At 43.1% G+C, this 72,089-nt stretch overlaps 1 protein-coding gene across 3 annotated transcripts; it reads left to right on the top strand.

The window, feature by feature from the left end:
- Window positions 1-29,261: 29,261 nt before the first annotated feature.
- Window positions 29,262-43,615, top strand: LOC123111207 (long chain acyl-CoA synthetase 6, peroxisomal). Of its 3 annotated transcripts, none has more exons than XM_044531942.1 (23): window positions 29,262-29,656; window positions 30,823-30,883; window positions 30,955-31,032; window positions 31,560-31,631; window positions 31,730-31,811; window positions 31,965-32,070; window positions 32,151-32,227; window positions 32,745-32,789; window positions 32,884-32,970; window positions 35,535-35,624; window positions 35,722-35,801; window positions 35,899-35,992; window positions 36,316-36,404; window positions 36,533-36,621; window positions 37,557-37,686; window positions 37,776-37,894; window positions 38,987-39,110; window positions 39,192-39,278; window positions 40,484-40,587; window positions 40,665-40,750; window positions 42,694-42,780; window positions 42,876-42,962; window positions 43,161-43,615. In XM_044531942.1, exons 1-23 carry the CDS (start codon window positions 29,518-29,520, stop codon window positions 43,254-43,256), a joined length of 2,109 nt encoding a protein of 702 aa, XP_044387877.1. In that variant the 5' UTR covers window positions 29,262-29,517; the 3' UTR covers window positions 43,257-43,615. The 3 variants fall into 3 exon arrangements, with proteins under 3 accessions (XP_044387877.1, XP_044387878.1, XP_044387880.1); XM_044531943.1 differs by having other exon boundaries at window positions 43,138-43,615; XM_044531945.1 differs by having other exon boundaries at window positions 29,377-29,656; window positions 30,828-30,883.
- Window positions 43,616-72,089: the final 28,474 nt, after the last annotated feature.

Genomic DNA, 72,089 nt, shown 5'->3' with positions numbered 1-72,089 from the left:
AACTGAGATTACATTATGCCCTAACCCTAATGATATTGGTCCCACCGAGATGACATGTCGGTCCCACCGAAATTGCCTAACGGTCACATATGTACTAAATCGGTCCGACCGAGTTTTCTGATTCGGTCCCACCGAGTTTGGTATAATGTGTGTAATGGTTAGATTTTGTGTGGAGGCTATATATACCCCTCCACCCTCTCCTCATTCGTGAGGGAAGCCATCAGATCGTGCCTACACTTCCATTACCCATTTTCTGAGAGAAAGCCACCTACTCATGTGTTGAGACCAAGATATTCCAATCCAACCATATGAATCTTGATCTCTAGCCTTCCCCAAGTTGCTTTCCACTCAAATCATCTTTCCACCAAATCCAATCCTATGAGAGTGAGTTGAGTGTTGGGGAGACTATCATTTGAAGCACAAGAGCAAGGAGTTCATCATCAACACACCATCTATTACCTTTTGGAGAGTGGTGTCTCCTAGATTTGTTAGGTGTCACTTGGGAGCCTCCGACAAGATTGTGGAGTGAACCAAGGAGTTTGTAAGGGCAAGGAGATCACCTACTTCGTGAAGATCTACCCTAGTGAGGCAAGTCCTTCGTGGGCGATGGCCATGGTGGGATAGACAAGGTTGCTTCTTCGTGGACCCTTCGTGGATGGAGCCCTCCGTGGACTCGTGCAGCCGTTACCCTTCGTGGGTTGAAGTCTCCATCAACGTGGATGTACGATAGCACCACCTATCAGAGCCACGACAAAAACATCCGTGTCTCCTATTGCGTTTGCACTCTCCAAACCCTTCCCTTTACATTCTTGCAAGTTGCAAGTTTTACTTTCCACTGCTCATATACTCTTTGCATGCTTGCTTGAATTGTGTTAAGATTGCTTGAATTGTGCTAAGTTGTTAAAATCTGCCAAGAACTAAAATTGGGAAAAGGTTAAGTTTTTATTTGGTCAAGTAGTCTAAGCACCCCCCTCTAGACATACTTTCGATTCTACAATTGGTATCAGAGCTTTGGTCTCCATTTGCCTTGATTTCCATAGCTTTTGGTGATCATAGCCTTGGTTTCACAACCTAGGAGAGTATGCCGTCTAGCGAGGGAAATTACCACCGTAGAGGTCCTTACTTTGATGGTACTAATTTTGCTAGTTGGAAGCATAAGATGAAAATGCATATTCTTGGACATAACCCCGCAGTTGGGCTATTGTGTGTATTGGCTTGCAAGGTGAATTCTTCGATGCGAGAGAACCGAACCGTGAAGCTACCTTGAAAGAGTTGAAGATGTTGTAATACAACGCTCAAGCTTGTGATATCCTCTTCAACAGACTATGCCCCAAAGAATTCAACAAAATTAGCCGCCTTGAGAATGCAAAGGAAATTTGGGATACTTTGATTGACATACACGAAGGTACCGACTCCGTCAAGGAATCCAAATTGGATGTGCTTCAAAGACAACTTGACAAGTTCAAAATGAAGGATGGTGAAGGTGTCGCTGAAATGTACTCTAGGCTTGCTCTCATTACAAATGAGATTGCCGGCTTAGGAAGTGAAGAGATGACCGACAAATTCATCATCAAGAAGATCCTAAGAGCCTTGGATGGAAAATATGATACCGTGTGCACATTGATCCAAATGATGCCCAATTACAAAGATCTCAAGCCAACAGAAGTCATTGGAAGAATTGTTGCTCATGAGATGTCACTCAAGGATAAGGAAGAGCTTCACAACAAGTCAAGTGGTGCTTACAAAGCCTCATGTGATGCTCCTACATCATCAAGTGAGAAACAAACCTTCAATGAGGAATTGAGCTTAATGGTGAAAAACTTCAACAAGTTCTACAAGAGTAGAAGGAAAGGAGTTCCAAGTCAAGGTCCTACAATGACAAAAGATCTTTGAGACGTGAACGTAATTGCTACAATTGCGAAAGACCCGGAGACTATTCCAATGAGTGTACGGATCCTTACAAAAGGAGAGAAGATTCACCCAAAAGAAGAAGTAGAAGATAAGAATCACCACCAAGAGAGAGGAGGAGGAGAGATGATAATCTTGAACGAAGAACCTCTCGGAGAAGCAAGGATTCAGAAAGGAAGGACAAATCATCAAAGAGCTAAAAAAAGCGAAGACATCAAGCTCATGTTGGTGAATGGGTATCCGGCTCCGACTCCGACCATCACTCCGAGAGAAGCTATCACTCCGACTCCGAATATACTCAAAATGAAGGTGTTGCTGGTCTAGCACTTGTGTCAACCAACTCCTACGACATGTTTGACTCACCAAATGAAGGAATTGGAAGATGCTTCATGGCTAAAGGCCCAAAGGTATCACACCCTGAGTATGTTGATTTCAATAGTGATGAAGATGACTTGTTAGGTGATGATGATTTACTTGTTGACAACTCTAGTGATGAAACGTCAATTAATCATGCTAATCAAGATAAAACGAATGACAATGATAAGGAGATGATTGAGCGCCTAACTAAAGAACTAAACACTCTTAAGTTAGCTCATGAAACTACCTTGGAAGATCATCGAGAACTTTCAAAGACTCATGAGAAGTTACGCTTTGAAAAGCTCAACCTTGAGAAAGAGCATGAGTTTTTAAAGGAGATCAATGATGATCTTTGCAAGAAAAGTTCTTCTTACATTGTCAAGCGTTTATTCTTATCTACTTACATGCCACAAGTCAAGTCTAGTAAAAAGAGTAAGAAAGATTCTTATTCTAGTAGTAACAATAATCATGCTAAATCCAATGTTGTTGCTTCTAGTAGTTCTCTTGATTCCACTAATGATTCTCTTAGCCAAGTTACACTTGAGCAAGAAAATAGATTATTGAAGGGAATTATAGAGAAGGGTGTCTACAAGAGCCTTGCCTGAAGTAAGCAATTTGAGGAAAGTGTACGCAAGCAAGGAAGGCACCGGAAGAATCAAGGTGTTGGTTTTGAATGAAAGTTCAATGCCAATGGAGTTGAGTGGGAATAAAATAAATACCCCAAGACGAAGTTTGTTTCCCAACAAGAGAACTATGATCCTACTTCTTTCAAAGGGACACAGGCTCAAGATGATCTTCCACCAAAAGACCACAAGCAAATAAGGCAAGGACAAGCTTCAAGAGGAGATCGATGCATTTGAAGAAGCTCCGAAGGCCTTGGTCAAGTGGGTTCCCAAGACTACATCAAGCTCTACTTCATCAAGTTCCACTACTACCCCAAGGATTCCCATCAAGATGATGTGGATCCCAAAGAAGAAGGACTAGAGAGTTCTTGAGGGTGACTCCGCCAATATACTTCACTCATATCATTTTGGCAAGGACAAGTGCAATCAACTTCCACATCTTGCACTAGTTCAAGGAGTCACAAACCCTCTTGTTGGTAAGACAAGGGACAAGGTAACCTAATGATTTCATGGACATCATCTTGTGTGTGCATCACTCTATGTCTATGGATATCCTTGCTTGTTCCTTGTGGGACTAACCCGTGTAGGTATTGAAAGTGCAACTCACTCCAATGGATTGCTCCAAATGATCAACAACGTTGAGCATCCAAATCTTCAACACCTACATGAAGTCATCATCAACAAAACCCAAGGTTAGTTCATCCCTCTTATGGGGGATCTCACATCTAGGGGGAGCTTTACTCTAAAGAATTGAGCTAAAGCAACTCTAATGGTGTGAACACAACAATGCTTTATGTAAAAGTGGTAACCACACTTGTGCTTAAACGATGAGTATGACCTATAATCAAATGTTCTCATTTGAGTCCTAAGTCAATATACTCATATATAGATGACCTAGTCATCGCCAATTGTTTGATAGATGCTAGAATTGGTTGTGCATGCTTTGCCACATATTTCACTTGCCATTTTATTGTATGAGCATGTTGGTCGCATATTTTACTCATTCGAGGACATCCACTTGTTGTTTTGATTGTTTGGATTTTTTTCTTTTTCCAAGTGGATGGACAAGAATGCCTAAGAACCTTCTCTAGCTATTTATATTTTTCTCGTCTCAAACTCTATTCATGCTACATCACAAAGTTTGATCAAGTCAGATTCGAACCATTCTGTGTGAGGAGCACTCAGAGTCCCGATTTGTCATAGACTTAAACTTCCAAAACCTCTTTGTGCATTTCGGTCTGACAAAGAAATCCATTTCGGTCAAACCGAGTTCACTAAGTTGATCTAGGTTTTCATCTCGGTGCAACCGATTTGAACACTTCGGTCACACTGAGTTGCAGCAACAGCTTGTGATCTGCAGTGTCAGTGCCACCGAGTTGTTCCACTCGGTCACACCGACAGGGTTGGGATATAAATACCCACGAGTGAGATTTTGGAAATTACTTCAAATCTTCTCAACCCGCACGTGTCCTGCTCTGCCTCCTCGGGTCTCTAGATCATCTCCTCGCCGCCAATGACCTCCCACCGTTGGACTCTGCCGCCGTCGACGGATTCTGCTCCGCCGTCACCGCCGTAGCGAACACTCGCCGCTCTAGGGTACGTGTTCGACCCCTTGTGCTGTCTTTTCACTCCGATTCCTAGCACAAGGACAATGCCATGCTTCTTGCCACAGATGAGATTAATCTATCCAGCTAAATCTTCCTTAGGTCTAGATTGATTCAACAATTTTATGGTTAGCCCTCCGCAGAACTCATCTCGGACTGACCGAAATGTAGAAATCGGTCTCACCGATTCGGCTTAGGCCATTGCACATGCGCTTTTTGGTCTGACCGAAACGTGCAAATCAGTGTAACCGAGTTCAGGATTCTGTGAAACCCTAGCAATCTCGGTGCCACCGAACTGTGACTCGGCCCAACCGAGTTCACTAGTTTAGGTTCCAAGTGTTGCTTCGGTATCACCGAGTTTGTCAATTCGGTAGCTTCGAGATCACTTCTGTAGAGAACTAAAACTAAGCTTTTTGACTCAATTTGTTTTGCAAAACCTCTATACTTTGTGATGCTCATCTACTCTACCTCATCTACAACCTATTCACAGGGTCTGCTGACAGTTTGCCTGCAAGATGTCTGACCAGAGTGACAGCCAGGACAGGTCTGAACAGCAAGGACAGTTGAGTGAGGGCAAGGACAAGCTTCAAGAGGAGATCGATGCATTTGAAGAAGCTCCCAAGGCCTTGGTCAAGTGGGTTCCCAAGACTACATCAAGCTCTCATTCATCAAGTTCCACTACTACCCCAAGGATTCCCATCAAGATGATGTGGATCCCAAAGAAGAAGGACTAGAGAGTTCTTGAGGGCGACTCCGCCAATATACTTCACTCATATCATTTTGGCAAGGACAAGTGCAATCAACTTCCACATCTTGCACTAGTTCAAGGAGTCACAAACCCTCTTGTTGGTAAGACAAGGGACAAGGTAACCTAATGATTTCATGGACATCATCTTGTGTGTGCATCACTCTATGTCTATGGATATCCTTGCTTGTTCCTTGTGGGACTAACCCGTGTAGGTATTGAAAGTGCAACTCACTCCAATGGATTGTCCCAAATGATCAACAACGTTGAGCATCCACATCTTCAACACCTACATGAAGTCATCATCAACAAAACCCAAGGTTAGTTCATCCCTCTTAGGGGGGATCTCACATCTAGGGGGAGCTTTACTCTAAAGAATTGAGCTAAAGCAACTCTAATGGTGTGAACACAACAATGCTTTATGTACAAGTGGTAACCCCACTTGTGCTTAAATGATGAGTATGACCTATGATCAAATGTTCTCATTTGACTCCTAAGTCAATATACTCATATATGGATGACCTAGTCATCGCCAATTGTTTGATAGATGCTAGAATTTCTTGTGCATGTTTTGCCACATATTTCATTTGCCATTTTGTTGTATGAGCATGTTGGTTGCATATTTTACTCATTCGAGGACATCCACTTGTTGTTTTGATTGTTTAGATTTTTTTCTTTTGCCAAGTGGATGGACAGGAATGCCTAAGAACCTTCTCTAGCTAGCTATGATTTTCTTGTCTCAAACTCTATTCATGCTACATCACAAAGTTTGATCAAGTCAGATTCGAACCACTCTGTGTGAGGAGCACTTGGAGTCCCCGATTCGTCAGACTTAAACTTCCAAAACCTCTTTGTGCATTTCGGTCTCACCGAGAAATCCATTTCGGTCAAACTAAGTTCACTAAGTTGATCAAGGTTTTCATCTCGGTGCAACCAATTTGAACAGTTCGGTCACACTGAGTTGCAGCAACCGCTTGTGATTCTGCAATGTCGGTGCCACCGAGTTGTTCCACTCGGTCACACCGACAAGGTCGGGATATCAATACCCACGGGTGAGATTTTGGAAATTACTTCAAATCATCTCAACCCGCACGTGTCCTGCTCTGCCTCCTCGGGTCTCCGGATCATCTCCTCGCCCCCAACGACCTCCCACCGTTGGACTCTGCCAGCGTCGACAGATTCTGCTCTGCCGTCGCCGCCATAGCGAACACTCGCCACTCTAGGGTACGTGTTCGACCCCTTGTGCTGTCTTTTTCACTCCGATTCCTAGCACAAGGACAATGCCATGCTTCTTGCCACAGATGAGATTAATCTATCCAGCTAAATCTTCCTTAGGTCTAGATTGATTCGAAAATTTTAGGGTTAGCCCTCCGCAGAACTCATCTCGGACCGACCGAAATGTAGAGATCGTTCTCACCGATTTGGCTTAGGCCATTGCACATGCGCTTTTCGGTCTGACAGAAACGTGCAAATCAGTGTGACCGAGTTCAGGATCTGTGAAACCCTAGCAATCTCAGTGCCACCAAACTGTGACTCGGCCCAACCGAGTTCACTAGTTTAGGTTCCAAGTGTTGCTTCGGTATCACCGAGTTTGTCAATTCGGTAGCTTCGAGATCACTTCTGTAGAGAACTAAAACTAAGCTTTTTGACTCAATTTGTTTTGCAAAACCTATGTACTTTGTGATGATCATCTACTCTACCTCATCTACAACCTATTCACAGGGTCTGCTGACAGTTTGCCGCAAGATGTCTAACCAGAGTGACAGCCAGAACAGGTCTGGATAGCAAGGACAACTGAGTGAGGGCACTAGTCCCTCCAGCAGCTATGATGAGGGCAGCAGGAGCACACCCAGTAACTTGCCCAAGGCCACTACTAGAACAAGGAAGAAGAGAACTTCTGATTCAGAGGATGAATATTATGTTGCCACTGAGGATGAGGCTACTTCAAAGAAGAAAGTGTTGAAGAAATAATATGGTACTGCTGCTTCAACCAAGCCAGGGTTGAACAAGAAAGCACCAGCAAGGAGAGTTCCTATGTCTAAGTCCAGAGCCTCCACTCAAGAAACTTTGGGATCTGAACCCAAAGAGACTGTTGCAGAAGGGAAGAAGAGGAAAGAGAGAGTCAAGAAGACCACTACCAGGATCATTGGCAAGCCCTCTATGATGAGAAATTCTGAAGAGGAAGAGGATGCTGCTCCAACACCTAAGGCACAGAAGCTCATGGGAGATGCTATAAAGTCAGGGGCTGCTGCTAAGCACAAAACTGCTCCCAAAGTTGTTGCTCCAGTTCCCAAGACTACACCCAAGAGGAGTACCAGGAACATACCTGCTGAGGAGAAGAACAAGGCCCCAGTGCCTGAGATTGAAGAAGAGGAAGTTGAAGCCCAAGTTCTAAGGAAGCTAAAGCCAAAGATCCTAGACCATAATGATGCACATCCTGTTGCAGAAGACATGAGGATCAGGAAGGATGCAGGACTGAGACAATGGAGAAAGGCTGACCCATATGCTGTCAGGAGGAGAACTGCTCTGGATTACAGGTTCCACACAAAGGAACAACAAGATTTCTATGAGACAATCCTTCTTGACAAGAAGCCCATAGTGTGTGACATGAGATGGGTTGACTGGACCTACATTAGAGAGAATGAAGATCACTTCCCAGGTGTTTATGACAGCTTCAAGGTCTGTTACGTTGACAAGTTTGTTGGCCAGAAGCTCACAAAGTGGAATAATGAGCTGATCATGCAATTCTACTCTATTGCTCATTTCTATCCAGATGGCAGAATTGTATGGATGTCAGAGGGTACAAGGTTCCAGTCTACAGTTGATGAGTGGGCTAGATTGATCAATGCCCCAGAAGCTCATGAAGATGACTTGGATATTGGTACGTCTCCTTTGTATCTATAATTCTTGATTGTTCCATGCCAATATTATTCAACTTTCATATTCTTTTGGCAACTTTTTATACTATTTTTGGGACTAACATATTGATCAAGTGCCCAGTGTCAGTTCCTGTTTGTTGCATATTTTATGTTTCGCAGAAAACCCATATCAAACGAAGTCCAAACGGGATAAAAACGGACGGAGAATTATTTTCGAATATTTGTGATTTTTGGGAGGAAGAATCAACGCGAGACGGTGCCCGAGGGGGCCACGAGACAGGAGGGCGTGCCCCAGGGGGGCAGGTGCTCCCTGGACTCTCGTGGGCACCCCGTAAGGCAATTGACGCTCTTCTTTTGCCGCAAGAAAGCTAATTTTATGAGAAAAATCTGGGCTAAAGATCCAGCCCAATCGGAGTTACGGGTCTCCGGATATAAAAGAAATGATGAAGGGGCAGAATCTGGGAACGCATAAACAGAGAGAGACAGAGAGATAGATCCAATCTTGGAGGGGCTCTCGCCCCTTCCAAGCCATGGGATCCAAGGACCAGAGGGGAAACCCTTCTTCCATCTAGGGAGAAGGTCAAGGAAGAAGAAGAAGAAGAAGAAGAAGAAGAAGGGGGGGGGGCTCTCCCCCCTTGCTTCCAGTGGCGCCGGAACGCCACCGGGGGCCATCATCATCACCACGATCTACACCAACACCTCCATCATCTTCACCAACATCTCCATCACCTCCCCCCATCTATATTCAGCGGTCCACTCTCCCGCAACCCGTTGTACCCTCTACTTAAACATGGTGCTTTATGCTTCATATTATTATCCAATGATGTGTTGCCATCCTATGATGTCTGAGTAGATTTTCGTTGTCCTGCCGGTGATTGATGAATTGCTATGATTGGTTTAATTTGCTTGTGGTTATGTTGCTGTCCTATTGTGCCCTCCGTGTCGCGCAAGCGTGAGGGATTCCCGCTGTAGGGTGTTGCAATACGTTCATGATTCGCTTATAGTGGGTTGCTTGAGTGACAGAAGCATAAACCCGAGTAAGGGGGTTGTGGCGTATGGGATAAAGGGGACTTGATACTTTAATGCTATGGTTGGGTTCTACCTTAATGATCTTTAGTAGTTGCGGATGCTTGCTAGAGTTCCAATCATAAGTGCATATGATCCAAGAAGAGAAAGTATGTTAGCTTATGCCTCTCCCACATAAAACTTGCTATCGGTGTAGTAAAGTAGTCAATTGCTTAGGGACAATTTCACAACTCCTACCACCACTTTTCCACACTTGCTATATTTACTTTATTGCTTCTTTATCTAAACAGCCCCTACTTTTTATTTACGTGTTCTTTATTATCTTGCAAACCTATCATATCACTCCTACAAAGTACTTCTAGTTTCATACTTGTTCTAGGTAAGGTGAACACTAAGCATGCGTAGAGTTGTATCAGTGGCAGATAGGACTTGAGAGAATATTTGTTCTACCTTTAGCTTCTCGTTGGGTTTGACACTCTTACTTATCGAAAGAGGCTACAATTATCCCCTATACTTGTGGGTTATTAAGACCTTTTTCTGGCGCCGTTGCCGGGGAGTCATAGCGTGGGGTGAATATTCTCGTGTGTGCTTGTTTGCTTTATCACTAAGTAATTTTTATTTGCTATTCTTAGTTGTTTTCTATCTTTAGTTATGGGTAGGAAACGCAAAATGCCAAAAAAATAGTTGTACCTACTGAACCAATGGTTGAAGAACCACTCAAAATCTATCACACTCCTGAAGCTTTTTACTTGGATCATCTTCGATCCCTTTGTGCTCGTGCTGAAATCCCCACTAGCTTAGTTGAGGGAAAATCTTTAGGTGAGCATGCTTGTTATGTGCGACACCATATATCTGGAAAAAGGAAACTTTTACTGGATCAAATTCATCGTTTGCAATGCTACGCTTGGACTTTATGTGAAATATATGATGTTACTTGTTGTTCTAAAAACCCTAAGAAACACCTTCCCTACCAATGTGAGTTTATTGATAACAGAATCGTATCTTCGTATGCTAAGGGTGTTTATAATTACTATGATGTTCAACAAATTGAAGAATTTGTTGCTTTTAAGGGTGCTTATGAAATTGCTTCTTTGATTGAAAAGTATGATGCTACTCTCTATAAATCTGGAAATTTTGCCATACTTGAATATTGTTATGATAATTATCCTTCTAATGCCTATGTTAAACTATACATTGAGAAATTCTCTGTTGTCCAAGAAGAGACTAATATTTTGCAGGAAGCTATGGAAGAAGAAATTGATGAAACTGTGAGCTCATTGGATGAAAAAGATGATGAGGAGAGCAAAGAACAAAAGGAGGAAGAGCGTATTAGCTACCCGTTCCCACCTTCTAATGAGAGTAACTCTTCAACTCATACATTGTTTAATTTCCCTTTGTGCTTACCAAAGGATGATTGTTATGATGATTACTATGATGATTGCTATGATGATTGTTATGATCACGTTGATTCTCTTGAAATATCCCCTTTTGATGATGATTGCTATGCTTGTGGCCAAGATGCCAATATGAATTATGTTTATGGAGATGAACTTGCTATATTTCCTTATGTTAAACATGAAACTGTTGCTATTGCACCCACACATGATAGTCCTATTATCTTTTTGAATTCTCCTTACCACATTATATATCGGAGAAGTTTGTGCTTATTAAGGATTATATTGATGGGTTGCCTTTTACCGTTGCACATGATAATTTTGATAGATATAATATGCATGTGCTTGCTGCTCCTACTTGCAATTATTATGAGAGAGGAACTATATCTCCACCTCTCTATGTTTCCAATATGATAAAATTGCAAGAAACTGCTTATACTATGCATTGGCCTTTACTTGGCATGCATGAATTGTTCTTTTATGACATGCCGATGCATAGGAAGAGAGTTAGACTCTGTTGTTGCATGATATATGTTATTTTGTGCTCACTATTAAATTACAAATCATTGTTAATTAAAATTGGCTTTGATATACCTTGGGATCCGGGTGGATTCATTACTTGAGCACTATATGCCTAGCTTAATGGATCTAAAGAAAGTGCTGCCAGGGAGACAACCCAGAAGTTTTAGAGAGTCATTTATTTCTGTTGAGTGCTTTTATATAGTTTTAAAACAAAAAAATAAAGAGGGGAACCCAAAACTTTTCAAAAAGGAAAGTGAAAGTGAGAAAGACAAGCATTGTTGAAGTGCGAGAGCTCCTTGAACTTTGTTCATGCTCACGGAAACTTTGTGAATCTTAATTACAGAAACTTTTCATCAAAAATAATTATCCCCTTGTACAATTCCATTGTATTATAAAAATAATGTACCAAGGTTTGCCTTTAGGATGTTTACAATGCTTGCTGGTTTGTACGGTGCAGGACAGAAACTTTGGCTGTAGTGCATGATTTTACATTTTTTACTGGAACGTCAAATGGTTCTGATTCGTTTTGAACTGTCTTTATGTACAAATTTTTTATTTTTCCTAATTTTGGTAGAATTTTTGGGGTACCAGAAGTATGGTGAATGTTCAGATTGCTACAGACTGTTCTGTTTTTGACAGATTCTGTTTTTGATGCATAGTTTGCTTGTTTCGATGAAACTATCAATTTATATCAGTGGATTAAGCCATGGAAAAGCTATATTACAGTAGACACAATGAAAAAACAAAATATGAATTGGTTTTCTACAGTACTTAGAGTAGTGATTTGCTTTATTATACTAACAGATCTTACCGAGTTTTCTGTTGAAGTTTTGTGTGGATGAAGTGTTTGATCAAGGAGCTCTCGATATGAGGAAAAGGAAGAGAGGCAAGAGCTCAAGCTTGGGTATTCACAAGGCAACCCAAGTAAATATTCAAGGATACTCAAGCGTCTAAGCTTGAGGATGCCCCGGAAGGCATCCCCTCTTTCTTCAACAAGTATCGGTATGTTTTCGAATTCGTTTCGTTCATGCGATATGTGCAAGTCTTGGAGCGTCTTTTGCATTTAGTTTTCACTTTTTTTATGCACCATGCTGGTATGATATAGTCCTTGGTTGATTTATAGAATGCTCATTGCACTTCACTTATATCTTTTGAGTACGGCTTTATAGAATGCTTCATGTGCTTCACTTATATCATTTGAAGTTTGGATTGTCTGTTTCTCTTCACATAGAAAACCGCCATTTGTAGAATACTCTTTTGCTTCACTTATATTTGTTAGAGCGTGGGCATATATTTTGTAGAAAGAATTGATCTCTCTTGCTTCACTTATACCTATTTAGAGAGATGATAGGAATTGGTCAATCACATGGTTAGTCATAAAATCCTACATAAAACTAGTAGATCACTGAATATGATATGTTTGATTCCTTGCAATAGTTTTTCGATATAAAGGTGGTGATATTAGATTCGTGCTAATGGGGTAATTGTGAAATTGAGAAATACTAGTGTTGAGGTTTGCAAGTCCCATAGCATGCACGTATGGTAACCGTTGTGTGACAAATTTGAAGCATGGGGTGTTCTTTGATTGCCTTCCTTATGAGTGGAGGTAGGGATCGCGCGATGGTTAACTCCTACCAACCCTTCCCCTATGCGTAGTAGAACTTTGCTTCGAGGGCAAGTAGACTTTTGCAATAAGTATATGAGTTCTTTATGACTAATGTGAGTCCATGGATTATACGCACTCTTACCTTTCCACAATTTGCTAGCCTCTACGGTACCGTGCATTGCCCTTTCTCACCTCGAGAGTTGGTGCAAACTTCGCCGGTGCATCCAAACCCCATGATATGATATGCTCTATCACACATAAGCCTCATTATATCTTCCTCAAAACAGCCACCATACCTACCTATCATGGCATTTCCATAGCCTTTCCGAGATATATTGCCATGCAACTTCCATCATCATCATATACATGACTTGAGCATTCATTATCATATTGCTTTGCATGATCGTAAAATAGCTAGCATGATGTTTTCATGGCTTGTCCGTTTTTTGATGTCATTGCTATGCTAGATCATTGCACATCCCGGTACACTGCCGGAAGCATTCATATAGTCATATCTTTGTTCGAGATATCGAGTTGTAATATTGAGTTGTAAGTAAATAAAAGTGTGATGATCATCATTATTAGAGCATTGCCCCAGTGAGGAAAGGATGATGGACACTATGATTCCCCCACAAGTCGGGATGAGACTCCAGACTTTATGAAAAATAAAAGAGGCCAAAGAAGCCCAAATAAAAAAAGAGGCCAAAGAAGCCCACCAAAAAAATAAGAAAATAAAAAATGAGAGAAAAAGAGAGAAGGGGCAATGCTACTATCCTTTTACCACACTTGTGCTTTAAAGTAGCACCATGTTCTTCATAGAGAGAGTCTCCTATGCTTTCACTTTCATATACTAGTGGGAATTTTCATTATAGAACTTGGCTTGTATATTCCGATGATGGGCTTCCTCAAATGCCCGAGGTCTTCATGAGCAAGCAAGTTGGATGCACACCCACTTAATTTCCAATTTGAGGTTTCATACACTTATAGCTCTTAGTGCATCCGTTGCATGGCAATCCCTACTCCTCACATTGACATCAATTGATGGGCATCTCCATAGCCCGTTGATTAGCCACGTCGATGTGAGACTTTCTCCCTTTTTATCTTCTCCACATAAACCTCCATCATCATACTCTGCTCCACCCATAGTGTTATGTCCATGGCTTGCACTCATGTATTGCATAAGAGTTGAAAAAGCTGAAGTGCGTTAAAAAGTATGAACCAATTGTTTGGCTGAAACCGGGGTTGTGCACGATGGGAGTATTTTGTGTGACAAAAATGAAGCATGACCAAACTATATGATTTTGTAGGGATAAGATTTCTTTGGCTATGTTATTTTGATAAGACATAGTTGCTTTATTAGTATGCTTGAAGTATTATTGTTTTTATGTCAAATGATAGACTATTGCTTTGAATCACTCGTGTCTTAATATATTTATGCCATGAATAGACATATGATCAAGATTATGCTAGGTAGCATTCCACATCAAAAATTATCTTTTTTATCATTTACCTACTCGAGGACAGGCAGGAATTAAGCTTGGGGATGCTGATACGTCTCCTTCGTATCTATAATTTTTGATTGTTCCATGCCAATATTATTCAACTTTCATATACTTTTGGCAACTTTTTATACTATTTTTGGGACTAACATATTGATCCAGTGCCCAGTGCCAGTTCCTGTTTGTTGCATGTTTTATGTTTCGCAGAAAACCCATATCAAATGGAGTCCAAACGGGATAAAAACGGACGGAGAATTATTTTGTAATATTTATGATTTTGGGGAGGAAGAATAAACGCGAGACGGTGCCCGAGGGGGCCACGAGACAGGGGGCGCGCCCTGGACTCTCGTGGGCACCCCGTAAGGCGGTTGACGCTCTTCTTTTGCCGCAAGAAAGCTAATTTTATGAGAAAAATCTGGGCGAAAGATACACCCCAATCGGAGTTACGGATCTCTGGATATAAAAGAAACGATGAAGGGAAAGAATCTGAGAACGCAGAAACAGAGAGAGACAGAGAGATAGATCCAATCTCGGAGGGTCTCTCGCCCCTCCCAAGCCATGGGAGCCAAGGACCAGAGGGGAAACCCTTCTCCCATCTAGGGAGAAGGTCAAGGAAGAAGAAGAAGAAGGAGGGCTCTCTCCCCTTGCTTCCGGTGGCGCCGGAATGCCGCCGGGGGCCATCATCATCACCGCGATCTACACCAACACCTCCATCATCTTCACCAACATCTCCATCACCTTCCCCCATCTATATTCAGCGGTCCACTCTCCCGCAACCCGCTGTACCCTCTACTTAAACATGGTGCTTTATGCTTCATATTATTATCCAATGATGTGTTGCCATCCTATGATGTCATAGTAGATTTTTGTTGTCCTACCGGTGATTGATGAATTGCTATGATTGGTTTAATTTGCTTGTGGTTATGTTGCTGTCCTATTGTGCCCTCCGTGTCACGCAAGCATGAGGGATTCCTGCTGTAGGGTGTTGCAATACGTTCATGATTCGCTTATAGTGGGTTGCTTGAGTGACAGAAGCATAAACCCGAGTAAGGGGGTTGTGGCGTATGGGATAAAGGGGACTTGATACTTTAATGCTATGGTTGGGTTTTACCTTAATGATCTTTAATAGTTGTGGATGCTTGCTAGAGTTCCAATCATAAGTGCATATGATCCAAGAAGAGAAAGTATGTTAGATTATGCCTCTCCCACATAAAACTTGCTATCGGTCTAGTAAAGTAGTCAATTGCTTAGGGACAATTTCACAACTCCTACCACCACTTTTCCACACTCGCTATATTTACTTTATTGCTTCTTTATCTAAACAACCCCTACTTTTTATGTACGTGTTCTTTATTATATTGCAAACCTATCCTATCACTCCAACAAAGTACTTCTAGTTTCATACTTTTTCTAGGTAAGGCGAACACTAAGCGTGCGTAGAGTTGTATCAGTGGCAGATAGGACTTGAGAGAATATTTCTTCTACCTTTAGCTCCTCGTTGGGTTCGACACTCTTACTTATCAAAAGAGGCTACGATTATCCCCTATACTTGTGCGTTATCAGATGTCTATGCCAAGAAGAAGAAGGATCACAACTCAATGGCTAGCATGTACAAGGAGATTCCTGATACAGACCTGGAGACTCACAAGCTTGGCTCAGTGAAGCACTTACTGTCAGGCCTGCCTACTATCAATACCATTCTGAGGCACACTCTGTTGCCAAAATCAGGAGATCACAGAATGATCAGAGGACACTCCATCAACTTGCTGCATATATTTGATGTCCCTCAAAAGTTCAAAGTGATGAGTCTAATTATGGAAACAATCAAGAGGACAGCTGTAGATCAGAAGAGTGACTTGTGGGTATGCTCCACAAATTCAGGTGCTCATCAACTTCAAGATGGGCACAGGCACATATCTGTTGGACAAGGAGCATTTACCCCTCAGGCCAGACTTTGAGGACAACATTTTTGTCATGACTTAGGAAGATCCATCCTCGATGCAAGCACATGAGAAGAGACAGAAGGCAAGGGCAGAGAAAGTTGCAAAGATGCCAACAGCTGAAGAGACATCTCAAGTGTTCTTGAAGAGCAAGCAAGATCAGCTTGGATATCTGATCCAATCCACCTTGAGGATTGAGAAGGGCTTGGCCACCCTGACTCAAAACCAGGAGAGCTTGGAGAGGATCATTGAGCAGAAATTCTATGATCTTGATGTCAAGGTAACTGAGATTCAGTTAGTGGTTGAGCAACTTCAGGAGGAAGTGGAGGAGAAGAAGGCCAAGTCTACTACAGATGCTTTTACTAGAGTGCCCAGAAGTCAGAGGTCTGCTGTAGTGCCTGTCCCAGACACAAGAGCTACTACATCTGCACCAGCAGCCACAGCTTCAGTGCCACTAGCTCTAGCAGCCACTCCACCAGCTCCAGCCACATCTACAGACGCTTTCGTCCTTGGAGTCATCTCTACACCCCCTCATGAAGACCAAGCCTGAGATACGCATAGCACTATGAATATTTTTAACTTTTTGGTACTTGTTGCCAAAGGGAGAGAAATATGTATAGATCATATTCTTCAAGAGAGAGAGAGAGTGTTGTTTTGTCTCTCTTTGCATTTTACTTGCTTGAACTTTATTGTGTGCTTGCTTGTTACATTATGTCTTTTGTGAGATACTTGGATGATCATGTGTTTGATCATATGCTACTTTAATGTGTGCTTGAATGATATTATCCTTCATATCCATTTATGATCATTCACTTTGCTTGGTGATGAGTGCATGTTTTCAATTACTATCATTTTGAGTGCTCCACCAAGATGTATGTGACATGGAAGAGTGACCCATGATCCTAACACATTGTGCACTTGCAGTCCAAAGCAAATTTTAAATAATGCACAAATTTAGGGGGAGCTGTTGTTTGTCACATACCTCTCAAAGCGACAATGTGTTTCAATCTTATTATCATTTGTCGAAGCTTTGATCTATATGTTGTCATCAATTACCAAAAAGGGGGGATTTAAAGTGCAACTATCCCTGGGTGGTTTTGGTAATGATTAACAACATATAGCTCATTGAACTAATGCCATTACAAGATAAATATTTCAGGGAAGTTCAATGATTGGCATGGCATGGATAAGGAATGTGGACCCCTCAAAATGCTAAGGACAAAAGATTGGCTCAAGCTTCAAAGTCCAAGATTCTACATTTTCTATTTTAGTGATCAAAGATCACATTGAGTCTATAGGAAAGCCAATACTATTAAAAGGGTATGAGGTGTTGCTTAATGGCTTGCTTGCTCAAAATGCTTAGCGATATGCTCCAAAAGTCCTCAACCACTTTCTCATATCCACATATGTCCCAAACCAAAAGTCAAACTCGGCCCCACCGATTTGATCCATCCGGCAGCACTGAGTTCATTTGACATAGCCACTACCAGAAACCCTAGTCTTTTCGGTCTCACCGAGATGGGGTTGCAAACTCTCTGTTTCCCTTCGTAACATTTCGGTCTAACCGAGATGAGCGATCGGTCAAACCGAGTCTGCAATGCAAACTCTCTGTTTCCTTTTCGTAACGCTTCGATCCCACCGAGACGAGCGAATCGGTCCCACCGAGTTTGCCTGACCAACTCTCTATTTGCTTATTACCGAAGTCGGCCCAACCGAGTTTGAGTAATCGGTCCAACCGAGATTATGTTATGCCCTAACCCTAATGATATCGGTCCCACCGAGATGACATGTCGGTCCCACTGAAATTGCCTAATGGTCACATATCTACTAAATTGGTCCGACCGAGTTTTCTGATTCGATCCCATCGAGTTTGGTATAATGTGTGTAATGGTTAGATTTTGTGTGGAAGCTATATATACCCCTCCACCCTCTCCTCATTTGTGAGGGAAGCCATCAGATCGTGCCTACACTTCCATTACCCATTTTCTGAGAGAGAGCCACCTACTCATGTGTTGAGACCAAGATATTCCAATCCAACCATATGAATCTTGATCTCTAGCCTTCCCCAAGTTGCTTTCCACTCAAATCATCTTCCCACCAAATCCAATCCTATGAGAGTGAGTTGAGTGTTGGGGAGACTATCATTTGAAGCACAAGAGCAAAGAGTTCATCATTAACACACCATCTATTATCTTTTGGAGAGTGATGTCTCCTAGATTGGTTAGGTGTCACTTGGGAGCCTCCGACAAGATTGTGGAGTGAACCAAGGAGTTTGTAAGGGCAAGGAGATCGCCTACTTCATGAAGATCTACCCTAGTGAGGCAAGTCCTTCATGGGCGATGGCCATGGTGGGATAGACAAGGTTGCTTCTTCATGGACCCTTCATGGGTGGAGCCCTCCGTGGACTCGCGCAGCCATTACCCTTCGTGGGTTGAAGTCTCCATCAACGTGGATGTACGATGGCACCACCTATCGGAACCACGACGAAAACATTTGTGTCTCCTATTGCGTTTGCACTCTCCAAACCCTTCCCTTTACATTCTTGCAAGTTGCATGCTTTACTTTCCGCTGCTCATATACTCTTTGCATGCTTGCTTGAATTGTGTTAAGATTGCTTGAATTGTGCTAAGTTGTTAAAATCTGCCAAGAACTAAAATTGGGAAAAGGTTAAGTTTTTATTTGGTCAAGTAGTCTAATCACCCCCCTCTAGACATACTTTCGATCCTACAATTGGTATCAGAGCTTTGGTCTCCATTTGCCTTGATTTCCATAGCTTTTGGTGATCATAGCCTTGGTTTCACAACCTAGGAGAGTATGGCGTCTAGCGAGGGAAATTACCACCGTAGAGGTCCTTACTTTGATGGTACTAATTTTGCTAGTTGGAAGCATAAGATGAAAATGCATATTCTTGGACATAACCCCGCCGTTTGGTCTATTGTGTGTATTGGCTTGCAAGGTGAATTCTTCGATGGGAGAGAACCGAACCGTGAAGCTACCGCCGAAGAGTTGAAGATGCTGCAATACAACGCTCAAGCTTGTGATATCCTCTTCAACGGATTGTGCCCCGAAGAATTCAACAAAATCAGCCGCCTTGAGAATGCAAAGGAAATTTGGGATACTTTGATTGACATGCACGAAGGTACCGACTCCGTCAAGGAATCCAAATTGGATGTGCTTCAAAGTCAACTTGACAAGTTCAAAATGAAGGATGGTGAAGGTGTCGCTGAAATGTACTCTAGGCTTGCTCTCATTACAAATGAGATTGCCGGCTTAGGAAGTGAAGAGATGACCGACAAATTCATCATCAAGAAGATCCTAAGAGCCTTGGATGGAAAATATGATACCGTGTGCACATTGATCCAAATGATGCCCAATTACAAAGATCTCAAGCCAACGGAAGTCATTGGAAGAATTGTTGCTCATGAGATGTCACTCAAGGATAAGTAAGAGCTTCACAACAAGTCAAGTGGTGCTTACAAATCCTCATGTGATTCTCCTACATCATCAAGTGAGAAACAAACCTTCAATGAGGAATTGAGCTTAATGGTGAAAACCTTCAACAAGTTCTACAAGAGTAGAAGCAAGGAAAGGAGTTCCAAGTCAAGGTCCTACAATGACAAAAGATCTTCGAGTCGTGAACGTAATTGCTACAATTGTGGAAGACCTGGACACTATTCCAATGAGTGTACGGCTCCTTACAAAAGGAGAGAAGATTCACCCAAAAGAAGAAGTAGAAGAGAAGAATCACCACCAAGAGAGAGGAGGAGTAGAGATGATCATCATGAACGAAGAACCTCCTGGAGAAGCAAGGATTCGGAAAGTAAGAACAAATCATCAAAGAGCTACACAAAGCGAAGACATCAAGCTCATGTTGGTGAATGGGTATCCGGCTCCGACTCCGACCATCACTCCGAGAGAAGCTATCACTCCGACTCCGAATATACTCAAGATGAAGGTGTTGCTGGTCTAGCACTTGTGTCAACCAACTCCTACGACATATTTGACTCACCAAATGAAGGAATTGGAAGATGCTTCATGGCTAAAGGCCCAAAGGTATCACACCCCGAGTATGTTGATTTCAATAGTGATGAAGATGACTTGTTAGGTGATGATGATTTACTTGTTGACAACTCTAGTGATGAATACTATGATGAAACGTCAATTAATCATGCTAATCAAGATAAAACGAATGACAATGATAAGGAGAAGATTGAGCGCCTAACTAAAGAACTAAACACTCTTAAGTTAGCTCATGAAACTACCTTGGAAGATCATCGAGAACTTTTAAAGACTCATGAGAAGTTACGCTTTGAAAAGCTCAACCTTGAGCAAGAGCATGAGTTTTTAAAGGCAATCAATGATGATCTTCGCAAGAAAAGTTCTTCTTACATTGCCAAGCGTTTACTCTTATCTACTTACATGCCACAAGTCAAGTCTAGTAACAAGAGTAAGAAAGATTCTTCTTCTAGTAGTAACAATAATCATGCTAAATCCAATGTTGTTGCTTCTAGTAGTTCTCTTGATTCCACTAATGATTCTCTTAGCCAAGTTACACTTGAGCAAGAAAATAGCTTATTGAAGGGAATTATAGAGAAGGGTGTCTACAAGAGCCTTGCCGGGAGTAAGCAATTTGAGGAAATTGTACGCAAGCAAGGAAGGCACCGGAAGAATCAAGGTGTTGGTTTTGAACGAAAGTTCAATGCCAATGGAGTTGAGTGGGAAGAAGATCAATACCCCAAGACGAAGTTTGTTCCCCAACAAGAGAAGTATGATCCTACTTCTTTCCAAGGGACACAAGCTCAAGATGATCTTCCACCACAAGACCACAAGCAAAAAGGCAAGGACAAGCTTCAAGAGGAGATTGATGCATTTGAAGAAGCTCCCAAGGCCTTGGTCAAGTGGGTTCCCAAGACTACATCAAGCTCTACTTCATCAAGTTCCACTACTACCCCAAGGATTCCCATCAAGATGATGTGGATCCCAAAGAAGAAGGACTAGAGAGTTCTTGAGGGTGACTCCGCCAATATACTTCACTCATATCATTTTGGCAAGGACAAGTGCAATCAACTTCCACATCTTGCACTAGTTCAAGGAGTCACAAACCCTCTTGTTGGTAAGACAAGGGACAAGGTAACCTAATGCTTTCATGGACATCATCTTGTGTGTGCATCACTCTATGTCTATGGATATCCTTGCTTGTTCCTTGTGGGACTAACCCGTGTAGGTATTGAAAGTGCAACTCACTCCAATGGATTGCTCCAAATGATCAACAACATTGAGCATCCACATCTTCAACACCTACATGAAGTCATCATCGACAAAACCCAAGGTTAGTTCATCCCTCTTAGGGGGGATCTCACATCTAGGGGGAGCTTTACTCTAAAGAATTGAGCTAAAGCAACTCTAATGGTGTGAACACAACAATGCTTTATGTAAAAGTGGTAACCCCACTTGTGCTTAAACGATGAGTATGACCTATGATCAAATGTTCTCATTTGACTCCTAAGTCAATATACTCATATATATATGACCTAGTCATCGCCAATTGTTTGATAGATGCTAGAATTGGTTGTGCATGCTTTACCACATATTTCATTTGCCATTTTATTGTATGAGCATGTTGGTTGCATATTTTACTCATTCGAGGACATCCACTTGTTGTTTTGATTGTTTGGATCTTTTCTCTTTTGCCAAGTGGATGGACAAGAATGCCTAAGAACCTTCTCTAGCTATTTATGCTTTTCTCGTCTCAAACTCTATTCATGCTACATCACAAAGTTTGATCAAGTCAGATTCGAACCACTCTGTGTGAGGAGCACTCGGAGTCCCCGATTTGTCATAGACTTAAACTTCCAAAACCTCTTTGTGCATTTCGGTCTGACAGAGAAATCCATTTCGGTCAAACCGAGTTCACTAAGTTGATCTAGGTTTTCATCTCGGTGCAACCGATTTGAACACTTCGGTCACACCGAGTTGCAGCAACAGCTTGCGATTCTGCAATCTCGGTGCCACCGAGTTGTTCCACTCGGTCACACCGACAGGGTCGGGATATAAATACCCACGGGTGAGATTTTGGAAATTACTTCAAATCTTCTCAACCCGCACGTGTCCTGCTCTGCCTCCTCGGGTCTCCAGATCGTCTCCTCGCCGCCAATGACCTCCCACCGTTGGACTCTGCCGCCATCGACGGATTCTGCTCCGCCGTCACCGCCGTAGCGAACACTCGCCGCTCTAGGGTACGTGTTCGACCCCTTGTGCTGTCTTTTCACTCCGATTCCTAGCACAAGGACAATGCCATGCTTCTTGCCACAGATGAGATTAATCTATCCAGCTAAATCTTCCTTAGGTCTAGATTGATTCGACAATTTTATGGTTAGCCCTCCGCAGAACTCATCTCGGACCGACCGAAATGTAGAAATCGGTCTCACCGATTCGGCTTAGGCCATTGCACATGCGCTTTTTGGTCTGACCGAAACGTGCAAATCGGTGTGACCGAGTTCAGGATTCTGTGAAACCCTAGCAATCTTGGTGCCACCGAACTGTGACTCGGCCCAACCGAGTTCGCTAGTTTAGGTTCCAAGTGTTGCTTCGGTATCATCGAGTTTGTCAATTCGGTAGCTTCGAGATCACTTCTGTAGAGAACTAAAACTAAGCTTTTTGACTCAATTTGTTTTGCAAAACCTCTATACTTTGTGATGCTCATCTACTCTACCTCATCTACAACCTATTCACAGGGTCTGCTGACAGTTTGCCTGCAAGATGTCTGACCAGAGTGACAGTCAGGACAGGTCTGAACAGCAAGGACAGTTGAGTGAGGGCACTAGTCCCTCTAGCAGCTATGATGAGGGTGGCAGGAGCACACCTAGTAACTTGCCCAAGGCAGCTACTAGAACAAGGAAGAAGAGAACTTCTGATTCAGAGGATGAAGATTATGTTGCAGCTGAGGATGGGGCCACTTCAAAGAAGAAAGTGCTGAAGAAATAATATGGTATTGCTGCTTTAACCAAGCCAGGGTTGAACAAGAAAGCACCAGCAAGGAGAGTTCCTATGTCTAAGTCCAGAGCCTCCACTCAAGAAACTTTGGGATTTGAACCCAAAGAGACTGTTGTAGAAGGGAAGAAGAGGAAAGATAGAGTCAAGAAGACCACTACCAGGATCATTGGCAAGCCCTCTATGATGAGAGATTCTGAAGAGGAAGAGGATGCTACTCCAGCACCTAAGGCACAGAAGCTCATGGGAGATGCTATAAAGTCAGGGGCTGCTGCTAAGCCCAAAACTGCTCCCAAAGCTGCTGCTCTATTTCCTAAGACTACACCCAAGAGTAGTACCAGGAACATACCTGCTGAGGAGAAGAGCAAGGCCCTAGTGCCTGAGATTGAAGAAGAGGAAGCTGAAGCCCAAGTGCTAAGGAAGCTAAAGCCAAAGATCCTAGACCATAATGATGCACATCCTGTTGCAGAAGACATGAGGATCAGGAAGGATGCAGGACTGAGACAGTGGAGAAAGGCTGACCCATATTCTATCACGAGGAGAACTGCTGTGGATTACAGGTTCCACACAAAGGAACAACAAGATTTCTATGAGAGAATCCTGCTTGACAAGAAGCCTATAGTGTGTGACATGAGATGGGTTGACTGGACCTACATTAGAGAGAATGAATATCACTTCCCAGGTGTTTATGACAGCTTCAAGGTCTGTGAGGTTGACAAGTTTGTTGGCCAGAAGCTCACAAAGTGGAATAATGAGCTGATCATGCAATTCTACTCTACTGCTCATTTCTATCCAGATGGCAGAATTGTATGGATGTCAGAGGGTACAAGGTACCAGTCTACAGTTGATGAGTGGGCTAAATTGATCAATGCCCCCAGAAGCTCATGAAGATGACTTAGATGTCTATGTCAAGAAGAAGAAGGATCACAACTCAATGGCTAGCATGTACAAGGAGATTCCTGATGCAGACCTGGAGACTCACAAGATTGGCTCAGTGAAGCACTTACTGTCAGGCCTGCCTACTATCAATACCATTCTGAGGCACACTCTATTGCCAAAATCAGGAGATCACAAAATGATCAGAGGACACTCCATCAACTTGCTGCATATATTTGATGTCCCCCAAAAGTTCAAAGTGATGAGTCTAATTGTGGAAACAATCAAGAGGACAGCTGCAGATCAGAGGAGATCTTGTGGGTATGCTCCACAAATTCACGTGCTCATCAACTCCAAGATGGGCACAGCACATATCTGTTGGACAAGGAGCATTTACCCCTCATGCCAGACTTTGAGGACAACATTGTTGTCATGACTGAGGAAGATCCATCCTCAGTGCAAGCACATGAGAAGAGAGAGAAGGCAAGGGCAGAGAAAGCTGCAAAGATGCCAACAGCTGAAGAGGCATCTCAAGTGTTCTTGAAGAGTAAGCAAGATCAGCTTGGATATCTGGTCCAATCCACCTTGAGGATTGAGAAGGGCTTGGCCACCCTGACTCAAAACCAGGAGAGCTTGGAGAGGATCATTGAGCAGAAATTCTATGATCTTGATGTCAAGGTAACTGAGATTCAGTCAGTGGTTGAGCAACTTCAGGAGGAAGTGGGGGAGAAGAAGGGCAAGTCTACTACAAATGCTTTTACTAGAGTGCCCAGAAGTCAGAGGTCTGCTGCAGTGCTTGTCCCAGACACAAGAGCTACTACATCTGCACTAGCAGCCACAACTTCAGTGCCACCAGCTCCAGCAGCCACTCCACCAGCTCCAGCCACATCTACAGACGCTTTCATCCTTGGAGTCATCTCTACACCCCCTCATGAAGACCAAGCCTGAGAGACGCATAGCACTAGCATATTTTTAACTTTTTGGTACTTGTTGCCAAAGGGGGAGAAATATGTATAGATCATATTATGAGAGAGAGTGTGTGTGTGTGTTGTTTTGTCTCTCTTTGCATTTTACTTGCTTGAACTTTATTATGTGCTTGCTTGTTACATTATGTCTTTTGTGGGATACTTGAATGATCATGTGTTTGATCATATCCTACTTTAATGTGTGCTTGAATGATATTATCCTTCATATCCATTTATGATCATTCACTTTGCTTGGTGATGAGTGCATGTTTTCAATTACTATCATTTTGAGCGCTCCACCAAGATGTATGTGACATGGAAGAGTGACCCATGATCCTAACACATTGTGCACTTGCAGTCCAAAGCAAATTTTAAATAATGCACAAATTTAGGGCGAGCTCTTGTTTGTCACATACCTCTCAAAGCGACAATGTATTTCAATCTTATTATCATTTGTCGAAGCTTTGATCTATATGTTGTCATCAATTACCAAAAAGGGGGAGATTGAAAATGCAACTATCTCTGGGTGGTTTTGGTAATGATTAACAACATATAGCTCACTGAACTAATGCCATTACACGATAAATATTTCAGGAAAGTTCAATGATTGACATGGCATGGATAGGGAATGTGGACCCCTCAAAATGCTAAGGACAAAAGATTGGCTCAAGCTTCAAAGTCCAAGACTCTACATTTTCTATTTTAGTGATCCAAGATCACGTTGAGTCTATAGGAAAGCCAACACTATTAAAAGGGGATGAGGTGTTGCTTAATGGCTTGCTTGCTCAAAATGCTTAGTGATATGCTCCAAAATCCCTCAACCACTTTCTCATATCCACATATGTCCCAAACCAAAAGTCAAACTCGCCCCCACTGATTTGATCCATCCGGCGCCACCGAGTTCATTTGACATAGCCACTGTCAGAAACCCTAGTCTTTTCGGTCTCACCGAAATGGGGGTTGCAAACTCTTTGTTTCCCTTCGTAACATTTCGGTCTAACCGAGATGAGCGATCGGTCCCACCGAGTCTGCAATGTAAACTCTTTGTTTCCTTTTCGTAACGCTTCAATCCCACCGAGACGAGCGAATTGGTCCCACCGAGTTTGCCTGACCAACTCTCTATTTGCTTATTACCAAAGTCGGTCCAACCGAGTTTGAGTAATCGGTCCAACCGAGATTACGTTATGCCCTAACCCTAATGATATTGGTCCCACCGAGATGACATGTCGGTCCCATCGAAGTAACGGTCACATATGTACTAAATCGGTCCGATCGAGTTTTCTGATTTGGTCCCACCGAGTTTGGTATAATGTGTGTAATGGTTAGATTTTGTGTGGATGCTATATATACCCCTCCACCCTCTCCTCATTCGTGAGGGAAGCCATCAGATCGTGCCTACACTTCCATTACCCATTTTCTGAGAGAGAGCCACCTACTAATGTGTTGAGACCAAGATATTCCAATCCAACCATATGAATCTTGATCTCTAGCCTTCCCCAAGTTGCTTTCCACTCAAATCATCTTTCCACCAAATCCAATCCTATGAGAGTGAGTTGAGTGTTGGGGAGACTATCATTTGAAGCACAATAGCAAGGAGTTCATCATCAACACACCATCTATTACCTTCTGGATAGTGGTGTCTCCTGGATTGGTTAGGTGTCACTTGGGAGCCTCCCACAAGATTATGGAGTGAACCAAGGGATTGTAAGGGCAAGGAGATCGCTACTTCGTGAAGATCTACCCTAGTGAGGCAAGTCCTTCATGGGAGATGGCCATTATGGGATAGACAAGGTTGCTTCTTCGTGGACCCTTCATGGGTGGAGCCCTCCATGGACTCGCGCAGCCGTTACCCTTCGTGGGTTGAAATCTCCATCAACGTGGATGTACGACAGCACCACCTATCGGAACCACGACAAAAACATCCTTGTCTCCTATTGCATTTGCACTCTCCAAACCCTTCCCTTTACATTCTTGCAAGTTGCATGCTTTACTTTCCGCTGCTCATATACTCTTTGCATGCTTGCTTGAATTGTGTTAAGATTGCTTGAATTGTGCTAAGTTGTTAAAATCTGCCAAGAACTAAAATTGAGAAAAGGTTAAGTTTTTATTTGGTCAAGTAGTCTAATCACCCCCCCCCCTCTAGACATACTTTTGATCCTACAATAAGGCATTCCTCTGATGTCCGGGAGTTGCATAATCTCAGTCGGAGGAATATATATTTGACACGAAGAAAGCAGTAGCAATAAAATTGAACGATCATTATACTAAGCTAACAGATAGGTCTTGTCCATCACATCATTCCACTAATGATGTGACCCCGTTTATCAAATGGCAACTCATGTCCATGGCTAGGAAACTTAACCATCTTTGATCAATGAGCTAGTCTAGTAGAGGCATACTAGGGATACGGTGTTTTGTCTATGTATTCACACATGTATCAAATTTCCGGTTAATACAATTCTAGCATAATAATAAACATTTATCATGAATAAGGAAATATAAAATAATAACTTTATTATTGCCTCTAGGACATATTTCCTTCACCCACACCATCGCAGCTCCACGAACAATACCCCAATGAGTTTGGAGCACTCTAAATAGTTGCCTCCTGCAATGTTTTAAAGTGGCTTTGTTTGTTGCCTTGAGGATCAGATATGTTCTTCACAACGCCGCCCACTAAGAGTAGATACCATCGGCAAGGTAGTACCCCATGTTGTAGTTGTATCCGTTGACGATGTAGTTGCACGGTGGAGCTTTTCATCACAAAATCTCTTGAACAAAGGAGATCGTTGGAGCACATTGATGTCATTGAACAAACTTGGCGTGCCAAAGAAAGCATGTCAAATCCACGAGTCCTTCGATGCCACTGCTTTAAATATGATGGTGGCTTCTTTGACATGACCTTACTATGCCCACACAAACCTTTTGGATAGTTCTTCCATTGCTTGTGCATGCAATCAAGTGAGACTAACATACCTGGGATCCTCTTGGTGCTCCAATTGCCAATAATTTTTTCGTGTCCTCCACAGCTAGCTCTCTCAGATACTCTGCTCCAAACACCTTCACCATAGTGCGTGCAAATCACACCGTGGTCTGCAGGGCCGTGCTCTCTTCCATCCCGATTTCGGTATCAATTGCATCGGCGGCCTTCCCATAAGCAAACATCCTGAGAGCAGCCGTGCATTTCAGAGGAGAGAAAGAAAGTTGTCGCAACAATTCTTCCTCAGCTTGAAGTTGTCATGAGCCTTCTCCACGGTAGTCACTATACGCAAGAACACATTTCTGCTTATTCGGCAGTGACGTCGAAAGAAACCTTTATGGAATGTTGGGTTCGTCGTGAAGTAATCCATGTAAAGAAGCCTTGCACCGACAATCCTATCCCCGAGAATAACTCCCCGACCCTTTTATTGGAACCCTTGATATTCAGGGCGTGCTCATTTGACTTCTCAAACTCCTCTTTGATGCTCATCATCATTTCAACATTCTCATCGTCCGAATCCGATGAGGTAATGAACTCATTGAATATTAATTCGTCAAGGTCAGGGTTCCCATAGCCATCATTCCACGACGAATCCATTGATGACATGGAAATAATGACCGAAAGAATAAAAATCCGGCTCCAACATTTCATCGAACACGTAGAGCGTGAGGTGTATATATGGGGGAGTTGGATGCATCGGGACGACGTCCGGTGGCGGCGACCTGGTCGACGCCGGTGTGGGTTGCGACCTCCGGTGGCGAAACCCTGGGTTGGGGATGACGACAGAGCAACAATGGCGGGGAAACTCCGGTGACGGCTGTGCGGACGAGGACCGATAGAGAAGAGGAGAAGATTGGTCGGGCAAGGAGGAGGTGGTGGACGGATATGGGTGAATTGACGCGCGGCCTTGTGATCAAGACGTGACGGGCGCGTCCGAGTGTCCTCATATCTGCCTCAGATATGGATCGGGTGCTGGGAGTGCTAGTCAAAAAAAAAATAAGACCAACCCAAAGGCTAACCCTCGTTGGCTTTTCTTTATAAGAAAAACTTCGTGAGCACCGCGCGTCCGTGCCAAGACTCGAACTCGTCAGTCCGTGCGTTTGGACGAGGTATGTGGCTTCTAGTTGACACATGCGTGCGAGGTGCGAGCCATCTAACGGCGCAGAGCGCGTTCGTGGGCGCCGATCAGAAAACTGACGTTAACTTTTTTATCATTTGTCATTTTTGGGTAAATAAAAAAACCCAATCCCCGCACACACTTGGACGCCGTGCCGAGCCGCCGCATGTCGACGCGCGCACGCAACCGAACAACCACATCCGTGCTCCCCGAACCGCTCCAAAAGACCAAAATGCATCGGAGCTATCTATGCGTCCGTCTCTTCTTCTCCACCCGATCATCCAAGCATCCGCTCGAACAAGGCGCACGAGCCGAGTTCCCCACGTCTGTCTCGGTCTGTTCGCTCTCACGTCACGCGATAAGCCCGTGTTTTTTCCGTCCCTCGCGTCTGCTCCCCCCACCTTCCCATCATCACGCGGCGCTAACGAGTAGCGACGCGGACAGGGGTTGCGTGACACTACCGGGCACTGCAACAGCACGGGAGCCATGGCGCGGGAGGAGGAAGGACCCGCAATGATGGACGCCGCGGGGCGACGCCTCCGCGTGGTCTCCGCGCACCTAGAGCCGCAGGCCGGCGCCACCGCGAGCCTCGCCGCTAACCCCACCGCCGGCGAGTACGCCCACGGTACGTCTCTCTTCTCTTCCCTCGCCCCTTGAGGTCTTTGACCCTTTGGCCTGCATGTCCTAGTTGGACCGGCCTTCAGCGGGATGCTCTAGGATTTGGATTTCGCGTTCGATTCATTCAACAGCACGCTTTAACGGGGATAGCGACTAACGCTGGCGGCGCGGTGGTGGTCAGAATCCTGTTGAGTGGCTCACGAATCGGGGCGTGGCACGGCGCATCTGCTCCGTCTCTCGCTTGCTTTTCCGTTGTGAGTTTGTTATATAATGGATTTCACTTTCCTGGAAAAGTAACATAGTACCAGAAGAGAGTGGTTGCTCCCGCACTGGACTGGGCAGGTTGTTTTGCTAAGTGTCCATAGCTTCCCTTTTTGGTTTGTCGGCACCAGGAAGGTGTGAATGGAACGGAATCCTCTATATGCAATCTGAAAAGCTTGAATCGCTTGCTGCAATCTGATCGGGATGCCTCTTCCTGAAAGGCTGAGTGCAAGGCTGTAGCTTAATCCTGGCTAAAGCAAACTCAAAAAGTACCAAATAAATTGGAATATTCCTTGCTACTTTTTGGGCCTGTTCGTGATTATTGGAGTAGTTTATAGTACTCCTATGTTTTTTTATGAATCTACTTAGAACTCTAGTGCATGGTTTTCCTTGTATGAACAGTGGTGTTATTGGTGTATTCAATGTGGTTTGCAAGAAGCCCCACCATGCCAGGCTTGGACCTTCTCTCTTTCAGACATTTTAGCGGAACAATGTATTTCTTGATACAATTTTACTTGATCTGAGCCTACCTCTACATCTCTCTAAATTCGTACCCGTATCCTGATCTGAAATGGACAGAGACAGACAGTGGTTTTGTTATTAATTGTATATACCTCATCTCGACCCTAAGATCCTAACAGCAATTGTCAAATTTGCCGCTCAATTGCTAAGCATATGTGTTATTATTTGGAGCTTTGCACATTTGAGTTTAAATGGCACGTGCCCCAGGGATAATAATGCATGTGTTTGTCCTTTGTTTGAGAAATGGCTTCTTAAAAAATAAATCGATCACTAACGATTCAATGTACTCTCGATTTCACTTAGCATTCACTAGCACCGATTTTTTATTTTGTGAAATAGCATATGAAGAAGAAACTATCATTGTTAACTCAGTGCGCATATCTTCTTCAGTGCAGGGCTACAGCGTTGTTCTGCCTGAAAAGTTGCAAACTGGAAAGTGGAATGTGTACCGGTAGGTTATTTATATGTTATAAAATGCATTTTCATATACTGTTGCTCACAATTACTGTTACAATCCTGCAGATCTGCAGAGTCACCTCTGCGTTTAATTAACAGATTTCCTGCTACTCCAGACATTGGAACACTGCATGATAATTTTGTGTAAGAGTACTCACAATTTCTTGAACATGTGAACTTCTGTTTCTTGATATCCATCTAAACTTAATCATATACTTATGTTAGCAAACTCTCATTTCGAATGATTAGTGCTGCAGTAGCCTTTCAGATTATGTCCTCCTTATTTACTGAATATATGCTAGAAAGATGGAAATTTCTAGGGAACCTTTGAAAGGCAGAGTTCAGCAAAACGACTGTCAATTTTTTTTCCTGAGGAAGCTCTCACTAAAAAAAAAGGGCAGCCCGGTGCATGTAGCTCCCGCTTGCGCAGGGTCGGGGAAGGGCCCGACCACTTTGGGTCTATAGTACGCAGCCTTTCCCTACATTTCTGTAAGAGGCTGTTTCCAGGACTTGAACCCGTGATCTCATGGTCACAAGGCAGCATGAGGAAGCTCTCACTATTTATTGCTATTTGGGCTGTAGTCTGGCAGATCCTAACTAGAAACAGAGTAATATGCAAGGGAACCTGTTTATTTATTGTACAACTTCATATGGTATCCCAAATTGTGCAGGTATGCAGTTGAGACTTTTACAGATTGTAGATATCTGGGTACAAGAGTGTGCGCTGATGGAGCAGTTGGAGAGTAAGGATCGAGTAACTGAGTATTCCTTACCTTTTCATTTTGTAGCCTTTCTCATGATTGTCTTGTTTGATTCTTATAAATGGCATATAACATTGCAGTTACAAATGGATGACGTATGGAGAAGCTAGTACAAGCAGGTCTGCAATAGGTTCTGGTCTTATTTATCATGGAACATCTGAAGTGAGTCATCAAGATCTCAACGAGCACTTGCCCTTTTGTTATTGACTAGTAACAAGCAGATACCTTGCCATATATTGCTATCTTGATATTAGCACCTCAAGTTTCCCAGATTAACTTATTTGTACTTACTTCAATTCTTTTTATCTGAACCAGGGTGCACGCATTGGTCTGTATTTTATAAACAGACCTGAGTGGATCATAGTTGATCATGCTTGTGCTGCATATTCATATGTATCTGTGCCACTTTATGATACTCTTGGTATGTTCCTATTACCAAATGATCTTTGCTCCATGTTTCAGTCATCCAGTAACATTTTCTATGTAATATACTTTCTGTAGGTCCAGATGCAGTTCAGTTCATTGTGAACCATGCAACAGTAGAAGCTATTTTCTGTGTGCCTCAAACGCTAAGCACTGTGAGCTTTAATCCCTTATTGCAACCTTAAATGATGACTGTTTTCTAAACTCCATAAAAGTTGGACCTTCCCTACAGTTTCAGCTAAAAAAATCCGTAGAAGTTCTACTACTCATGCCATTTCTGATACCCATTGTCAAGTCCTAATTAGCAAGGCTGGCAAGTAGCTAATTATTTCCAGTAATTTACCTATACTTCTAGGTGTTAATCTCATCCTGCTATGGTCTTAATTTATGTTGAATATGACTCTTTATGAGGGGCTTCACGATGTCATGTCAAATACTTATTTTCTGGACTGACTGTATCAAGTATACAAAAGATTAATGCGGCCGGTATTGGGCCTCTATCTTGAAATAGATTTTACTTGGACTTAATCCAAATGTTATTATAGTTTGAAACACTACATCAGTTTATAGATACCTATCAGCATTCAACTATGCATTGCATCAGGTACATTTGGAAAGAAGTATATATAATTTCCAGCTATGATCTTAACTATATCAATCCCTTGATTGCAGCTGCTAAGCTTCCTAACTCAAATGCCATGTGTTCGTCTTATAGTGGTAAGCGTGGACCATTTACAATACTTTATGCAATGTAGCGGTGATGTTTTTACGAGAACTTCTCTTCTGTATTTGAATCTTCTTTTTTGTATAGGTAGTTGGTGGAGACAATGCAAATATGCCATCTGCAACAGCAGCTGCTGGAGTGGAAATCATAACTTACTCCAGGTTACACAGCCAGGTGGGCTCGCTAATTGACCCTTCATTTAAAAAAAAACATCTGTTTGTTGTGAATTTTTAATGATACATAAGAGGTTTTCCTGTTGACGGCCGGATCCCCCCGGGGTAGGCCTATGATGAGGATACGGCCCGACAGGCCCTCCCTGCCGAGTCTTCTTCGAGCATACCACTCGGCTGGGCCGGCATCATTAATTCCATCTGGCTAAACTGCATCACGACGTTCATCCGACTGAACCGGTCGTGGCGTTACCAATGGTGCCATAAACCTCAGTTACACTATGATATCACCAATGGTGCCATCAAGGCCCTGGTAACGACCAACTTAAGTGCGCCGTTATCAGGACGTGGGCATAGCCATTGTATTCTCTGCTTCGTCACCCTTAAGGCGAAGTTAGAGTAGAATCCAGAAAAGCTCAGTAGAATCACCGAGATCCACAAGATCACTCGGACACTACATTGTAACCACATTGTTCATACAAGATAGAAACATCCAGGAGTAGGGTATTACCCCTAGAACAGTGGCCCGAACCTGCATAAAACCTCCATTGTGTGAAATCTTGTACCTAGATAGTCCATGTGTGCCTTGCCTCCACAAAAATCCCCAAATCATGCATATTGCCACAAAATCCCGCGACACCTATGCAAGTCAATTCTCATAGGCTGCGTGTATCATGATACTCATTGTGTAGTTTCATTGTGCGCCTACTTGTAAATTCTAAGGGTATATAATGCAACATTTGAACCACAATTCCTGAGAAATGAACTAGTCAGCTGCACTTCGTCATGTCTGCTACATTGTTTAACTTCTAACCCATTTGCAAGACTTGTTTTGTACACAGTAAGTTGCTGTGACAATTAGCTTCTGCTTATGTTAGAACATGCTGCGCTTAGCTTGCCGTGTAAATGGTATATGGTGAAGTTTTTCTTCCTTTTTGGTTGAAAATTGCTTAATGCAGAATGTGAAATTCGATTATCCAGTTGTAAGTAAACTGACTGGGTGATGTGTGTATGTTTATTCTGGTACAACAGTTATTTCTCCCCATTTTGTGAACCTTGTATCGCAATGGGACAATTACCGTGCTAAAGCTAGCCAGGATGCTTGGCTGCAAGTGATTAAAGGTTGGGATGAACACATATTTGGGAGAGTATGTCTATTCTTGTCTGCGTGAAACTTAGATATGTGGCATCGTGATGACATTAGTGGATGCTCAGGCTCTTAACCTTTCCTAACACAGTACAAACTCTAATGGTATATTCCTTTAGACCCCCCCCCCCCCCCCCCCCCGCAGTTGCCCAACTCCCTTGTTTCCTTACTGCTGCAAGTCCCTGCCCAATAGGTGGCCATCTCTTCATCTCCTGTTGCAAATATGTTTGGCCTAACTGAGCTGCACCCTTTCACGGCTCTCTTCATCTCTTGATCTAGCACACAGCTCTCTCCGACGCACCAGACCAGTTGATATGGAAGTGGACGGCCAATGGTATATACTCGGCACAATCCTGCTACCTCGCAACCTTTTATGGCTCCACAACATGCGCATCCTGGAAGCTCTTTTGGAAGAACTGGGTACCCCCACACGTCAAATTCTTCCATTGGTTAGCCAACCAAGATAGATGCTGGACCACAAAATGGCTATCCCGGCATGGCCTGCCGCACCACACCCACTGCCCCCACTGCGCTCAGGCCCTAGAAACCATGCGGCATCCACTCCTGGAGTGCCCCTTCGCCCGACACACTTGCATGAGATCCTCGCTTGGCTGAGGATGACAGTCGCTGCCCCAAACCAGGAGGACACGCTCATGGACTGGTGGCTGAGCGCAAAACAGAAACGCCAAAGCAGCTGCGCAAGGGCCCGGGTTCCATCACCCTACTCACGCTCTGGATGATCTGGAAGCATTGAAACGATTGCATCTTCGAAGGTGCCGAGCCCTCCATTCAGACCCTTGTTGACAATATCAGGACCGAGGCCACGCTCTGGGCTAGAGCAGGTGCATGGGGCCTTCGAGTGATACTGCCAGCAACATGGGATGTTCATTGATTGTAACCTTTTTTCTATGCTACTGCCTCTTAGGAGGTTGTAACCAAAAAACTCTATCCTTTCAATGAAATGAAACGTAGTCTTTGTGTTTTCTTGAAAAAAAACTGAGCTGCAGCATTGGCGCAATGTACTAGCGTGCGCAACATGTAACAACAAATGGTAGAACTACCACATGGATTAGGCACTCTACTGTTGAAGCCACATTTTTTTAATAGTTTTTTCTGTTTAATAACAACAGTACTTGTGTTAGTATGCTTATATGCATGCTGGATATATTGCCTTCATTTTAGTGTGTACATGGATTTCGAGTCGCTCGACTAGTCGCGACTAGTCTATGAGTCGCAAAAATATGGTCGACTCAGCTTAGTGTCGACTCGCGACTCTGAGTCGCGACTAGTCACAACGCAGGCTCGACTTCTTCCGAGTCGCTGCCCCAGAGCGACTCGCATGAGTCGCGACCCGAAAACCATGTGTATTGACTCCATGCATGTGGGATTCAATAATGTCCTATGTTGCCTTTTTAACTCAGGGAAAGATGAGTTCTCAAACTTACCGTCCTCCAAAACCTGAAGATGTTGCCACTATCTGCTACACGAGTGGCACTACTGGCACACCAAAGGTAAATCATTCACTGTTTTTATTATTCTTTGCTTCATCATGAAACTCGTCCACTTCTACTTTCAGACATGTGATATTGGATGCCAATCTTTTCCCAGGGAGCTGTTCTTTCTCATGAGAACTTAATAGCGAATGTTGCAGGATCAAGCTTGGGCGTTAAGTTTTACCCCTCCGACGTGTGAGGATTTGATATACCCTTTCTTTTTTTGCCGTAGCTTATTCAATGTACAAAAACTCATTTTTTGTATGATAATAACATTGTCATGTCTCCTCAGGTATATCTCATATCTACCTTTAGCTCACATCTATGAGAGAGCTAACCAAATTGCACTGCTTCACTATGGTGTTGCCATTGGATTTTACCAAGGGGTATGCAGATTTGAAACTATTTAAGATGAGAGTTAGTAGTACTTTGCATTATTGTTGGAGTAACTAGGTACCTAAGAAAGTGAACGACAGAAAGGACATGTATTGAGAGAAGTAACTGGCAATATGTGATCCTGTATAAGTTTTACTCATCTAATGCAATAGTTTGCACTTGAGTTGTTTCTGGTCTGGGTAACTTCTCATGAAAGCTCTGGATCGTTCAGAGACTACTTGAAGGCCATATGCATCAAGATCTTTCATCACCAAGATAGTATTTTAACCATCCAATTATAGTACTTGTCATGAGTATATACCGCTGTTTCCAGGATAATTTGAAGCTGATGGATGATTTGGCTGCTTTGAGACCAACCGTATTCGCAAGTGTTCCCCGGCTATATAACAGAATTTATTCTGCGTAATACAACTATACCAGTTATTACACATTTTCATGTTCATTATGCATATCGCTAGCCATACCTTTTCTGAGGTCCATTTTCTTCAACTAGGTTTTGTTAACTGGTTCATTGCTTGTTTACTCCATAGAATCACAAATGCTGTGAAGGATTCCGGTGGGCTAAAAGAAAGATTATTCCGTACTGCGTACAACGCCAAGAGACAAGCACTTATGAATGGTAAGCACATCATGAAGTTCATTTAAGTTCAGTGTTCCATCCATCATATTTTTGTCTAGAAACCAATTAACATAATTGTTGTTTACCAGTGAAGCATGAACTCAGCACACCAATACTTGTACACCATGCGCCAATTAGTTGTCACACAATTCACTGTATGCACCTGTGTATGTTGACCATAACGCGTTATCCCGTAGATTGATTGATTCTTTTTTGAATTGAAAAGTGTAGCAGCAGCCCCGACAGTAGAATTTTATTAGAGACCAAGCATATGTAGAAGAGGGGCATGTGCAAGCAAAATTATTCTATAATTTTATAAAATCCGACATTGTTCCTTTTAAAGAGCCTATACTAAAGATGAAGTTTTGTTCCTTCTCCTTCCTGTATAATTCGTGCCCAGGGTTCCGTTTTGCTTCAGGTTAGCTTTAGTCAGATTGGGCTCGCTTTCTTGTGCTCCTTCTGCATTCACTTAGTTTAGAAGTTTATTGTGCTTTCTTAAAGTAGTCCTAAATGCCATAATATTGTCTGTGTTTTTCTTGTAAATGAACGCTGGATATGAAGATAAGTGGCTGCTGACATGTTTAACCTAGAGACTGAAAATACCAAAGGTGCAAGTGAACGACCAAATGGGTTCCAGCTCTTTATGTAGGTCACTCTTAATAAAGATTAAAGGGGTTGATATGTGTGATAATTGGAAAGATAGAGCTTATGTAGCATTTTCATGATTTTCTTGTAGATAGCAAGTAATCATAATTTCCAAGTTGGAAACATGGATAGTAATCCTCTTGTGTTAGTTATATTTCTGTTGCTTAGCAATAACTGAATACTGCAAGATGCAAATTTCATTCTTCTTGTAAGCACACCGTATTTGTCATTTGATCCACTTTCATTCTCTTGCATATATAATGAAATTTACTTATGACGTTGTGTTTTAGGACGAAATCCTTCCCCAATGTGGGATAAGTTGGTATTTAATAAAATAAAAGCTAGGCTTGGTGGACGAGTGAGGCTTATGACTTCAGGCGCTTCTCCATTGTCAGCAGATGTAATGGAATTCCTAAGAATGTAAGCTTATACCTTGTGTGCTGCCGTGTGTGATAATTGTTGGTAACTCCATGTTCTTAGTAAGTAAACACTGTTTTAACTTTCTGTAGATGCTTTGGTGGTGAGGTTCTTGAAGGCTATGGAATGACAGAGACATCTTGTGTCATCACTACAATGGATATTGGTGACAAATTAATTGGTCATGTTGGATCACCAAACCCTTCCTGTGGTAAGTTTTCTGTTTGGTTAAAATGTGTGCTTAGGTTGACCATAATATTCTTGTGAAGTCATTATTTTATGTTATTAGTGCATAGAGAATCCATTCTAGTAATCTCTACTATTAAAGGGGAATTGGGGATTGTACGTTTGTATGTCCAACCCCCCCTCCCCCACATCCCGCGTGAACTTCAAATCAAATAAAATCTTATCAAAACCTTAACTAAATCAAAAATTTCCTTGCCTTTCCCTACCATACTCAAATCAAATCAAATCTTACCAAAATCTAGAATATGATGGGTGCAAGATTTATGTCGGACATGATTGGTGTTGAACCACTAAAATATGTATGACCCCGTTGCAAAGCACGGGCAATTAGCTAGTGATGAGTAAATGTAGGTTAGATTTACTGTTTTTAGAGAATGTAGTAGAGGCTTGCCCATCTTTTCATTAAGCAAGAATCCAGTCATATAAAATCGCGAAACCGACATGTGGCTAATTTACTAAAAGTAAAGGAAACCACTCACGTTCTACCAACAAACACACTCTAAAGTGGCACAAGCTCGACATCTTCCTTGATACTCCAGGAGGGATACTAGGTCGAATGCTGTCCCTGAACACACTGTTGTTCTGCTCGTGCCACGAAGTCAGCATGTCAGTGTCAGTGTTCATGTCAGATGGAATTCATTCTTTTCTTGAACGCACATCAAAATGCGTACTGTTTTGTATTAGAAGAGCAGCACAATGAGATTGCAGAAAAACAACCAAAAAATCAAACGAAAACTACAAAGTCTAATAAAACCGAATAAAAATGGAACAAGCAAAAACAAGAAGCTTACACAGCGCTACCAAGAAACAAAAAAGGTGAGGAACAAGTAGGTTAACACAAGCAGAGCTGAAGATATTTATTTGAGGTTCATTTAGCAAGGTCCATGGACCCATGTTGAGTGGATTTCTTTATCCAGAGACAAATTATATTGTGTCTTGAGAACTCTTTCAATATCTTTCCATGTTGACAGAAATTAAGGTCTCATTTGTAATATTACATGGAGTTTTGTATTTTCTTATTCTCTCTTTCGTAATGCAAATATTGTTTTCATTTCAGAGGTTAAACTTGTGGATGTCCCAGAAATGAATTACACTTCTGAGGATCAACCATATCCTCGTGGAGAAATCTGTGTTAGAGGACCTACAATATTCCGCGGTTACTATAAAGACGAAGTCCAAACGTAATTTGCTATCCTCCAACTCCTATTTGAACTTTTGAATCTATTAAGTGAGCTAAAATAAATGCATTTGAAAATCTGCAGAAGAGATGTCATTGACAATGATGGCTGGTTGCACACTGGAGACATAGGTTTGTGGCTGCCTGGAGGGCGTCTAAAAATTATAGATAGGTAAAACCGGAAAACTGGATGGCAATTATGTGCATTTTGCTTTCATTTAGATTGCTTAATCTGGTGTAGTTTATCTGTTTAGTGCTCTTATACTGTCGATGTGCGAGCTATTAGAACTATCACTAAACAATTGAAATAGCTGTGGAGTATAGTTGATCTATTATCTAACGAAGTTCCAAGTGAAAGTGATTCTTCAGAAAAAGGAAAATGTATGTCACAGGTTCCTGCGGCTGCGAATGCCAGCAAGGGAATAATTATTTGCTGAAAATTATTCTTTTGCTTTCATATTCTTATGACTGATCTTTTGCTTTTATATCCTTACAAGGACTTGAACTTCTGTAGCATGTTGGAGCGCTTCTAAGCTAGTTGGATTTTTGTTATGATTTTGTTAGTTGTTCAGGGTGCACAAAGTAGACAAGGCACACATGATTCTATCAAATTATGAACCTATGTTCTTAAGTTTCCATCTGCTTCCGTTTCTATTGAGGGGAAGTTATATCTTATGTATCAGTGCTTTTAACTTCTGTACAGATTTCTATTGCTACTCAGAAATTGCCAAATAAACTCTTAATGCTCACTTGAACGTAGAATGTATTATGTGAGGTTGGCATGGTAGATGATAAAACTCTAATATGTTATTAGAACTTGATACTATTCTGAAGTGCGGCATGATTTCTTTCAAATTACGGTACTCCTTCTGATCCATATTAGTTGTCGTTGAAATGGATGTATCTAGATACATCTGTTTGAGCGACAATTAATATGGATCGGAGGGAGTATAATGTCTGCCACTCAGTTATTCTTTGAATCAATATAATGTCAAGTATGTTAAGGACTATCTAAAGACAAGTTTGCGACCTTAAAATTAGAGTGTTACAGAGTGAAAGCAGCATATCGACCTTCTCAAGTACTGATCAAGATCTGATCACGCATAAATATTATTAGAATTTTGCTCACTGTTATTGAACCGTTGAACTTGGCAGGTTTTTGTCCTGTTAAGTAGTGTAATGTTTGGAGAATTTTGAGGAATCACCTCAGCTCACAGTTCTGTATCCTTTTATTTAGATTAGAGACTCTTTGGGTAATCACCCAATCTCTTTCCGCAGATTTCCCTAGGTTAATTCATTTAGTATGTTCAACTAGACTTGTTTGGTCTGACTAGTTTTCTTCCATTTCTTACTGTTCTATATTTCGCTGGACTCCAGGAAAAAGAACATTTTCAAGTTGGCTCAAGGAGAGTACATAGCTCCAGAGAAGATTGAGAATGTGTACGCTAAGTGCAAGTTCATTGCTCAATGCTTTATATATGGTAATATTCATGATTTTATATAAGTTGTACCTATCAATTTGGTGACGTGTTTTCTGAGTTTGTTTATTTGGATGCAGGTGATAGTTTCAACTCTTTTCTAGTTGCCATTGTAGCAGTTGAACCAGATGTTTTGAAGGCTTGGGCTGCATCAGAAGGAATACAAGTAAGTACTTTAACCTTTCATTTCCCACTACCTTATAAAAGCAAACATTGAGATGAACTCACTGTTTCTACTCAAATTCGACTTAGGGCCTCTTTGAATTGTATGATTTCATAGGAATTTTTGTGGGATTCTTATCCTCAATAATTTGTTTCCTGTAAGGATCCTATGCATCAGAGGGATGGGGTTGTCAAATTCCTGTCTCTAATTGCATAGGAAACCAGCATAAGCTCAAACCTTATTTTCCTTCTAGAATTCTAATGGACCCTCTCTTTATATCTCACGACTTATGTTCTTCATTCCTCCAACATTCCTACATTTATTTCATGTGAACCATCCAAAGGTTCAATTATTCCTGTTTTGAGATTGTACAGAAGCCCAAAATATGTGACGTCTCATTTATGTTTTTTTTCCTATTCCTGTGCTTTCCAATTCTTGTGATTCAAAGAAGCATGGGTTGTTCCTAATATTATGTTTGATCATTCATAGAATTAAGCAAGTCCTTTTCATTTAGTGAATTAGTGTTAGTATTGAACACTTAACCTCAAAATGTTGGGTGTGTGATCCGGGCCTTCTTGAGCCTTGCGGTAGCTAGAGTGTTGCTTTTAGATATATACAAGCTTATATTCGTGCTACTATCCCGACACCATGCATTATCCTCCAAAGGATTTTAAGAGTTCGTTTACAGTACTTTTTTGTGGTGTCCTGGAATTTTGAAATGCTAGTAACATGGCAGCATGGTATTAGCTGGAAACCGACACTAAACAAACGGCTTAAACTGGTCCCGTTGATTATGTTAGTACAGCGCATTAAAGCAGCACTAGTTCCATTATGGACGGCTGGATGGCAAGAAGACCAGGAGACCAGGATTGTTTTGTATTGTAGCAGAAGATGGTCATGTGTTGGGCAAAGATTTGCAGCAGCAAATAAAAGAGGAAAGTCCTTCAGGAAAGTATAGGATTAGGAAAAAGTCCTGTTGTGTACGAAAAGGTCTATTAAGTCTAATCGCATTAGGAGTGATCAAGGGTCTAAACCTCCACCATATAAGGATCCCATGTATCTATGTTTCAGGGAAGCAAGAAATAATCAATCTAATCTCTCTCCCTATCCTCTCTTTCTGAACCTATGTCCACCCAATCTCTCGCAGCCAGAGTCTGGCTACCTTCTGCATGGTAGTTATCATTCACAACAGGTCGAATACTTCATTTGCCACCAATAGAGGTCACTATCTTGGTTTTCTGGATGAGTTGGCTTACATTGAGAGAGAGATATACCAATTTCTTCCCATCGGGGCCCTGTTAATTCATGCGAACATTCTTATCATATACTCCCTCCGTCCGGAAATACTTGTCCTAGAAATTAATAAAATAGATGTATCTATAACTAAAATAAGTCTAGATACATTCATTTCGAGGACAAGTATTTCCGGACGGAGGGAGTACCAAACAAGGGAATGGGAGTAAAATTCTATTCCCATGCCTAATTCTTTGATGAACTCCCTCGTGTGAATTCCCCCTCCCCTTCCCTTCCCAAAGGTTACCAAACAGGATTTAAGTATAGGAAAGATAAAAAAAACCATTTTTCTTGTTCTTATGATGACTGGGAGACGACTACTTCAGGGTTTCACATTATCACGATCATTGCATACTATGCATACAAGCACACTTTTCCTCCTGTTCAAATATTCCTAAAAATATTGATTTGCAAAGTCTACAAGTTTTACTGGGAAACCTCTTTTGAGAAAGTTGTTATGTCACTTTATTTCTCAAGACCATGAACGAAGGAAAGTTTCGTTCCTGGTTTCATGCTTAAAGTGGTGCTGAGAAATAACACACTTGGGTCGTACTTTCTTGTGTTATTGTTATTTCATATATCCTCCAATGGTTCTCGCATACAATTCAATCTTGTCATGTTATTTTCTAATATACATCCTGTCTAATCTCTAGAGCGAGGATTTAAGACAGCTTTGTGCTGACCCAAGAGCAAAAGCTGCTGTCTTGGCTGACATGGATTCTATTGGAAAGGAAGCACAGGTTTCTCTCTTCACTTCCGACTGTACATACATTCTCCATAAGTAATCTATTATGTGTATCATCCCTTGATAAATATTTGTATTATCATCTACCAGCTAAGAGGTTTTGAATTCGCCAAAGCTGTTACTCTTGTTGCTGAACCATTCACAGTAGAAAATGGTCTCCTCACCCCCACGTTCAAGGTAAGCACGTTCATTCTGTTACAGTAGTACTCCCTCCGTTCGGAATTACTCGTCCAAGAAATGAATGTATCTAGATGTATTTTAGTTGTAGATACATCCATTTTTATTTATTTTTGTGACAAGTAATTCCGAACGGAGAGAGTAGGTTTAAATACGGGAAAGCTAATCTCAGTAGTATGAGCTCTGAACCCTTTACAGGTCAAAAGACCGCAAGCTAAGGCCTATTTCGCGAAAGAACTCGCAGATATGTATGCACAGCTGCGTGACGCCGAATCAGCTAGGCAGAAGTTGTAATTAATCGAGAAATGTTCAGGAGTAAGGTTCAAACCAATACAGGACAGGTTCACACAACGGAGTAAGGATTTCTCGTTTGCTCCATGAGCAGGAATACCTTTCAGCCGTCAACAGTCAGGAGTGGTGTTGGGTGTGGTTATTTTTATTTATATAAAGGAATAAAGTGAAGGCCCCATTATAGAATATCGTTCGTTATTTTGGTAGAATGCGGTTCATGTCTCCTTGCTGCTGCACAAGGTATACAAAAGACTGAAGATATACCTATACCTGTAATTTATAGGAAAACATTCTGTAACCATCAGAATGTTCAATATATATGTTACATTAAGGCAAAAATTGAGAAGAACATGTTTACCGGAGCGGTTAGAGCATCTCCAGTCGGACTGGGCAAATACGCCCAAGGATGACAATGGGTAGGGTACGGTGCAAGTATAATAATCCCATTGCCTATACCCATGTTCCTCATGAGCGTAAAATCGTACCCATACCCTACCTGTCCGGTAATATCTATGTCCATGCCTCATATCTATTGGGCAGATCAACACAACACTGAAGAATGATGGCGTAATTGCTGGATTCATCTTCTGTACATGTGCCAACCGTTGAGAAGTTTCTATGGTTGAAGAATTGGTTATCGGGAAGAGGATGGGTGGGCATGGAGCTTACATACATATCAGTTCAGGGTTTATAACACATGTTACCCACTAATAAGATGGCTTGGACATACCCAGCCACAAAATTGTATTCATGTCCTATCCACGGTTAGTCGGGTAGGTTTTGGACACACTGCCCATGGTACGAAAATGTGCCCATACTCTATTAATTTGGATGATGTATCCATGGGTATCCATTCTATTGGTAAAATTACCATCCTTACCTTCTTCCAATCCATCTCATTTGTCCTCGCCAGCTGGGGCTGACCCTAGCATGCATGTGGATCACACATACATATTTTTTAAGGACAATACTAACTTCCTGACGTCCTGATTTTAGCGATAGATCCGGACGAATTGCATTGAGCCCAATAACCCCAATAACCAACTAAGCCATCTTTAGTTGTTGTTTATTGTATATAAACAAGGTTATTTGAACCTTTTTTCTTTCATATTAGCAATAATAATATATTTTTCTTGGTAACTTTGGCATCACCGGCATGATAACTATGACCTGAGCAACATGATAACTATACTATGATAAGTCTGATAACTACATTATGAGAAGGTTAATGACTATACCATGAGAAGCATGATAACTTTAGCATGGGACAGTGGTAACTTCACGCCGGGGATGTTTCGACAAAAAATTTTCCTAGATGAAAGTTACCATGGTGTTTAAACTTAAGATATTAGGTCTATGGTCCGTAAAATTACCATAAATTTACATGGAAATTGCGGAAGAGGTTATGTTTCAACATTTTTTCCTTGAAGTCAAAGTTACCATGGTGCTTGAACATAAGTTATGAGGTCCGTGTTGCATAAATGAACATTGATACTTACACAGTAGTTACCGGGGCATATTTCAACAACTTTTTTCCATGGGTAAAAAGTAATCAATGGGTTGTATGTAAGTTACCGGGTGTCTGTTGCGTAAATTACATGCTATTTACACCTAACTTATCAGGGTATATTTCCGCAACCTTTTCCATCTATGGTTAAAAGTTATCAATGTGTTTATATGTAAGCTATTAGGTCTGTTGTGTATAAATTATCATCTTATTTACACATAAATTACCGGCGTATGTTCGAACAATTTTTTGTGACCGGATAAAAAAGTTATCAAGTTGTTTGGATGTACATTATGAGGTCTACAATGCATAAATTATCATGATATTAACACAAAAAGTTGTTGGGGGTTGTTTCAACAAAAAGAATCTCTGGGTGAAATTTAACATGTCGTTTTTATGTAATTACACATGAGTTATCGAGGGTATGTTTAGAACAAAAAAAAGTAATCTTAGCCCACAATTACCATGGTTTTTATACATAAATTACCGGATGTATGGTTTAATAAAAAAAATCCAGGACAAGAAATCATCACGTCCGGGCTAAGTAAGTTATCAGGTCTACTGTATGTATATACTAAGTTATTTATACATGAGTTATCAGAGGAGTTTTTCAAGAAAAAAAATCTCCGGCTCAAAAGTTACCATGTTTCGGCTAAGTTAGTTATCAGCTCTATGCTGCGTATATTACCATGGTATCTACATAGAAGATACCGGATGTATATTTCACAATAACCTGTATCATAGGGTCAAAAGTTATCATGATATTTGTACGAGAGTTATCAGCTCTGCATGTGTAAGTTATCACGATATTTATACAGTAGTTACCGGCGGTATGTTTTCAACAGAAAAAAAATCTAATTTAAAGTTAACACCCTTTTTGTATGTAAGTTCGTAGGTAATCACCCAAGAAACCAGGCACATGGTGTGATAGAAACAAAATAGAAATAAAAAATAAAAGCGAAAGTGTATGAGTGTTAATATGGATCATTTGACTCCTGAGACTTTCAAAGGTAATCCCTAAAATTATGGCTTTCACCGGTTATTTGGTTCAGTTTTGTAGTGTGCCAAACTGATGCTCTTTTTTTAGGGGTGCCAAACTGATGCTTTATTTTGTGCCAAATTGATGCATTATTTTGTGGGCTGTAACTACTTCCTTGTAGGTTTAAGTACATAATTTTTTTTATTCTACACAAGAACGTAGCATGGACTAGTTGGTAGTTTTGCTTACCAAACAACCAGAGGTCCAAAGCTTGATCCCTGGCACTAGCATATATTTTTTACCTCTTGGGAAAAGAATAGAAGATGGAAAAACGAGAGAATGATAACACAACAAGCGAGTAACGTATAACGTCCAGTCGGCAGGAAGTTAGAGTAATGTACGACATAATCGTTAGGATCTGTTGCTAACGTCGAGTCGGCAGAAAGTTAGCTTTCTTGATTTTTTAAAAGCAACTACCAAGCTTGGGGGAGGTTCCCCAGTATCGTATCAACATCGCACTTTTATCTTTACCGTTTTTCTTAGGTCGATCATTTTGGTTATATCTTGATCTAGTAGAATAAAGATTTAGTTTGATCTAGCTTTGAGTTTTGTTTCGATCCCTATCTATGTAATCGAGTTCGTGAGTTATATATAATAAAGAGTAGTTTTGAGTTGAGGGCTTTGCTCTCTTGCCATGATCTTGAGGGAACAAAAGAAAGAATAAAAAGAAAATAAAAAGATCATATTGATCTTACGGAGAATAATGACTTTACATATAAAGAGTATGATGAATAAAAATTGTTGAGAGTTGACAAACATAGTTTTGGTCATCGTTGCAATTAACAGGAAGTAATAAAGAAAGAGAGATTTTCACATATAAATATACTATATTAGACATCTTTTATTATTCTGAGCACTCATTAAAATATGAAATGCTAAAAAGTTAATGTTGGACAAGGAAGGCAATATAATGGGTTATGTTTTCTTATATCCGAAATAAATTATATTGTCATGGATCATCCAATATGTTGTGCTTGTCTTTCTCCCTCATGCTAATTCTTTGCATCAAGTAGAGATACTACTTGTGCTACCAAACATCCCTAAACCCAGTTTTGCCATGAGAGTCCACCATATCTACCTATGGATTAAGTAAGATCTTTCAAGTAAGTTGTCATCGGTGCAAGCAATAAAAATTGCTCTCTAAATATGTATGATCTATTAGTGTGAAGAAAATAAGCTTTATACGAGCTTGTGATATGGAAGAAATAAAGGCGACGGACTGCATAATAAAGGTCCTTATCACAAGTGGCAATATAAAGTGACGTTCTTTTGCATTAAGATTTTATGCATCCAACCATAAAAGCGCATGACAACCTCTGCTTCCCTCTGCGAAGGGCCTATCTTTTATTTTTACCTTCGACCCTTATACAAGAGTCATGGTGATCTTAACCTTCCCTTTTTACACTTTATTCTTTGCCAAGCACTATATGTTGGAAAGATCCTGATATATATATCCACTTGAATGTAGGTATTCATAAATTATTATTGTTGACATTACCCTTGAGGTAAAAGGTTGGGAGGCGAAACTATAAGCCATGGGACCCTACTCCTTTGGCTACGCTGCACTCGGCCCTGTCACCGAACAACTACGGTGCCGTTGGAGATTGGTACATGGACTCGTGCACCACCGCCCACATGACATCTCATCCCGGTACCCTAACTTCCTCCACTCCGGTTCATACTTCGACTCGCATCACCGTCGGTGATGGTTCCTCTTTACCTATCACCAATGTTGGCTGTACTTCTTTTCCTTCCACATCTATGCCACTCACCATGTCTCATGTTCTCATTTCCCCTGATTTAGGCAAGAACCTTGTTTCTATTCGTCGTCTTGCTCGTGAGAATCCCATTACCGTTGAATTCGATGATGTCAGTTTTTCTGTGAAGGACGCCCGTACCCGGATGGTTCTCCATCGATATGATAGTCATGATGAGCTCTACCCGGTGCACTCTTCCGCCACCACCTCCACCACTCCAGTCGCCCTCGCCGCAGGTGTCGACCTTTGTCATGCTCGTTTAGGACACCCAAACTCCACCATGTTGCGTCAAATTCTTAAGAGTTTTTCATTCTCATGTAATAAGATCGATGACCATACTTGTGAGGCTTGCCGTCTCAGCAAGCACGTTCATCTTCCTTTTAGTGCATCCACCACTATTTCCATTTTTTGTTTCAATTACTTCACAGTGATGTTTAGACATCTCCAGTTGCAAGTAACACGGACCATCTCTATTATTTGGTGATCTTAGACGATTTTTTTTGTTCGCTCACGATAGTTTATTCATATGTCACCACACAGTTCCGTCACCCCATACTTGCACTCCAAACCGATAATGGAAAAGAATTTGACAATGTCGCCATTCGAGATCTTCTTGCCTCTCACGGCACCATTTTCCTCTTAACCTGCCACTACACTTCACAACAGAATGGCCGCGCTGAGCGCATCCTACTCATTCTCAATGATTGTGTTCACACATTACTCTTTCACTCTAATGTCCCTCCTAGGTTCTGGCCTAATGCTCTTACCACCACCACTCTTCTTCTTAACATTAGACCGTGTCGTCCCCATTGGAACTATGCTCCTCACCCAACTCCTCTTCAGGACGCCTCCATCATATGATGGCCTTCGCACATTCAGGTGTCTTTGCTATCCTACCATCGCGTCTACCCCCCCCCCCCCGAACTCGCACCATGATCACTTCCTTGCATCTTCCTTGTCTACCCTTCCAACACCAAGGGTTACCGGTGCTATGACCCTGTTTCTCACTGTGTGCACACCTCATGGCACGTCTACTTTGACGAGAGGGTGTTTCCTTTTCACCAGGTACCACCGCTTGTAGCGCCTACGGTGGAGCCGCTCGTCGCACCCCCAGCATGGCGCGAGTCCTGGTCATGGCCCACCACCGCCTCTCCGGTTCGGCGGCTACACCCTCCTCCACCACTGGCCATGACTCCCTCTGCAGCCTCTTCAGGTGTCACTGTCGTGGTCGAGTCGGGCCAAGCATATCCCCCGGGTGCCCCGGCTAGCGCCCCTTCCTTGAGACCGACAAACGACGATGTCGCAGCAGCGCCTCTATCAGCGTCGTTGCTGGCTTTGTTGCTGCTGCCGATGCTACTATCAGCGCTGCTGCTGCTGCCGATGTTGCTGGCTCACCTGCTAGCTCCTTTGCGACGGGCTCGATTCCACCCTCGCTCGTCACCCCACCCGCCCCGGATACTGCACCGCCCCTTGGCATGATGACACAGGCCTGGGCTAGTGTGCACCGGCCGAATACACGCTATAATTCAGACGAGTGCATGTGTGCCGCTCCGACATCGACACCATCACCCATTCCCTTCTCTGCTCGTGCCACCCTTTGCGATCCTCATTGGCTTGCGGTGATGCGGGAGGAGTTTGACGTGTTGCAGCGCAACCACACATGGTATCTTGTTCTGCGGCCTCCCCACGCCAACATCATCAGTGGCAAATGGGTGTTCCGCCACAAGACACGTCCCGATGGATCTCTCGAGCGCTATAAAGCTCGTTGGGTGGTCCGTGGATTGTTTACCGTGATAATGTCTCTGTCGTTTACCTCTCCACCAACCCTGTCCATCATCGCCGCACGAAGCATATCAAACTCGATATTCACTTTGTCCGTGAGCAGGTGGCACTTGGGCGTGTTCGGGTACTTCATGTCCCCACCGCTCAACAGTTCGTCGATGTTATGACAAAGAGGCTACCTACTTCCATCTTCGAGTAGTTCCGGTCTAATCTCTGCATCTCCGGCGACGCTTGGACTACGGGGGGTGTTAAACATACATTATCCATGCACATGTATAGTACTAGGGTCTGTGTATTTTGTACTGCCGTGCCTCCTCTCTCCCCTCGTATATTTGTACTTCTTGGGAGACAAGTAGAGGCCAGCCCAATATACCTATATATGTGCCCATGGACACAATCAATCATTGTTGATGCATGCAATCCCTACTTTCCCATCTAACATGCTTGTTATACTAACGGATCTCATGAGTTTTCTCTTGAGTTTTGTGTGCTGAAGTTTTCAAGTTTTGAGTGAGATCACGATGGATGAAGGAATAAGGAGTGGCAAGAGCCTAATATTGGGGATGCCCGAGGCACCCCAATGTAATATTCAAGGACTCCCAAGCATTTAAGCTTGGGGATGCCCCGGATGGCATCCCCTATTTTTTCTACCAACTATCGGTAAGTTACTTGAAGCTATATTTTTATTTATCACATGATATGAGTTTTGCTTGGAGCGTCGTGTATTATATGAGTCTTTGCTTTGTTTGATTTTTAGTTTGCCACAATCATCTTTGCAGGACACACCTTTTTGAGAGGGACACACATTATTCATGATTTGTTATAATACTCTATGTGCTTCACTTATATCTTTTGAGCTAGTCAGTTGCTCTAGTACTTCACTTATATCTTTTAGAGCATCGTGGTGGTTATATTTTAAAGAAATAGTTGCACTCACACGCTTCACTTACATCATTCTGAGAGTTTGATAAATATTAATGGCAATTAGCATGGGTTATGAATTTGGTCCTACTATGATAGGTATTCAAGAGGGATATAATAAAAACTTTCATGTAGATCACCGAATATGATAAGTTTGATTTCTTGCGATAGTTTTGCGATATAAAGATGGTAATAATATGTGATGTACTAGTGAATGATTGTGATTTAGTAAGAATATTGGTGTTAAGGTTTGTGATTCTCGAAGCATGCACGTATAGTCTCTCATTATGCTATGAAGTTGGATCATGATTTATTATTGATTGTCTTTATTATGAGTGGCGGTCGGGGACGAGCGATGGTCTTTTCCTACCAATCTATCCCCCTAGGGGCATGCGTAGTAGTACTTTGCTTCGAGGGATGATAAACTTTTGCAATAAGTATCTGAGTTCTTTATGACTAATGTGAGTCCATGGATTATACACACTCTCACCTTTTCGCAATTTCCTAGCCTCTTCGGTGCTGTGCATTGCCCTTTCTCACCTCGAGATGTGGTGCAAACTTCCCGCTGCATCCAAACCCCGTGATATGATACGCTCTACCACACATAAGCCTCCTTATATATTCCTTAAAACAACTATCATACCTACCTATTATGGCATTTCCATAGCCATTCCGAGATATATTGCCATGCAACTTCCACTGTTCCATTTTTTATAACACACATCATCATTGTCATATTTCTTTGCATGATCACATAGCTAACATAGTATTTGTGGCTCATCCACCATTCATCATTTTTTATACATATTACGCTAGATCATTGCACATCCTGGTATACCGCCACATGCATTGTCATATTTTGTTCTAATATCGAATTGTAAGTAAATAGAAGTGTGATGATCATCATTATTTATTAGAGCATTGTCCCAAGTGAGGAAATAAAAAAAGCCAAAAGGAGGCCATAAAAAAGAGAGGACAAAAAGGGCCCAACAAAAAGAAGAGAAAAATGAGAGAAAAAGAGAGAAGGGGCAATGTTACTATCCTTTCCACACTTGTGCTTCGAAGTAGCACCATGTTTTTCATATAGAGAGTCTCCCATGCTTTCATTTTCATATAACTAGTGGCCATTTTTCATTATAGAATTTGGCTTGTATATTCCAATGATGGGCTTACCCGAGGTCTTGATGAGCAAGCAAGTTGGATGCACACCCATTTAGTTTTATTTTTTGAGCTTTCATGCAATTATACATCTTAGTGCATCCGTTGCATGACAATCCCTACTCCTTGCATTGACATCAATTGATGGGCATCTCCATAGCCCATTGATTAGCCTCGTCGATGTGAGACTTTCTCTTTTTTGTCTTCTCCATATTATCTCTATCACCATACTCTATTCCACCCATAGTGCTATATGCATGCTTGCGCTCATGTATTGCGTGAGGGTTGAAAAAGCTGAAGCGGATTAAAAAGTATGAACTGATTGCCCGGCTTGTCATTAGGGTTGTGCATGGCAAATACTTTGTGTTAAGAAGATGGAGCATGATAAGGCTATATGATTTTGTATCTTTAGCATTGATATTTTGAAAGGTATGATTGTTTGTTGGTATGCCTGAGTATTGATGTTTTTATTTCAAATTATAGGCTATTGCTTTGTACCATTCAGATCTCAATATTCATGCCACAAAAGAGAGATTACGTGATGAATATGATACCTACTCGAGGACGAGCATGAATTAAGCTTGGGGATGTTTGTTATGTCTCCAATCTATCTATAAATTTTCATTGTTCCATGCTATTATAGTATCAATCTTGGATGTTTAATATGCAATTATATATCATTTTTTGGTAGTAACCTATTAACCTAGTGCGGAGTGCCAGTTGTTGTTTTTTTGCTTGTTTTTGGCTTTTCAGGAAATCAATATCAAACAGAGTCCAAATGGAGGAAAAACTTTGGATTAAATTTTTTTGGACCAGAAGGGACCCTGGAAGGTTCGGGAGAAGACCTGACGAGCCACGAGGGAGTGACAACCTCTAGAAACCCGCCCCCAGGCTTGTGGGCCCCTCGTGGCCCCTCTTGACGTAATTTCAACTCTATAAATCTCCAAATATTCCCCATACACCAGAGAGCCACCAAAAATACTTTTTCCGCCGTCGCAAGTTTCTGTTCTCGCGAGATCCCATCTGGAGACCTTTTCTGGTACTCTCCTAGAGGGGGAATCAATCATGGAGGGACTCTATGTCAACCTTGTTGCCCCTTCGATGATGTATGAGTAGTTTACCATAGACCTACAAGTCCATAGCTAGTAGCTAGATTGCTTCTTCTCTCTGTGTGATCTTCAAGACAATGTTCTCCTCTTTGTTCTTGGACATCTATTCGATGTAATCTTCTTCTGCGGCATGTTTCTTGGGATCCGGTGAATTGTGGGTTCATGATCAGATTATCCATGAATATTATTTGAGTCTTCTCTGAACTCTTTTATGCATGATTGTTATAGCTCTGCATTTCTCTCTGATCTATCAATTTGGTTTGTCCAACTAGATTGATTTATCTTGCAACGGGAGAGGTGCTTTGTGATGGGTTCGATCTTGCGTTGCTCAATCCTAGTGACAGAAAGGGACATGACACGTACTTTTATCGCTGCCATTAAGGATAAAAATATGGGGTTATTCATATTGATTGGATTTACTTTGTCTACATCATGTCATCTTGCTTAAGGTGTTACTTCATTCTTTATGAACTTAATACTCTAGATGCATGCTGGATAGCGGTCGATGTGTGGAGTAATAGTAGTAGATGCAGGCAGGAGTCAGTCTACTTGTCTCAGATGTGATGCCTATATACATGATCATTGCCTTGGATATCGTCATGATTATTTGCTTTTCTATCAATTGCCCAACAATAATTTGTTTACCCACCGTATGCTATGTTCAGGAGAGAAGCCTCTGGTGAAAACTATGGCCCCGAATCTATTTTGATCATATATTAAAATCCAAAATTACCTTGCTGCAACTTTTATTTTATTTTGTGTTTTTGTTTATCTATCTATCACTGCGAGATTTGATCCTTGCAATTAACCGCCAAGGGATTGGCAACCCCTTGTTTGCGTTGGGTGCAAGTTTTTTTTGTGTATAGGTACTGCTAACGAGGTGTTGCATGATTCTCCTACTAGATTGATAACTTTGGTTCTTAACTGAGGGAAATACTTATCTCTAATGTAATGTACTTCATCATCCTCTCCTCTTCGAGGAAATCCCAATGTAGCTCACAAGTAGCAGTAGACCAGTTCGTCCTTCTGGCAAAGGACTACGTCTGGTTTGAGGGACTTGTGATCGAACACAGGAGCAAACCACTCTGCATCCTATTCTTCTTTAACTAGGAGTTGATCAGACTCCAATTGATTTCACTCATGGTAGATGCTTATCAGCGATCTCCAAACCTTCAACAGACTTCCTTCGCAAGGCACAATTACTATTGGTTGCTGAAGATCTTGCTCAGTGAAGACAAGACCTCTTCAACACTCACGCCGACACCGATCCATCTTGAAAGTGCGCATCTCTCAAGATTAAAAGGTACAAGAACCTTAGAACTACTATGATGCTCAACCACTATCTAAGTTTTGGTTCTTGGTTTTCTCTTGGTGGATTTTAAACTCAAATCACTCAAAGAGGGGATGCTCAATCAATCTTATCAGAAACCTTAAGCAGAGCAGCCAATGGACAACATTGGGCGGGGTGGCTATTTATAGCCGCAGCCTTCCCTAAGGGAAATGACCAAAATGGACATGTGTGTCAACCAGTGGTCGAACGACATGAGTCCAACGGTCAGAGATTGAGCACAATGGTAAGAAATGCTAACTCCCCAGTCCGAGAGATATCTCCTGCGGCCGAAGAACTACGTCTTTCTGCTGACAGGTAATCATTTGGAGCATAAAGAGATTTCTCTTATACTTTGATACGGAGCATCCCACGTTCATCTCCATGTACACCTTCATGGCACATCAAGCCCCAAGTGAACCTACCGGACTTAAGGTGAACCCGCTCCTCTACAAGATTTACATGAATATCCAGAGGACTTGGCTGCTACCTCACCACAGAACGTTGTGCATCTTCAGGTACGAGGAAGACCGCCGCCAAGCAGCTAAGGAGCTTCCCGGAAGCCAAGGAGAAGGACCCCAAGGCCACAAGGCAGAAGATGGAACCCAACAGGAGCTGGACAGGAAGTCCCAGGCGACCCCGTGCGCACGGGCCCCCGAGACCCCGTGCGCACGGACTACTCAGAGAGCGGGCGCTGGAGCACCCCGTGCGCACGGGCCTGTACCATGCCCACGGGACCCCCGTGCGCACGGGCCCAACTTACCCTGTGCGCACGGGCCCATCAGGATAGACGGTTGTGAGCTACTGTTTGGGCCTCCTCTTCATCCACTTCGTCCCCATGCCTATATATTCCGTACCTAGACCATATGTTAGGGTTAGCAAAGTAGTTGATACACATTTGTGAGCTTTACTCCATGGATCCACTCCACTAGGAGATCAAGACCTCCTCTTGGAGTGACCAAACATCAAGACCTCCTGAAAGAACATGCGGTGCCCCCATGTTTGGTTTTGGTAATTGATGACAATCTCTATGGACTAATGGTTGTCTTGAGTTATATTTGAAGGATCTGTCCATAGGCTTTTCTTGAATTCCATGTGTTGGTTTCAAGGAGTTTAGGAGTTGACCAAGGTGCTATTAAGGAATTATCCAAAGATTGGTCATGTGAGTGTTGAGCTTATTACAAGCATGTCTTGAAGAATAAGATTGTGTGATCATTCATGTCCACCTTCAAGACATCATCCAAATGAAGAGAGTTGGAAAGATTCAACACACAAAGTGCACAAGATGTACCGAGGGATCAAGTGATCCCATGGTATGGTAAGCATTGTCCATTACTCTTTGTGTGCTAACCCATGGTCTTCGTGAGAGTTCTTTGTGGGGTTAGGTTGCGGTGTGCAAGTTCAAGTGATGCATCACGAAGAGATCAAGTGCTTGAAGCTTGCCGTCCATTGTGGCGACAATGGACTTGTGAAGATGAGCGAAAGAGAGGCTCACCCATAGTAGAGTATGGGGGAGCAATCAACTAGTCTTCATCCCGCCAACGCAATCAAGAAAGGTGGTCCAACTTGAGGGAGTCAAGATCGTCATCATCTAGCTCAAGTGGACCATGTGCAAGGCAAAGGTTTGCCCTTGATAGGTTTTCTATTTTACCGGTCTCATGGTAGTTGTGGGAGACCGGGTTATAGGATCGTGTGTCGTACTATCAAGGGGGCTCTCGATGAGTTGCTTGATCGTATCGTTCGTAGAGAGCTCAAACCATTGCATCCTTGCATCATCTTTATTGGTTCTTGTTTGATTCTTCTCCTTGTGAGATTTGGAGCTTTTGATCATGTTCATGACAAGCTCGAGTTCATCAAAAACGGAGTTCACATGCATCTTCTATGATGTTTTTGATGTTGGAGGGTATGCCGGTTCTTCTCTGTTGGAGGTGTCACTCCTTTGTTTGCTAAGCATACCTCCCCTGCCTCTTCACTGTTTTGATGCTACTCATTGTCTTGTTTCAAACAAGCTTGAGTTTGCTCAATTCGGAGCTCATTTGCAGAAGTTATGGCAGTTCTGGTTTCCTTGGAGTATTCTTTGTTTTCGCGGTAGTGGCTTGAGGATGGCGCCAGCGGTAGTACCGCGGTCCACAGCGGTAGTACCGCCGAAGCACCCCAGCGGTAGTACCGCTCTCAGAGTGGTAGTATCGCTCCAAGCGGTAGTACCGCTCTCCAAATGGTAGTATCGCTTGGGGTTTTCGGCCGTAGTATCGCTGTGCGTCTGGGCTACTTCCGCCTTGATTCTCGAACGAAGTTTTTCGTGTCGGGTTTTGCGGCACTAAGGGCGGAAGTAGGAGCGGTAGTACCGCCCTAAGCGGTAGTACCGCTCTTCCCTAGCGGTAGTACCGCCCTGGGGTCAGGGCCCTGGCAGCGCGGCAGTACCGCTGGGTTGAGCGGTAGTACCACCCGGAGCGGTAGTACCGCCCTTCCCTAGCGGTAGTACCGCTCTGTGCGGGGCTGGTGAGTGGGATAACGGTTGGATTGTTCCCCCCACTATATAAAGGGGTATTCTTCCCCAATGAACCTTATCTTTTGAGCTCGTGTTCTTCCCCCATTGTTGACCTTCTCCGAGCTTGCTAACTCTCAATCCCTCCATGGATTCTTGCTAGTTTTTGAGGAAAAAGAGAGAGGAGATCTAGATCCACATTTCCACCAATCACTTTCTCCTCTATGTGAGGGGAACCCCTTGGATCTAGATCTTGGAGTTCTTGGTGTTCTCCTTCTTGTTCTTCCTCTCACTTTCCTCCCTAGCATTAGTTGCTCTGGTGGGATTTGGGAGAGAAGGACTTGGGCACTCTGTGTGCCCTTGCCATTGCATTTGGTGCATCGGTTTGAGTTCTCCACGTGATACGTGGAAGTTACAAGTTGAAAAGCTTATTACTCTTGGGTGCTTGGTGCCCTTGAGCTTGTTCCTCTTGGGTGCTTGGGCGCCCTAGTCGGTTGGTGGTGTTCGGAGCTCAATCATTGTGGTGTAAAGCTCCGGGCAAGCGTCGGGGTCTCCAATTAGGTTGTGGAGATCACCCCGAGCAATTTGACGGGTACCGGTGACCGCCCCCAAGGGTTGCCAAAGTGTACGGGTCCGGTGACCGCCCCCAAGGGTCGCCATTTGTACGGGTTCGATGACCGCCCTCAAGGGTCCCTTAGTGGAATCACGGCATCTTGCATTGTGTGAGGGCGTGGGGAGATAACGGTGGCCCTAGTGGCTTCTTGGGGAGCATTGTGCCTCCACACCGCTCCAAACGGAGATTAGCATCCGCAAGGGTGTGAACTTCGGGATACATCGTCATCTCCGCGTGCTTCGGTTATCTCTTACCCGACCCCTTTACTTATGCAGTTTACTTTGTGATAGCCATATTGTTCTTTGTCATATATCTTGCTATCACATAGTTGCTTATCTTGCTTAGCATAAGTTGTTGGTGCACATAGGTGAGCCTAGTTGTTGTAGGTTTTGTGCTTGACAAATTAACCGCTAGGTTTATTCTGCATTTGTTCAAGCCTAAACCGTAATTATTTTAAAGCGCCTATTCACCCCCCCCTCTAGGCGACATCCTCGATCTTTCACCTCCTTCTTGGGGAAGGATCCCAATCATAGGATCATCAAGCCCTCATCTCCTTCATAGGATTTGGGATGAACTCTACCATGTATCTTATTTCCCTTTGTTGTTCATGTACCTTGTGGATCTTGTGTATTTGATTGTCTAGTGGATGTGTGATTTGACTTATTCTTGAGTGTTCCTCTTGTTTTCCTTCTTTTGTTCATCTTGTTCTTGGGGATTCCCCTCCAATTCGTGAAATATCTCCTCATAGGGTTCCACCCTACATCATATGGTATCATGAGCCAGGTTGATCACGTTTTTGGAGCCCCTACCCCGTGTTTTCTAGCTTGATCTTGTTGTTTTTGTCCTAAATTTGAAAATTCCCCACCAAAAATAGCCCCAATTTTTTTTGTGATTTGTTGGTTTGGTGATGTTTTGTTGGATTTGATCCATGGATTTGCTTGGTTTCAAGTGGATCTAGCATTCCCCCATCTTTTCCCCACCATCCATCCCCAAAATCTCCCCAATTTTGCCCTAGAAATCTTCAATTTCCGCCCCAAAATCGCGAAATTTCCGCCCACCCCGTGCCCACGGACCCCAGACCCCGTGCGCACGGGCCCCCGAAAAGTCTCTGGACACCCCGTGCCCACGGGCTTGTACCGTGCGCATGGGACCCCGTGCCCACGAGCTCCTACCCCCGTGCGCACGACCCCCCTAGGCCAGCCGCGAGCACTTCACCATTTCGGCCATATCTTCCACATCCGGAGTCCGATTTTCGCGTTCTTTAGCCCGTTGAGTAGCTATTGACATACCCCATCCACCTACATAGGAACCAACACCATTTGACTCCATCAAAATGTTGACATTTTGGCATCTTTGCCTAGGCCCTCCACCACATCATCCGCATAGCCACCACCATAGCCTTCCGCAACTTAACCCAATTTTGTTTGAGCTTGTTTGAGTTGTGTGTTGTGTCTCCTAAGGTGTTTCGGCTACTTAGGGACGGCAACTTCAACATTGAATCGCATAACCCATCATTCCGCTTCCGCATTTCCTAGTGCAACACCACCGCTTTCCGCTACCACCATTTGACTTTGTCATTTGAGATTTTGAGTTTGCGGTTTTTACCGTTTCCTAAGGTGTTTCGGCTACTTAGGGAAGGGTCTACATCATCTTGGTATCTACATCAAGAACACCACTACTCATCATCGCAAAGGACGGTAACCTTGACGACACCATTGTATATTCCCCTTGCAATTGCATTGTTAACCCCTAGCCCATTTTGTGTTACTTGCCTATCGAGACTAGCCATTTGAGTATTGCCGGCAATGTTACTTGTGCACATTAGTGGTCCATACCTTCCATTACATACATACCATATCATATTGGTATCATCTTGCTACCATATCATCTCTTGTGTCACAAGTTTGTTCCCGCATATATATACAATTGCTATCTTGGTTTGTGCATTGTGCAAATTGGCCATAGAAAAAAAGAAGAGAAAAAGCTTTTAAGCAAAAAGAGAGAAAAGAGCTCATGAGCAAGTGCCATAGCATCATACCCCATTGCACATAAGATTGTCATATACGATCATCTTGGATCATCTTGAGAGAAACACCGGGAACCATACATACACAGCATACTTGGGATAGAAGTTTATCCATTTTGCATCTTATAGGTTGTGCACAAGTGTCGTATCCGCCTATTGAGCAATCGTGCTAGCGTCTCTCTTGAGTTGTGTAACACGAGCTTTTTCCGTGGACTCCACATTTTGTGCTCATTCCTTGGTTGCACGACCCCATTTATCTATCCGTGTGTGTGTTTCCGTGTACCATTTTCTATTGGTCTACTTGTTTCACTTGCGAATTTGTGAATCTTTTCCAACATTATTGACTCTTGCTAACATTTTGCATCAAATTTTTGTGCCACTATCCTCACAGAGCTCTACCATAAGCTTTACTTTGTAGGTGTGAGTGAACAAGTCCGGTACCAATTCCACTATTCTTTCATTTCACATTGAGTGATACAAGATACATCCTCAACTTTGGGAAAAGGTAGCTTGGTATTGTTTATCTCATTTCCTACTCACCTTTGCTCGAGTCTTGTGATGGATAGGCAAGGCATTTCCTCTCCGGTCTACGACAACAACGACGGCGTGAACAACTACATCACAAAAGCGTCCATCTTTGATCTACAACGACAAATGCAAGGCGCACAATCAAGATTGTGAGAGCGCATCGAGAACATCTCCATCGACATTCGTCACTCCGAAGCAAGGAAAAGGGACTACATTGACAAGAAGCTTTCCACACATAAAGAGGAGCAAGATGCAAGGATGGAGGAGATTAGAACCTTGATTAAGTCTTCTTACCCTTCGTCATCTTCAAGGCGGCGACATTCAAGACACAAGTCTTCGGAGCGCGGCCACGACGCAAGTGCAAATCATCCTCGTCCACATCTACATAGCGACCACCATCACGTTCGTGATCAACATCATCATGAAGGGCAAGTCACATCCAAGCATATTGTGCACGACGACGACGAACGACATCTACTACGAGCTCAAGCACGACAACGACATCATCATCATGAAGATGCTCCACAAGCGCAAATGCACAAGTCCCAACAAGCCCTACTTCACGCCAAGTCCAAGCTTCAAGAGCACAAAAGAAGACCGCGAGACGACCACCACCAAGACGGCGCTATGGCTACACCAACCACTTTGGCATCTTCGCCAAGTGCTATCAAGGCATCTTCGCCTTTGGACGTACGGCATCTTCGCCTACTTCCCATGAGTATGCCTACAATGACTTCATCAAGTCCAAGGCGACGACCTACGAGCGAGGGTGACACTTCCATCTTCAGAATCCCCTCAAGGACGATGGCCGAGCATGGGAAACTCCCTTCGGTCATGGCGACGAGCTACGAGGTGCCACATCATATGGGCCTCCAACACCAAGACAGTGACAAGAAGGTCGAGCAAGGGCCATCCCCTTCGACCACGGCGATAGGAGTTGAGCATGGATACATTTGCACCTACATCTCTCCGACACCCACATATGTCGAGATGCCCCATTTGTCATGTGAGGAGAGCCACCACCACATGAGTGACATGAGTGACTCCACCATATGTGACATTGAGAGCATTTCCTATGAGAGGATGAGTGTGACCACCACTAGCCCCACACATGAGAGCATGCCACACATCCTATGTGAGGTTGAGCCCCATTTGAGTGACTCCACCAACCATATGAGTGAGTGCATCCAAGAGGGAGTGAGTGAGCCACAACACTTAGTGAGTGAGGTAGTTGACATGGCATGTGAGGCCACTATGATTTCTAACGACTTAACCTCTACTCCTAGTGTGTTTTGTTCTTTGGTGCTAGGTCTCCTACATGACGACATGCCTATCCTCGATGAGTCCATCCCTCCAATGGACAATATGATGACCATGGTGGACGATGATGCACCCCCACATGGTTCCATAAAGATGAAGATGACAATGAGACGATCTTCCACACCCCACCTACCACACATGAGCGACGCTCCAAAGGTAACATAGGTGATGGTGCTTCTCTTGTCCCACTAGTGGACTCTCTTGATAATGATTGCTCTCTTGATGTTGACCCACCTATTGCCATGCTTCATGCTAGTGAAACTTCTTCATGTCTTGACTTACCTATTTATTATGAATATGATGATGAGCATGTTGAGTTGCCTAGTTGTGATGCTATGCTCCATAGGATATCATGTGAAAATTCTATTGGTCACATCATGTTTGACAACCCATTGAACTTGTCATATGCTATGAGTGAGATCAACCATATTGCATCATTTCAATCTCAACATAGTAACTATGCATGCCCCATTAAAATAAATCCCATTTGCACTTATGGCATAGATGACGAGATGATGGTCATTGGCTTATGTTTTTCATGTGATGATATTGCCATGCTTCCTTTACATGATTTGCACAATTCATCTACTATGTCATGCAATGATCACATTGTTCCAAATATGCATTGTTTTGGATGTTGTCAATATTCTCCACGTGATGTTTCTACTATTGCTCATGAGGAGACCCCCATAGTTTCCTCATACATATTAGGAGATCTTGATGCATTTCATACTTTGCATGATTCCCATGATAGTGTACATCATATGCATTGCATGAATAACAATGCTTTAGATATTTCTCATGATGCATTACAACCTTTGAGTCTCCATTATGCCATACATAATAACAAAACTCTCATGATGGATGACATGTTTCTATATCACGCATCTCATTTATTTGAGCATTGGCTATTTTGTGCTCACCGACACATGCATGTGCGCATCATGATGGATGATGTGTACATCTACCACGCACACACAATTTTTCCTTTGTCTTTGTTTTGTGTAGGTACTCATGTATACTCGTCAACCTCTCAATCCCAAGAGTTGACGAAACGAGCTCTTGAGAGCAACGATGCTTTGGGATCCCGTGGACTATCCTCACCACCGTCCCCTTTGCGCAAGGACTACGTGCAACTCCTCTACTTGGCTCTCACACGGCTATGGGCCATTTACCACTTCTCACATTATGCTCATTTTACCGTGTTCACTTTGCATGCTATGCTTGCTTCTATGCCTTTGCCATGCAATTGTGACCCTTGCTTGCATCTACCCATGTTTCATCATTATGCTACTTCTATGTGTATTTGCATGCTTGGTGGAGATCCTTGTTGCTATTGCCATGTTTATCATGTGCCCCATGCTATTGATGCTTGTTGTGTTGGGAGAGTCATGATGCTCCGTTGCTACCTACTTATGGCTCCTCAACAATACATTCATGCTATTGCCCTCATATCTTGCTTTCATGCTTGTGCTATGTCATGTGATTTACTAATGCCCACTATTTGCACCAATGACATACTTGCCATGATTCCTCCTAGTATGTTGCATCTTCGCACTACTAGCTTGCTTGACTTGATTGCTTGATTGCTTGCTATGTTGCATCACCCATGTTCCACTATTACTTGCTTTCTTGGGTTGATGACATATATGCTCATGCCTCTCACATGATATATCTTGATCATTGTCTCTTGTGTCCATTAGTTGCCTCTTTCATATCCACTTGTATTGAGTGCAACCGAGCTATGCTTATTGATCTTGGAGACTTGGACACTTTACTTGTGAAGCATGCTTGTTTGATTGAGCCTATTGTATTTGGTTGTTCTCGCATCATATGCCTACATACTATGAAATGCTCCCTTGTCCTTTCTTATGATGAGCATGATGCATACACTTGTTGGGTATCTCGCCCCTCGAATGATAGGTCTTGCTTTTGCACTAACCTCATTTGTTTTCCAAGTGTTTCTCATGTTCTTTCATTTTGAAGGATTCACAAGGCGGTACCATCAAGAGACATTTTGGTTATGTTAAGGAGTACATGATGTGCAACACCAACATTGGCGAGCATCTCCTAAAGGTGAACTCCTTCCCTTTGAGCCATCTTCAAATATGCATATTGGATGGGCCATTCTTTCATTGTTGTTTCCTTCTTGTTGTCTACATGATACATCTATTGGATGGAGGACCGACATTGGAGATGGACCCTATGGACCTTCAAGTTGAGGAGTGCCATGACATCGACCTATGGTACAACCATGCCTACCGTGTACATGGCGATACGGTTTATGATCCGAGGTCGGATCTTTCCAAAGGGGGAGGAGATGATACGGAGCATCCCATGTTCATATCCATGTACACCTTCATAGCACATCAAGCCCCAAGTGGACCTACCGGACTTAAGGTCAACCCGCTTCTCTACAAGATTTACATGAATATCCAGAGGACTTGGCTGCTACCTCACCACGGAATGTTGTGCATCTTCAGGTACGAGGACGACCGCCGCCAAGCAGCTAAGGAGCTTCCCGGAAGCCAAGGAGAAGGACCCCAAGGCCACAAGGCAGAAGATGGAACCCAACAGGAGCTGGACAGGAAGTCCCAGGCGACCCTGTGCGCACGGGCCCCCGAGACCCTGTGCGCACGGGCCCCCGAGACCCTGTGCGCACGGACTACTTAGAGAGCGGGCGCTGGAGCACCCCGTGCGCACGGGCATGTACCGTGCCCACGGGACACCCGTGCGCATGGGCCCAACTTACTCCGTGCGCACGGGCCCATCAGGATAGACGGCTGTGAGCTGCTGTTTGGGCCTCCTCTTCATCCACTTCGTCCCCATGCCTATATATTCCGTACCTAGACCATATGTTAGGGTTAGCAAAGTAGTTGATACACATTTGTGAGCTTTGCTCCATGGATCCACTCCACTAGGAGATCAAGACCTCCTCTTGGAGTGACCAAACATCAAGACCTCCTTCTTGGGGAAGGATCCCAATCATAGGATCATCAAGCCCTCATCTCCTTCATAGGATTTGGGATGAACTCTACCATGTATCTTATTTCCCTTTGTTGTTCATGTACCTTGTGGATCTTGTATGTTTGATTGTCTAGTGGATGTGTGATTTGACTTGTTCTTGAGTGTTCCTCTTGTTTTCCCTCTTTTGTTCATCTTGTTCTTGGGGATTCCCCTCCAATTCGTGAAAGATCTCCCCATAGGGTTCCACCCTACATCATACTTGCATATGTTTGTGATGGGAAACATTGCATGGAAAACAAAAAAAATTCTACGCACATGCAAGATCTATCCATGGAGATGCATAGCAACGAGAGGGGAGAGTGTGTCTACGTACCCTCATAGACCGTAAGCAGAAGCGTTTAACAACACGGTTGATGTAGTTGAACTTTCTTCGCGATCCAAACAATCGAGTACCGAACGTACGACACCTCCGTGTTCAGCACATGTTTAGCTTGGTGACGTCTGCGCCTTCTTGATCCAGTAAGACGGTGAGGTAGTGGATGAATTCCGGTAGCATGACGGCGTGGTGATGGTGACGGTGAAGTTATATCCGCGGGGCTTTGCCTAAGCACTAAGAAAATATGACGGGGGTGTAAACAGTGGAGGGGGGGGGGGGCGCACACGGCTAAGCAATTGTTTGTGTGTTGTGCTAGGCACCCCCTCCCACATATATAGGTGGGGTGGAGGGAGCAGCCAGGAGGCGCCCCCAAGTAGGCCAAATCCTACTTGGGGTCTTCCCCCAAGTGGCGCCCCCTTTCTTATTTGGAGTGCGGGAGGAAGGAATGAGGAGGTGCCCCCCCTTTTCTTTCTCTCCTGAGGAGGGAAAGGCATAAGGGGCCACCCCTCCCCTTTCCTTCCCCTAGGGCCGCTCGGCCAAGGGAAGGTGCACACTAGTCCCCATGTGGGCTGGTCTGTCCCCTCCTTTGGCCCATAAGGCCCATACACTTGCGGGGGTGGGGGGTGGGGGGGGGGGGTGCCCGGAACCCCTTCCGGTGACACGATGAGTACCCGGTGCACTCCTAAACTATTCCGGTGTCCGAATACCATCGTCCTATATATCAATCTTTACCACTCGACCATTTTGAGTCTCCTCGTCATGTCCGTGATCTCATCCGGGACTCCGAGCAACATTCAGTCACCAAATCATATAACTCATATAACACTATATCGTCAACGAACGTTAAGCGTGCGGACCCTACAGGTTCGAGAACTATGTAGACATGACCGAGACACCTCGTTGGTCAATAACCAATAGCGAAACCTGGATTCCCATATTGGCTCCTACATATTCTATGAAGATCTTTATTGGTCGAACTGTTATGACAACATATGTAATTCCCTTTGTCCATCGGTATGTTACTTGCCCGAGATTCGATCGTCGGTATCTCTATACCTAGTTCAATCTCGTTACCGGCAATTCTCTTTACTCCTTCCATAATACATCATCTTGTAACTAACTTCTTAATCACTTTGCTTGCAAGCTTATTATGATGTGTATTACCGAGAGGGCCCAGAGATACCTCTCCGATACTTGGAGTGAAAAATCCCAATCTTGATCCATGCCAACTCAACAGACACCTTAGGAGATACCTATAGAGCATCTTTATGATCACTCAGTTATGTTGTGACGTTTGATAGCACACAAGGTATTCCTCCGGTATCTGGGAGTTGCATGATTTCATGGTCGAAGGAATATGACATTAAGAAAGCAGTAGCAATAGACTGAAAGATCATATGCTAATCTAATGGATGGCTCTTGTCCATCACATAATTCTCCTAATGATGTGATCCAGTTATCAAGTGACACCGCATGTCTATGGTTAGGAAACCTTAACCATCTTTTGATCAACGAGCTAGTCTAGTAGAGGCTTGGGAGGTACACAATATTTGTTTATGTATCCGCACATGTATTTAAGTTTCCGGTCAATACAATTCTAGCATGAATAATAAACCTATATCATGATTAAGGAAATATAATAATAACCATTTTATTATTTCTTCTAGGGCATATTTCCATTAGTCTCCCACTTGCACTAGAGTTAATAGTTGTCACGCCCAATATGCGACCCTATCCAAAAGGAACTCGAAGGTCCCACCAAGGATAGACCCGCATATTGAAACGCTTTTGCAAGGTGGATATCATTACATCAACATTACATAATAGATGGGGATACATACATAAGGCATACAATGCCACACGAATACAACATCACAATAATATAAGAGCAACATCCGACTACGGATGAAACACAAACAGAAGCTCAAACGACATCCACCCTGCTAGCCCAGGCTGCCGACCTGGAACCTATCCCCTGATTGAAGAAGCAGAAGAAGAACTCAACGCAAGCAAGCATCGCTCTCGCGTCATGATCATTGCACAACCTGTACCTGCAACTGTTGTAGTAGTAATCTGTCAGCCACGAGGACTCAGCAATCCCATTACCATGGATATCAAGACTAGCAAAGCTTAAAGGGAAAGGAAGGGGTAAAGTGGTGAGGTTGCAGCAGCGACTAAGCATATATGGTGGCTAACATACGCAAATAAGAGCGAGAAGAGAGCAAGCGGAACGGTCGTAAAGCTAGCAATGATCAAGAAGTGATCCTGAACTCCTACTTACGTCAAACATAACACAGAAACCGTGTTCACTTCCCGGACTCCGCCGAGAAGAGACCGTCACGGCTACACACGCGGTTGATGCGTTTTAATTCGGATCTGGTGTCAAGTTATCTACAACCGGACATTAACAAATTCCCATCTGCCTATAACCGCGGGCACGGCTTTCGAAAGATTATACCCTACAGGGGTGTCCCAACTTAGCCCATGATAAGCTCTCGCGATCAACAAAGGATATACCTTCTCCCAGGAAGACCCGATCAGACTCGGAATCCTGGTTTACAAGACATTTCGACAATGGTAAAACAAGACCAGCAAAGCCGCCCGATGCGCCGACAAATCCCGATAGGAGCTGCACATATCTCGTTCTCAGGGCAACACCGGATGAGACATCCTACGAGTAAAACCAGACCTCGAGTTGCCCCGAGGTGGCCCCGCAGTCTACTCGGTTCGGACCAACACTTAGACAAGCACTGGCCCGGGGGGGGGGGGGGCTAAAATAAAGATGACCCTTGGGTTGGCCGACCCAAGGGAAAGGGTAGGTGGTGGTGAGGCAAATGGTAAAACCAAGGTTGGGCCTTGCTGGAGGAGTTTTATTCAAAGCGAACTGTCAAGGGGGTCCCGTAAATCACCCGACCGCGTAAGGAACGCAAAATCCGGGAACATAACACCGGTATGACGGAAACTAGGGCGGCAAGAGTGGAACAAAACCCCAGGCAAAAGGCCGAGTCTTCCACCCTTTACCAAGTATATAGATGCATTAATAATATAAGAGATATTGTGATATCCCAACCAAAATCCTGTCCACCATGGAGCAATCTTCAACTTCACCTGCAACTAGCAACGCTATAAGAGGGGCTGAGCAAAAGCAGTAACATAGCCAAACAACGGTTTGCATAGGAAAGGTGTCAAAGGTTAGAGGTTCATGGCAATATGGGATGGCTTGATAAACAGGTAATAGGTAGCGCAGCATAGCGATAGAACGAAGCAACTAGCATAGCAATGATAGTAGTGAGATCCAGGGTAGCGGTCATCTTGCCTGAAATGCCGCAAGGAAGAAGAACGAGTCCATGAAGAAGACGAACGGATGAAGCCGAACCAAGCGTAGACGAACGAATCCTCACGATCGCAACGAAACAGGAACTATCGAAAAGAAGCACACAACATAGTAAACACACCACACATGAACAAGGCATGATGCACAACAAGCATGATGCATGACAAAACTACATGAAGCTACTCATGGCAAGAGATGATGCAAACAAGAACAACACATCAAGACAAGTTTAAATGAGGCCGGGAACAACATATAACAATTCCGGTAAGTCCTCATATGCAAATTTCGAAGTTGGTCCAGATCTGAATAAACCTTATGTTCAAGTTGTTAAACAGCAAGTTAAGATGAACCAAGATGATCTACACGAGATTCTAGTCAAGTTACATATAAAGTTCATTTAGTTCGGAGCTACGGCCTAGAAGATATGAGCAAAACAAGACAAACATGGCATTGATGCAAAATGCACCCAAACATCAAGCAAACACCTCAAAACAAGGGTGCAACATGATAATATGAAACTACATGCAAAATCAAGCAAGTTTCATATAGAGCACACTCAAAACGGAGCAACGGTTCAACACACACACACTATACAAGTTATAAGGACAAGCTGTCCAAAACAGCAACTAGGCATATTGCAAGCATCAAAACTATAGGCTACAACATCTCAACATGAAAACAAAAGACATGGGCATGATGTACAGGTAAAGCACTACAAAACATGAACACTGAGCTATCTCCAGAAATCACTAGAACATGCTCAAACACACATGGCAAGATTGCAAGTAATAACAATTCAGACTTTGCAGAAAATAACATCAGGTTGCAATGTTTAGAGCTATCAAACAACATGTTACAGGAACTTATCATGGCAAACAAAGGCATGGAATGAATCTACTAAATGCATAGATCAAAAGTCCCTTACTGACCATAAGCCAAAAAGGATCAGAATATATGATGGCACCCATGTAAACATAGCAAGTTATAATACAGATTCATACATGGCAGAAACAGAATTATGAAGGCATGTTGATGAGCTTGTACCACTCACCACAGAGCAATACATGGCATGGCAAGGCACCCAACAGTAAGAAAGAATGTTTGTGAAACAAACCAAGTCAAGAACAAGTTCATAGCATGCAAGGATCAACTACAACAACCTTGGCAAAATTGAATAACATGTAAACAATCTGCCAGGAAACATTTTGAAGCAAAAGTAGAGCACGAAAATAACATGCTAGACTACTCCATAATTGCAAACAAGGGCATGAATGGATAGATAACAACCATATGTTCAAAACATCCTTACTGAAGTATCTCAAAATATGCATGGATCTCTCTGTAGCAACAAGTTTACATGGCATCAAAATAACAGCAGTACAGGGACTAAAATCAGCAACATCACGATGCCTAGTTTGCATGCTTGTGCTAGTCACCACATTGATCACAAAAATACATGGCATACACCACTGTAAAGAAGACATATCATAGATCAAAACACATGTAGACATCAACCTCATAGGATGCACACATCAATCATGGCATAAATGACAAAAGAGCTCGTTATAACAGTTTCAGCAGATTAACATCATGAAGCACTCTTGCAACGATGATTCGGGCATCTAGATGACCTCAAATGAATATGATGCAATGGAATGAAAAGATGTACTCGTTGAGACGAACAATTTGACATATTACACGCGCAAAATGGAGCTACGGATACAGAGATATGATGCGTCGAACATGCCATGATAATGTAAAATAACTCGAGACTTGGCAGAATTTTGGACGTCGGGGAAAAGTCAACCGGCCGCGGATCTCGTCGGAGTTCGTCGCCGGAGATGACGAAGGAGGGCCCGAGGAGACCTCCTCCGGCCGGATCTCGCCGGATCCGGCGTGGGGCGGCGCGGGGACGGCGGTGGAGGGGCTCGGGAGGCGCGACGGAGGGCGGCAACGGGGGCGCGCTCCGGTGCCGGGCCGAGGCGGCGGCCGGCGGCCGGGGCGGGAGACGGCGGCGCGGGGCCTGCGGCGCGCGGGAGGCGGCGGCGACGCGCGGGCCGGCTGCGGGCCGGGCGGGCCCGAAGGCGGAGGCGGCGGGGGAGTGCCACGTGGCACCACACGATTGGCCGGGGGAAGCGGGGCGGACGTGTCCGGCCGGGGTGGACACGTCCGGCGGAAGGAGGAGGAAGAGGCTAGGGTTTAGACTGCGATTTTTGGACGGGAGGCACATATTTATAGGTAGAGGGAGCTAGGAGAGTTCAAATGAGGAGCGGTTTTCGCCCACACGATCGTGATCGAACGACCGAGAGCATGGAGGGGAGTTAGCTGGGTTTTGGGCCACTTTGGAGGGGTGTTGGTCTGCAAAGAGAAAGAGGCTTTTGCGGTTACCCGGTTAACCGTTGGATTACCAAACGACCTCCAAATGGCACGAAACTTGACAGGCGGTCTACCGGTGGTATACCAAGGCCGCTTGGCAAGACTCGGTCCATTCCGAGAACGTTTAACACCCGCTCACAACGATAGGCAAAAGGGGACGCCGGATGACATAGGAGCGCCGGATTGCAAAACGAACAACGGGGAAAATGCTCGGATGCATGAGACAAACACATATGCGAAATGAAATGCACATGATGACATGATCTAATGCAACACGCAAGCAAAAGACATGGCAACGATGGAGAATAACTGGCGGACACCTGGCGCATCGAATCCGGGGCGTTACAATAGTCTTGTTCACATCACCATGTGATTAACACCCATAGTTCACATCGCCATTTGACTAACACCCAAAGAGTTTACTAGAGTCAATAATCTAGTTCACATCACCATGTGATTAATACCCAAAGAGTTTATTAGAGTGTGACCATGTTTTGCATGTGAGAGAGGTTTTAGTCAATGGATCTGCAACATTCAGATATGTGTGTACTTTGCAAATGTCTATGTCTACAATGCTCTGCATAGAGCTATTCTGGCTAACTATTCCCATGTTCGATACGTATCCATATTGAGACTCAGAGTCCTCTAGATCAATGTTAAAGCTTGCATCAACCCAACCCTTTATGACAAACCCTTTATCACCTCCATAACCAAGAAATATTTCCTTAGTCCTCTTTAGGTACCTAAGGATAATTTTGACCACTATTCAGTGATCCATTCCTGGATCACTATTGTACCCCATTGCCAAACTCATGGCAAGGCACACAATTGGTCTGGTACACAGCATGGCATACTTTGTAGAACCTATGGCTGAGGCATAGGGAATGACTTTCATTCTCTCTCTATCTTTTGCCATGGTCGGGCTTTGAGTCTTACTCAACTTCACACCTTGCAACACAGGCAAGAACCCTTTGCTTGACTGATCCATTTTGAACTTCTTCAAAACTTTGCCAAGGTATGTACTTTGTGAAAGTCCTATTAAGCGTCTCGATCTAGCCCAATAGATCTTGATGCCCAATATATAAGTAGCTTCACTGAGGTCTTTCATTGAAAAATTCTTATTCAAGTATCCTTTTATGCTATCAAGAAATTCTATATGATTTCCAACCAATAGTATGTTATACACATATAATATTAGAAATGCTACAGAGCTCCCGCTCACTTTCTTGTAAATACAGGCTTCACCGTAAGTCTGTACAAAACCATATGCTTTGATCACCTCATCATAGCGTATATTCCAACTCCGAGATGCTTGCACCAGTCCATAGATGGATCGCTGGAGCTTGCACACTTTGTTAGCACCCTTAGGATCGACAAAACATTCTAGTTGCATCATATACAACTCTTCTTTAAGAAATACATTAATTAAGGAATGTAGTTTTGACGTCCATTTGCCATAATTCATAATCATAAAATGCGGCAACTGCTAACATGATTAGGACAGACTTAAGCATCGCTACGGGTGAGAAAGTCTCATCTTAGTCAACCCCTTGAACTTCTGAAAAAGTTTTTGTGACAAGTCAGCTTTGTAGACAGTGACATTAACATCAGTGTCTGTCTTCTTCTTGAACATCCATTTATTCTCAATGGCTTGTCGATCATCGGGCAAGTACACCAAAGTCCACACTTTAATTTCATACATGGATCCAATCTCAGATTTCATGGCCTCAAGCCATTTATCGGAATATGGGCTCATCATAGTTCGTAGGTTTGTCGTGGTCTAATAACATGACTTCCAGGACAGGATTACCGTACCACTCTGGTGCGGAACGTGTTCTGGTCGACCTACGAAGTTCAGTAGTAACTTGATTGAAGTTTCAAGACCATCATCATTAGCTTCCTCTCTAGTTGGTGTAGGCATCACGGAAACATTTTTTCCTAGTGAGCTACTTCCCAATTCGAGATAAGGTACAACTACCTCATCAAGTTCCACTTTCCTCCCACTCACTTCTTTCGAGAGAAACTCCTTCTCTAGAAAGGACCTATTCTTGGCAACAAAAATCTTGCCTTCGGATTTGTGGTAGAAGGTATACCCAATGGTCTCTATAGGGTATCCTATGAAGACGCACTTCTCCGCTTTGGATTCGAGCTTATCAGGTTGAAGTTGTTTGACATAAGCATCACATCCCCAAACTTTAAGAAACGATAGCT

The sequence above is a fragment of the Triticum aestivum genome, chromosome 5B, assembly GCF_018294505.1.
Source record: "Triticum aestivum cultivar Chinese Spring chromosome 5B, IWGSC CS RefSeq v2.1, whole genome shotgun sequence".
In the NCBI taxonomy this organism is placed as follows: domain Eukaryota; kingdom Viridiplantae; phylum Streptophyta; class Magnoliopsida; order Poales; family Poaceae; genus Triticum; species Triticum aestivum.
This window is presented reverse-complemented; position numbering and strand designations above follow the sequence as displayed.

Coding starts and splice junctions, on each gene's coding strand:
- LOC123111207 (XM_044531942.1), top strand. CDS start 29,518: ATGGCGCGGGAGGAGGAAGGACCCGCAATGATGGACGCCGCGGGGCGA. Junction 35,802..35,898: donor AAGTTTTACCCCTCCGACGT/GTGAGGATTTGA, acceptor ATGTCTCCTCAG/GTATATCTCATATCTACCTT. Junction 40,588..40,664: donor TGCTCAATGCTTTATATATG/GTAATATTCATG, acceptor ATTTGGATGCAG/GTGATAGTTTCAACTCTTTT.